Below are 71,557 nucleotides of genomic sequence, written 5' to 3' on the forward strand. Positions count from 1 at the left end.
AATTGTATTCATTAATTAAACATAATAGATAATCCTCCGGCTTCTTTTCTCGTATAATATAACATTGGATGTTTATTTATTAAAATAATCAAATTAGTACAATAAATTTGAGAACAAAGGCACTGGCACGGCTGGAAGGAGAAAGGAGAAGAGGGCAGCAACCCCTTATGGCCGGCAATCCCCCTCCCCCTTTTCATGCTCTCTCTCTCTCTCTCTCTCTCTCTATATATATATATATATATAGGTTTTTTTTCCTTCCCTCTCTCTTTTGGTTTTTTGTTTTTATTTTTTAAAAATATCTCTATCTTTCTTTATTTTTTTTATTTTTTTTTTATTTTTTTTTATAAATTAGGTATCTCTTTTTATATTTTTATCTCTAGGTTTTTATTTTTCTCCTCTCTCTTTTGGTTTTATTTTTAATTTTTAAAATATCTCTATCTTTTTTTTATTTTTATTTTTATTTAAAAAAATCAAATTTTTAATTAATACTGATAATCTAAAACATAATATTTTTAAAAAATATTTACAGAAATTATTATTTGATCTATTGATATTTGAGTATATTTAAAAAAAATATATGTTTTTGATTTTTACAAATTAAGTTATATAATATATAAAATTATATTTTTGGTAGATTTTTTTAAAAATTTATTATTTGACATCTGATTTTTATGAACTAACCTAAATTAACATATGAACAAAATTTAAAAAAAAAAGAAATTTATTTGGAGAATATAAAATTTTATTCATGAATAATGTAATTTTTTTTGGGAAAATTGATGCAATCAAACAATAAATAATTTTTTTTTTCATTTTTCATGGAAAATAGGAGCAATCTAACAACAAAATAAAAATTTTTCATAGAAAATTCTTGATTTTCTAGCCAAAAAATAATGCCAATCAAATAATTATTTTTTTGTTTTTAATAGAAAAATTTTCCATGGAAAAATATTCTATGGAAATTTTTTTTTCCCACCCATTTTCCATGTTGTAATCAAACACAACCTAAGTTTCTTAGTACGTGAGATTCGATTAATTACGACGGATAAAAAAAAAGTAACCGAGGGAGTAACCAAAAGTGTTGCAATTAATTTACTCAGACAAAACTTGATAATTGGGCTTTAATTACACATGTTAAATCTTGTTTTATTTTGAACATGTTGACATAGTCCCTAAGATATATTTAAGATTAAAATTTTTTCTTTAAAGGAAAGAAAAAAAAAAACAATTTACTTTATTTATTTATTTTTTTGCAATTTTTTTTTAAATTTATAAAATTTTCCAAGAGGCAAGACTTGTTTTTAAAAATTTATCATACTTAATTGGGTTGTGAAAACCTTCTCATCCCACCTAATGCGGTCAAATGTGATTGTGATTTTATTACAAGTTGTCGCTTAAGAAGTTAAAATGCGTATTAAATGGAGCCAATATGTAATACTTTCTCCATTTTTTTTATTTGTCACCTGTTTTTTAGATTATTATTATTATGTATTATGTATTATATTGAAAATTTAGTGTAATATTAAATATTTTTTTTTCAAATTTAGTATTTAATTTAATATATTTGTATAATTTTTAATAAATTATAATTAATTAAGTACCAAATTATATACTCCACTAAGTGAAATTTAAATAGAGGATAGTTTTAAAAAATAATAATTTTTTTATAAAATTTAGATTATTAATTAATTTTATCCGATTTTTTTAATAGATGTAAAGTAGGTAAATTTGACAAATAAAAAAAAACTAAAAAAAACCAAAGGAGTACCAACTATTAAAATGTGCTGTGGATATTTATGGTATCACCTCTCAAGCACTGAGAAATAATGCACAACTTTAAACTTGTTGAGGGAGTTGGGTTTTTTTTTTCCCACACGTATTAATTGGAAGAGACAATTTATTTTCTGACAATTGTTTAAGTGAAAATGGGATTTTATTTTTTATTTTGTACATTCAATTCACTTTGTTTTGATATACTTTTATTATTATTTTTTGTTGTTACCAGATATACTGATATAATGATGGTATGGAGTTTTTTCTTTTTTAATTTTTTTAAAATAAAACAATAATTTATCTATTTTTATTAAAAAATTACTAGCAAAATTATATTATTTAGGAGAAGCCAGGGAATAAAGAGTAAAAGAATAAATCATGATTGTGTAAAAAGACAACTGTTAGCGTGGATAAGATAAATGAGAAAAAAAAACATTAAAAACTAATATTTTACATTAAATATAAAACAATTTATTTGTTACAATAATTACAGAGATTAATGCTTAACTTTTGTAAAATTTATCCCAGCAAAGGAAACTATTGGAGTAGCTAGTCACAACCTTATTACCCTTAAATAAGTTTATTCTCAATCATATATAAAGTTTTTATTTTTATTTTTTACTTTAAATTATACTTATCATCAAATGCACGAATTAGTGTACTCTGACGTTTACTAATGTGAATATTAATTCATATATCATTTTTTTTAAAAAAAAAAATAGACTATTGTTTGTAAAAGGAAAAAGGAACTAATTCCAAGTGATATTTTTCATGTGCTCTTTCTTGGAAATTCGTGAGAAAACTGTTTAGGTGGACCATTTTATAAATCTCGAGAATTTCAATTCCTATAATTTTGCAAATCATGCTTTAAGTTTCCCACTTTCTGTCCATATCATTATCCTACCATTATTGCTTCTTGATGATATTTTGAGAAATTATACTCCATTAAGATAATCTCATAATTATCCCACTATTAATAGCACTGTTACCCACCTATATCACTTACTTATTTATAGTGATTTTTTGATGGTTTATATTTACAAAATAAATGTCAGTAATTAATTTCAATATTTTTATAATATTTATCCTTATTTATTTCTTATAATGATTTTGTGACATCACCAATAATGAAATAAAGATAATATTTCTTATTTTATAATAATACACTAAGTCACTAATTTTTAAATGGCAATATATCCCATCCTTGCCGAGAGAAATATGAAAAATCCTATTTAAAGTTTTTCACATTAATGATTGATGATAACCCAAGAAATTTTTGAACTTGATGATTTCCCTTAAAAATTTTGAAATAAAAATAGAACTTAAAAATCAAGTGAATAATAAATTAATTTTAAAAAATAATATTTAGAATGTGGAATTAGGGATTTAGTTGAGAAGAACATATCTTAGAAGTAAATACAATTATTGGTCGAGTGAAAAAATATTTGCATTTTATGTGGGAGGTCGAGGATTCGACTCGCTCCTAATACACAGTAGATGCGTAAATAAGATGTGTATGATGGTTTGTTTATATTGTTCAAGGAAAAAAAATTGTTAGCTAATTTTTTTTTAAAACTTGGGATATAAAATAAATAAATAAATAAATAAATAAAATTAATCATAGGTGTTTATATTAACTATCAAATAAATAATATTTAAAATCCCAATAAACTTCATTACATGGTTTTTATTAAATAAAACCCTATATATAAAATTATTATGTTACAAATATGGTATTCTCAAATTATTATTATTATTATAATATATATATATTAACAAATCACTTCATCTCAATCAATAATAATGTCAAATTTCTTGACTTTTCCCTAGAAAGAAAACAAAAAAAATCATCATCATTCCAAGTTTCCAACAATGAAGTCGTCTCAAACGTTTTTTTTTTTGACTATATATGACTATTACTACAACCATGAAAAGTGAAAATCACACACACACACGCTGACACAAATATACTTTTGGGATAAATAAAATATAACAAATAGATCAAATATCTTTTATGCATAAAATTTCACACTAAAAGTTAAAATCATTTATATACACTTTTAAACATTTAAGATTGCAATTCACTTTTTAGGTTTTTATGAGAATTATGTGTGAGAAATATCTCTTATTCTCCCTTTGATTCAAAGTTACATGGTGGGTGATTTATCCGTAGGAGGTCAATGTCAAAGCACTATACATGGTGCACCTCTATACCTATTTGTCTTTTATTTTTTCACTTGTCAACTTTATAAAAATATTTTTTTAAAAAATCTCAGATACTCTCTATGACTTTTTTATTTGTTCACTTTAACTAATTCACATGAATTAAAAAAATTAATTAAAATTAATTAAAATTATTTTTTTAAAAAAAAATATATTAAAATATATTAAAATTATTTTTATTTAAAATATAATTTAATAAAATATGTAATTTAATATGATTTATTGAAAGTGGTAATTTAAACCATTGAATATCTTTCTAAAATGATTTGCGAATTAGATAGTACATAAAAAATTTCTATTGTTTTGCAAGGATGTATACATAAAAAGCGCTAAAGTTAAAAACAAACACTATTAGCATTATTGTTTTTTTTTTTTTTGAAAAAAGAGTGGATAAACCACTGATTTATTGAAGGAAAAGATAAAAGTATAAATAGCTAAGTCCTCTCACCAGAAGTGAGGAACAGAGTACAGGGAAGCAGAAAATAAATAAGCATTATTTTTCAGAATAATAAAAAGGCAGAAGGATTGATTCCAAAATAAAAAAAGATTCTCCTCAGCTAAAAAACAGGGAAGCAGAAAATAAATAAGCATTATTGTTTTTCAGAATAATAAAAAGGCAGAAGGATTGATTCCAAAATAAAAAAAGATTCTCCTCAAATACTACCGTGTAAGACCATCTCCCCTCATCATCGTTTCCCATAAACCAGAGGGTATTCTCGTCTTTTAATAAATACCTGAAAATAAAAAAAATATATATATATATAATAAAATCCCAGCTGCAAATTCCAACCCATTTTAGTGCCATTACTCTCCAACGCTCCAGTTCCCAGTACGTCGTCAATGGAGAAAAATTTGGGAGAGAGGCTGCTCGACGGCCATGGGAACGGCCATGAAGAGCAGAGAAGTGACGTGGAAGAGGAAGAGGAGACGAAGAGTTTTGGGAGAAGGGTTTTGGAGGAGAACAAGAAGCTTTGGAGGGTTGCCGGACCATCCATCTTCACTAGATTCTCCACCTTCGGCGTTACTGTTATCAGTCAGGCTTTCGTCGGCCATATCGGTCCTACTGAACTCGCCGGCTATGCCCTCGTATCCACCGTCCTCGTACGCTTCGCTAATGGCATCCTGGTATGGTTTTCTCTCTGATTTCTCGGTTCTAGGGCTTTTCGCCTTTTTCTTTCCTTCTTTTTTTTTTTCCTATCATTTTCCGATGCTGAAATTCTATGCCTTAGTTTCGATTATTGTGGTGCAAAATTTTTTCTTAATTACTGAACAGATTACTAATGTGTCTGAAAAAAAAATGAACTTGTATGGTTTAATGCTCAGGTTTTGACTGATTTAATTACTTATCGTTTGATTTGATTCCTTTTTTCAATTGTTGTCGATGATGTTTTGGTCCTTTGGAGCATTAAAAACCGGAAATGGATGGGTTCCACTTGATTTGATATGGGGCTTTAGTGAAAAATTTGGCGACTTAGAATGGTCCATCGCCACAAAGATGGGAGCTTCTTTCTGGTGTTTTCCCTTATCGCTGTCGTGTGTCGGTCTTGGCCACTATTATCGGGTAGTCTGCCATTAATGAGTATTGAGGACAATTAAGACTATAGTTTAAAAATACAAAAGTGAAAAGTAAAAGCTCAGCCACGCTACCAAACACCGGTAAATGATTCTAGTGGTGATGCATAGGTAATGTTTGATTGGTGTTGAATTTTTTTATTGCTAACAGAGATTTTTATAAATGTGATTACAGCATATTTATATTGATCTTCAAATTAATGTTTTTTTAATATTAATTAATGAATGACTTTATTTTACTCATTAAATTTGAAAAGTTAATTAGGTACTCATATGGTTTGAAAGTGACTCTCAAAGTTTTTGGATGCTGGTAATGGTTATTAAAGCCATGCTTGTTTAATGCCTTGTCATTAAATGAATGAACTAAAATCAATGGTTTTCAGGAAGTTGCCAACTTGGTTACGGAGCCCTGAGCATGAGAGAAAAAAACTTCTCACTTATTCTAGTTGTCATGCATGATAAACTCTATTAAGTGGTTACTATGTGATTGGAAAAGTGGACCCTATTATGTTGACTGCCACTTGCCTGAATTGCGTTCATTCTCGAACATATCTGCTTGAGTCTTATGTGATATTATTCAGAGATGAAGTTGTTTGTTGTTTATAGGATTAGTCTATCGGAGATTGTCACTGATGGAATCTCTGCGTGAGCTACCTCCAAGTCCATGAATAAATAATTCTGATCTGGCGTTGCGTCTTATGTTTCACTTCATGAAAACAAAATATTATTCAAATTTGATGATAAAAAGTGTGGAATGATGTGTCCACATATGTTCTTGCCACTGAAAGTAGTTTAGCAAAAAGTTTGACACTGGTTTAGGAGTTTTTATTTTATTTTATCTCCATACTTATACATTTTTGTTTCATTCAAATAAGTAATTCACAAGTTAAGGATTCATTTACCCAAAAAAGCATGATTTTTTTTTTTAAAGTTTGCATATTATGGTAGTAAGTTCGATGTCCAGGCATCAAGTGTGACAGATAGCAAAAGTTGAGGTTCAAGACTTCAATCACACAAGAAGTGTTGTTGGGCTGAAAATCTAAAATAATGAATTTGTCGGAGCTTTCATTCCATTTTCTAGAGGTTTCCCATGCCTTTCAGTTGATGAAAACTATCAGAGTGATACTACTTGTACCAAATAGCTTTATTAAATTGACTTCTTAAATCATTGATGGTCATTCAAATCATGTTGAAATTTGGTATATTCCAATCAAGTTTCTTGTCCTTTTTCAAACAATGTACGTTGAGATGGTTTCTTATATTGAAGGTTGAACTGTCATTCCCTCCTATAAGATCATCTAAAAATATCAGTATAAGTATTATGGCTTGGGAAGTTTGTGATGGTTGATGCTGACATTGAGATGGCCTTGGTGTTGAACATGTTTTAGTGTCTATTTGACTTTGAAGGGTGATAAGAATACTGGAGTAGAAAAGTTTGTGTTCAAATGACGGTGTAGAAAAATGGAATATGCATAATTTGGTAATTGAATTCTGTAACCAGGAATGCTGATTGGAATTGGGCCGAAATCTTGTGAGAAAAATGGCAGTGAGTGAGTGAGCAAGTGGTTCGCCAAGCAGAGCTGACAAACCTTAACCTTCCTCATTTTGTTTGGCCAGGTTGCCAAAAGATAGGATTAAGCTGTTTAAAGTGAGCCATGTGAAAAGCTTGATCCTGGAACACCATGCCAAATCTTGATTTGACCATAAATTTGGTAACATACCATTTTTCACTCCATTCATCAATGGATAAAGTGATACCTTGGCATCAGTGTCAAATGCAGTTTGGCGTAACCATTTCTATCAGCAACCATTTATCTTGTTACAATTTGCAAGAAATTAACCTTTATTATTACCTTTACCTCTACCATCTACTGACTTGTGAAATGCTTATTTTGCAGTTAGGCATGGCAAGTGCACTAGAAACTCTATGTGGTCAATCTTACGGTGCAAAACAATATCACATGCTTGGCATTTACCTACAAAGATCATGGATTATCTTGTTTGTATGTGCGGTGTTACTTCTCCCCATATTTATCTTCACAACCCCACTACTAAAGCTTCTAGGCCAAGAATCATCTATTTCGTCAATGGCGGGAATTATATCCATATGGTTCATTCCTGTCATATTCTCCTACGTTTGGGGGTTCACCCTCCAGATGTATCTCCAAGCGCAGAGCAAGAACGTAATCATAACCTACTTGGCAGTTCTTACCCTTGCCCTCCATTTTTTCTTCTCGTGGCTGTTGGCTAGGAAGCTGAGTTTGGGGCTTGATGGAATTATGATTTCCATGATCTTTGCGATGTGGCTTCCTGTAATTGGCCAGCTTGGCTTTGTGTTTTTTGGTGGCTGCCCTCAGACGTGGACGGGGTTCTCATTTGATGCTTTTAAGGATCTTTGGCCAATCATCAAGCTTTCTCTCTCATCTGGTCTAATGCTTTGGTATCAATACTTTCTTTGGCCTGACACAACTTATATTTACCTTATAGCCAATAGATTAAAAGGGTATTATATCAATCTAATTGGAATTTTATCTTCCAGTTTGGAGTTATGGTACAACACTATCTTGGTCCTTTTAACAGGATATATGGAGAACGCAGAGGTTGCTATTGATGCTCTGTCCATCTGGTATTACTATTTCACAAAATAAAAAAATAAAAAAAGGATTTTGTATTTTCTAGCTGTTGTCTTGTTACATTGCTCTTAGCTTGTGTTTTTAACTCTTGCTCTTTTATGAAACTACAGCCTCAACATCAATGGGTGGGAAATGATGATATCAATTGGTTTCTTGGCAGCATCAGGGTATGATCCAAATTTTATATGAACCACATTCAACATAGCTAGGAACTAATCAAACTTTCAGGGGGAGAAATTTTGGTGGATGATTTTAAGCGGCAAGAAAATTTAGAATGTTTAACTGAAGTTGAGTTAAATGAGATTTTTAATTGAGTTTCATGAGAAAGCATATGTCATTAATACGCAATTCTCACAACCATATAAAAGTTGACCTGCAAAAGTTTGTTTTTCTCATTAGAATTGGTTGGTGAGCACTTGACATTTCTGTTTTCTCTCCTTAAGGAGAAATTTTCTTTATCGTTGTGCTTACTGCTTCTCCATTAAAATCTCTGTTGCAGTGTGAGGGTGGCTAATGAGCTAGGTGCAGGAAGTGCAAAACGTGCCAAGTTTGCGATTGTTAATGTTGTGGCAACATCTTTCTTCATTGGATTCTCTCTCTTTATAGCATTTCTATTTTTCCGGGGGAGTCTTGCCTATGTTTTCACAGACAGCTTAGAGGTGGCTTCTGCTGTTGGAAACTTATCTCCTCTATTGGCAGTCTCCATTTTGTTGAATAGTGTTCAACCCGTTCTTTCAGGTAGATTTTTATTTCTTATAGTAAAATAATGTAATCCTAGATATACTGTTGTCAAACGGACTAGGGATTCACCAGGGGATATATTCCCTGGCACCAACCCCAAACTTACAAACTCATACTCGACCCTATCCCCAAACCTTGATTTAGGATAATTTTTTGTCTATCCTTATCCACGGGGATTACCCTGGTTCTGGGATTCCCTTTTTTTGAATTTATTTTTCTTACAAACTTTATTTTTTTTCCTTTGTACAAAATACTAATTTCATAATTAATTAATATAATGGAATTATCCTTCATTGATCTATACTATTTTACTGAATATAACTGTATCAAATATATTATTTTTTAATAATATATATTTTTATTTAGTATAAATAAGCTTTTGATTTTTAAAAATAGATAAATATAAAATTTTTTAAATCCATGGGATTTACTCTCTAATCCCAATTTTTTTAATTTCACACTCTCTAATTCAAGTTTTATTTTTATCAATAAATTTCTCTATTGCCAGTAATTTTCAAAAGTAATTGACATTCAGTCCCCTACGTAGTACAGGGCAAATGATTAGGGTTTGTGTTATTTTTTGGAAATATGTTCATGTCCTTCACGCATTGCCTACCCATATTTGTCAAAAGAAATAAATCTCTCTAGGGTTTTGTTTAGTTCTTTTTTCTCTAGTAATATTTATTAATTTTTTTAGTAATTTAATATCTAAATAAACGTATGTTTTTTTAATTTTATTTAGATATTTATAACATAAGATAATAGAATATATATATATATATAATATTTAAATTATATATTTTTGGTGGCGGGGGTACATTCCCCGCCTTGGTCCCCACCTAGTTCTCTTGAATTTATCCCGGGTTGGGCCGAAAAATCAGGTATGGCTATGGGTAAATTGATAACCCTATTTAAATATCCGCTTATCATAAATAATAATTTAATTTGTTTTCCCTGTGTAGAATAAACTTAAATTTACAAAAGTAAATATATATATGTTTCTGTTATTCTGAAAGAACTTTACGCATCTTGCATCTCAGTCTCCAATCTTGATATCCAGTACATAATTAGCGAGAGCTCTTCTAATGTCGCCTTTAGTTGAAACTTGAAACTGCGTTTCTATATTGCAAATATTAGCTTTGTAACGACTAGAGAATGTGCCATTTATTATTCTTGAGAAAATAGACTTGCTATAAGAAATTTGACATTATTCATGTCAGACCACAGTTGTATCTTACTATCTTGTAAAATTATTTCATAGCTTTGAAGACAGGATTGGTATTCCTCTTATGTTAGTGGGTAATTCTTGTTTCTATGTGGATGGAGTGACAAAAATCTTCAATTAAAAAAAAAAAAAACAACACGTGAAGATATTTTATCATAGATGGATGCTTATGTTAACTTGATTAATTTCATAACTATTATGCATATGCATTTTAACACACATCAGGATGTTAAACCAGGAATAAGAAGACTCACAAGCAAAATGACTATAATACTGATTAAAACTGTGTTATCAAAGGGTCGCATTGTTCCTCATGTTAGATAAGGATTACTCTTGTTATATATTATGTGGAGAAGATCACAACACTTGTTATTAAAATCAATATATTAATTTTCTATGATGTGCTTTTGTTACAAAAGTTAAAATGTTTTTCAGCTCTCTTTATTGTCATGCTTGTACCTACTGCTTTCCTAGAATAGATACTAAGGTTACATGTTCGTTATTATTCACTATTGTTTTTAAATTCTTTAAAGTGATTTCTTGCCTGATTGTTTTCTTGCCAATGTTTCTCTGATCTACCATAGTATGAATTTAATTTACATCAATTATTAACTGCTGCCTTGAGCTTTCTTAGCCTCCTAGCTTGCACCAATGTTTCTTTCAAAAGCAAAACTTCAATTCTTTGCCTTTTGAAAGGTTAGCATTATCAAAAAATCTTTTCGGCTAGAATCAAGCAGATTTTGTTTAATCTATAAACTTACAAAACAAAAAAAGGAATGGAATTTTAGAGCTTGTTCACCTTACTGCTTACTCTTTGCACATTTATAGGCGTTGCTGTCGGTGCGGGCTTGCAGGGTGTGGTTGCTTATGTCAACATAACTTGCTACTATTTGATCGGAATTCCCCTTGGATGTTTGCTTGGTTATATATTGGGTTTCCATATTAAGGTAACTTTTATAAGCATCAAAACATATTTGCTACTGCTTATAATGTGAAGCAGAAATAAACTTCGCTCATGCTCGTCATCATCATCATCATCATTCTGTTGATTTAGCTATGAATTTTGAATTGATTTCCGGCATTCTATCATTATCATCATCATAATCATAATCATAATCATAATCATAATCATCCTTGCTAGAAAAAAGATGGCCCTTTGCTACACTTTTCTCAATCAACATTTTCTTCATTTGACTGTCAGGGGATTTGGTTGGGAATGTTAATTGGCACATTTGTTCAAACTCTGGTGCTTCTTTTCATCACATGCAGAACTGACTGGGACAAACAGGTTAGCAGATTTTTTATTTATTTATTTTTTTTAAACAACTGTTCATGTATTTAGACATCTCTCTGTTTTATTTATTTATTTATTTTAAAATTTAGCAGTCTAATGTCCTTGAAATGTATAGTAATCTCTATTGTATGACTGATGTGTTATTGGTTGTGAATTATTTCCAGGTAGTTTTGACCAAGGAGCGTGTCAGCAAGTGGTACATGGAAGAAAGAAGAAAGGCTTCTAGCAGAAATGCACAGCGTAATGAACTGGCTTAAGTTGCTTTGTTGTCTTGGAAGCAGGGAAAGCTAAGGGCTTGTTTGTCAGCCATGTTTTTCTATTTTTTCAATTAAATGTCTCATGTCTTAGAAAAACACAGCGAATTATTAGTTATTTTATCAACAACTGGTAATATCTTAATCCAAAGCCCTGCCACATAATGTAATCATATTGCCACCTTCTATAAACACCGGCTTTTTTTTGTACTAGGGCGAAGACTAGGGATCGAATTCTCATTGTATGCAGTGTGAAATGTGTGGTATACTAAAAAAACCTGCATATGTTTTTTATTAGATGTGATTCATGTTATTTAAATTTAAAATTAATGTATATATATATAATACCTATATCTTTTATTAAAAAAAAAACTTTATCATCGGGACCTAATCAACAGAACTTGGTCCTATGCCATATTTCAATTTTTAATATAATTAATTAATACTAGAATAATTCGCTTGCTCTATATAGGAGGTTTTGCATTTATAATAGTTTTGTAATGTGTATTTGTGTAGAATAAATATTAATGATGCAAAGAAATACAAAAATAGTGTTTAATTTATGTTCATATGAGTACCGAAAGCACACAATTAGGAGACGGAATAGCTAAGTAATTATAAAGTTCTTAGGTACAACTAAATTATAAACTGTTCTTTCATTGTTTTGTTGAAGTATTATTTATTGCCTTCGATTTTTTTTTCTTCATTTTTATATTTAATGGAAAACCAAATAAATGTTGTTAAATCTTTTTTAAACAAATACTTTAAAAACATTAAACAAATTGAATGCCCTTAAAAAAATTAAGAAATTAATGTCATTAATTTTTTTTATTAATAATACCACATTTTTTTTATGTTATATATTTTATGTAATACCAAATAAATGTTCATATATCTTTTGTAAATAAATGCTTTAACATCTTTTGAAACACTATCACTTTTGATTAAAAAGACTTATTAAAATACTTAATGATAAACTAATTTAATGACCTAAATTAATGCCATTAATTTTTTCTATTAACAATAACTTAAATTATTACATGCAACTTTTTTTCAAATAATATCTCTTGATTTAAATTAGTTATATGCATTTAGTTATAATTTTAATGTTCCTCATATGTATAACTAAATTATAAAATGCTTTCTCTTTAATTTTTTTGGAAATATTATCTATTGGTCAAATATTTTTTTCCCATTTTCCACATTAAATAAAAGTTGTTAATTTTTTTCTAAACCAATACTTAAAAAAATTTAGAAAAGATTTCCATATCATTGGAAGGTCTTATTAATTTTTTAAAATAAAATTAATTTAATGATCTTAAGAAAATTAATGCCATTGAATCTTTTCTATTAAGAGTACCACATTTTTATTATTTTCCATATCTTTTTATAATACAAATAAATGTTTAATCTTCTCTAACAAATGCTTTAAAAAAAATTTAAAAAAAATTTCCACTTTGAAAAGACTATAAATTTTTATTAGAAGGTCTTGTTAAATATTTAATATAAATTCAATTTAATGCATTAAATCTTTATTATTAATAATACCACATTTAATATAAACTAATATATAAAAAGGAATGTTTTTTTTTCAAAACTGTTGGAGAGCATATTATGATATTGCTTTAAATACTCCATATGTATAGATTTTGTTGTATGTTTGCGTATACAATATTTATTTATTTATATATTTTTATTATTAAAACGCTTTTTATAAATTTTATGAAAAAAAATAGATATTCATCTTCTGTTTCTTTTTTTTTTCTATTTTTAAAGATAACCTAACAGATGAAGATGAATTATAATTTGGTTTTTATGATAAATCATATATATATATATATAAATAAAATTGGTTTTTTCTAAAGTAGATAAACCACGTGCACTAAAAAAAAAAAGAAAGAAGAGTACAGCCAAAAGTCCACTAAAATGGAATAAAGGAAGTACAATAAAATAAAATAAAACAAAACAAACAGACAGCAAAAGTAAGAACCACATAAAAGGAGGATCACTGTCAGACACTGAATTGGGATCCAAGCTAAAGAGCTAAACTGTCTATTTCTCGCCAAAAGCTGACTGACTATAAAAGAAGTCCAAGCTAACAAAGTTAATTACAATTGTTGCACAATTGTTGCAGATGATAAGAAAAAAATAAAATTAATGTAAAATTGAATTTATTTTTTAAAATTTTAAACAAATAAAAAAATATAAAAAAACAATTTTTATATAACATAATTTGTTTTACATTTAGATAGAATTTTAAAAGCATGAAGAAAAAAAGATCTTAATCAACTTTAAATCTTAGTCATTAAAATTATATATGAGGCATATCAAATAATTAAATATATATATATATATATTTAAAATTAATAATAATGAGATATATTGGACTGGAGCCGTTCTGGCGGTAAAATAAATATCCACCACTGGGATCAAGTCCAATTGAAGCCAACGTTGAGTTGGGTCAGATGGACCGAACAACTCGGTCAGAAACGCGTGGGTTTCACGCAGGATCTTTTCGTCCTTTTGTCTCTGCCCTATAAAATATAAATACAAACCCAACCCCTCTTCCAAGCATATCTCCAGCCGCGCATCCGCATTGAGAGCCGAGGTCTTCGAGATTCTCTCCTCCGTCTTGCGCTTCTTCTCCAAATCCCTAGTAATCCTTTTATCCCCTTCGATTCCCATCTCGATCTTCATCTCTTGTTTCTTAAATCGTTCTCTTTAGATTTTTGGTTGATTTTTTATTCAGATCGGAGTTTTTGAAATCGGATCTGAGATGTTATTGCTCGATCTGATCTTTGATTTGTGGTTGCAGAGGAAGAGATGGGGCTCACGTTCACGAAGCTCTTCAGCCGACTGTTTGCTAAGAAGGAGATGAGGATTCTGATGGTGGGGCTTGATGCTGCGGGTAAGACAACGATCCTGTATAAACTCAAGCTCGGAGAGATCGTCACTACCATCCCCACAATCGGTGAGTTCTTTTACGCTTTATTGGCTTCACAATCCCTTATGGTTTTTTTTTTTAGTTAAACGGTGTTTTATTTTTGATGGGATCTTCCGGATCTGTAATGTTTATATCCTGGCAATGTGATGAAGATTAGTATCAATGTGTTTTCAGTGCAATTATTGCTTACAGTTCGTAGTTTGTGATCAAGGTGGATCCTTTGTATGTTTAGATGATCTTGAGGTTCTGGTACTGATCAGTTTTATGGATCAGGCCTTGGGATTTGTCTTGTGTTGTTATTGATTGTGTTAGACCTATGGTGCTAGAGTTGGTTAATTTTAGAGAAGTTAGCAAAAGTAGTGGTAGTGTGCTTGACATATCAAATCATGCATCCTGTAGGTGATGATATATTCAGGGCCGACTCTATGCCCTGATCTATTGAGGTCTCACAATTTATGATTTAAAAAAAAACATTGAAGTTTATATTTTTTTTAACAAAACCATATTATGAAGAATCTTGAGAGTTCTTTTTTAAAATATAAAACTTATTTTCTTTAATTTATTTATAATAATTTTAAATTACATAAAATTATCTTATCATCAAGACAAGGCCTCATAATTTTTTGGGGTCACCACAATTTATGATGTTTTAAAAATTTGTATTTATTATTTTTATTTTATTTACGTAATTATATTGATAAAAATCTTCATTATTTTTTTTATAAAATATAGAAGATATCTTGTTTAATTGATTTGTGATAATATAAAATTACATTAATTTTATCTAATCATTAGGGTTATGGCCCAAAATTTCTTATTATGTAATTTATTATTTAATAAAAATAATTAAGAATATATAATTTTACTTAAGGCCCTATTTTCACTAAGACCGGCTTGGGATATATGTAAACCTCATGGTTTGGTTTAATGTAATGGTTAAAAGGTTTAAGAATTGAGGTTTTTGTGTTGCAATCTAGGTACGCATATTACAATGCTTTTTATGGTAGGCAAGTTGACTTCATTTTGGTGACCTTTCTAGAAATCCTTTGAAGCCTGACAACTGGATGCATTTGGTTAGAATGCTCATAATGGTTCTTGTCCTCGTAGATAAAGACTGACAAATCCCTTTCATTACAAGGATACACCGCCTCTGAAGTTTTGAAGTTCTTTTCAGTATAAGGATACATCCTATGGTGTTTGTTATCTATTTGTTATGATGCACTATTGGAACACAAACTGTATTTTCAATGTTTGTACAAATGATATGGGTGGGTTATATTTTATGTATTTTGAACTTAATATCATTTGTTGGTAAATTTGTAGTGTATTTTTGGAAATCAAATAAGTTACAGTGTGAATGTGGAAATTGAACAATTAATCAGGTAGAAGTTTACCCTTTTTTTAGTTCATTAAGTACATATGGAGATATGTATATGCTTTAGATAAATTAGATTTGTATGATATGTAGTAGATGCCTCAATCTTCAGAATATTAACTGATCAAATCTCATGGATTGATTGTGTGGGCCTTTAATGCCCCTGATAGTAATTGTTGAAACAGTATGCAAATATACTTGGCAATTCCAATATTTTGCTGTACTGAAGTGATAAAATCTTTCACATAACCATTCTGAGAAAATTACAGGCTGATCTTTTTCCACTGCATTTGCTTTCAATGCTGGTATTTTATTGTGTGTTCTTTCTATGCTACTACCATTTTCTGTCTATTACCCCTTTTCTCCACTTTATTCCATGTTTCAAGTATAGTCATAACTTAAATGAGATTTTAACCTAATTCACTAACATAATCATAAAGTTTATAAATTTCTTAAATGTTGTTCCATTTTGAACTAATGTTAAGCAATACTATTTCTACAGGATTTAATGTGGAGACAGTCGAGTACAAGAATATAAGCTTCACTGTTTGGGATGTTGGTGGTCAGGATAGGGTATTCCATTGTCTCTTTACATTTCTTTATTAACTTAAGCGGACAACTGCTCCATACCTTACAAGCTGAAATCAATTGCTTATGTCTGTGGAAGGCAAAATTTTTCTGATATTGTTGTTGTGTAATTTAGAAATAACTGTGATAAAACAAATGATGATGATGATGATCTTGCTCCCCATGGTATTAAATTTTTACTATCTAATCTTGATTATTGTCATGTGTATATTGTGGGGAACAGATTAGACCTCTATGGAGGCACTATTTCCAGAACACACAAGGCCTTATTTTTGTTATAGACAGCAATGACAGAGATCGTGTGATAGAGGCAAGAGATGAGCTCCACAGGATGCTGAATGAGGTAAATCTTTTCAAAGAATTATTTCTAGTCCCTGACATGAGGCTTGATTGTTTAATTGTCTTGTCTGCAATCTTAGCGAAAATTGGCATGCATTTGTTTGGGACCTTGGATGTGTGTGTCTGCTTGTAGGTGCAGAAGTAAATGCATAAGGGCAAGGCACAACTGTATGATTAGTACAACATTTAGTGTGTGCGTGCATTCTTTAAATGCATAGGGAAAAAGCATCAAGTTTGTAGCCTTCCAAATTCCAAGACTTAAACTAAATACTAACTAGTGAAACCACGTTCAAATTACTTCGACTTTTTTCATGAGTATTGATGGTTTTCTTAATTTGCACCTTTTCTATGACTCCTGAATAAAGTCAAGTGATGCTTCTCTCCTTTCTTGGTTATATGGAGATAATATAGCTTGCTGAAGTTTTGTTTGAATTGGTTGCAGGATGAATTGAGGGATGCTGTGCTGCTTGTATTTGCAAACAAGCAGGATCTGCCTAATGCTATGAATGCTGCTGAAATTACAGATAAGCTTGGTCTCCATTCTCTCCGCCAGCGCCACTGGTATGTTTTATTTTATTTTATTTTTTTAATTTTCTTCAACAATTTGCGGCTGAAGTTGCCCAAATAGTTTGACACATTGAGGTTTGCATTTTTTCACTGCATTTATGACCTACGAAAGCTGAACGAGTTACATGTTCAGAATAACTAGATTTTTTATGTATGCCCTTTGTGATTTATGTTACAAATCTGTGCTCCATTTTCTAGTGTATTTCAAGGTACACTTAATGCTAATTAATTCTTTCATGATATTTTAGTAAGTGCACTTCTAAGTTGTCCAAACTTCTGTGGCTTCGTCCAAGTTATTATGAAAAAACTATTTCTGAAAGTGTTTTCAGCTGCTCTCTCTACATATTTTCTTGCTTTTTAGTTTGCTGGTTAGTTTTTCAATTTTACCGTGCAAAAGAAATAAATAGCGAACTAATGCATAGTTTTGTTTCAATGGTCCGCTTTTAAGGTACATACAAAGCACCTGTGCAACAAGTGGTGAGGGATTGTACGAAGGGTTGGATTGGCTCTCTAGCAACATAGCTAGCAAGGTACGTGCATCATTTTTTTTTTTTTTTGTTGGCAAACTAGAGCCTTTCAACAACTTGATATTGAACTTAAAGATATAAGGATTAAGACTGCCTTTTACAAGCCTGATTGTTTATTATAGTCACGAGAGTCATATGCTATTTGTTAAGATAGAGAAGGCTACTTTTTCTTAAAAAAAAAATTATTTTTATTTTTAATACCAGCATGTGCGTTTCTGCTCCACATACCTTGAATTTATGTATGGTTTTCTTGTTTTCAGGCTTAAAATTTCAAGGTGCTTTGGTGAATCTGGAAAACCGTATAGGATGGAGGTTATAGATACTTTTATAAGATCAAATGTGCTTGTGATTGTGCAAGTCTTTTATGTTTGGTTGGGTTATTTGAAATTTTAGGGATTGACTTGATTTGTTATCTCATGCCTGTTTTTTTGTTGAAAAAAACCGAATTCATTTTCGCATTTCATTATTCTGTTGAAAACTGATCAATTTAAAATAGTCCATTAAAGAAGAATAGTTAGGAAGAATTCAGTTGGAGAAAATTTTCCTATTATGCCATGTGTAGATCTGGATCTCTGAATATAACTATGATAATCATTCATTCTTTTATCAAATGATTATTATTTGTTATCCCAATACCAAATGTGTCCTGTACGTAATCCCCAACTTAAAAAGTGCGTACCGTACATGAGAGCAAGTTTGTTTTAAGTATTTGATTTGGTTTTTGAAAGAAAAACTTTAATGATTAACTAAATTTTGATTAGATTAATACTTCTGTTTCATGTTGCATTTGGAAAAAGACTATTTTTAAATTATTTGTCATTTTTAAAAGTTTTATGAGTACTAATTATTATTATTTTTCTAATTATCTTTATTTCTGTTTAACAAGGTATATACATTAATAAAAATAAATAATTCTAACAAGGAGTAAATAGGGTAAAAATATCTTATCATAAAATATTTTTTAAATTTTAAGAGTTTTGATAACAATCTTCATATATATATATATATATATATATATATACACACACGTAGTTTATTCGTGACAATTAATTAAAATTAAAATTAAAAATTTGAATTATATTTGATGGATATTTTGTTAGTATTAATGAATAAATATTTTTATTTAAAATTTTAAGCTTTAAATAATAAAAATTATTTACTGAGCTAGCCACGATGTTTCGTTGGACGTGGTGAGAAATATCAGGTTATTCATGGTGCCCATTGAGGGAGTTATCCTTGTGTTTACTGCATTCAGATCGTGACTACTACTAAACCCATAATTATTTACATACACCCACATTTGAGTTTTTACATTATTTTATGAATTCACTGGTCAACAATCAAGATGGCAATATTTGTGAAGGTATTTTTTAAAAAAAAAAAAGAAAAAAGAAATATCTTCTTTATGGTGTCTCATTTGGTGTGTGTACCACTGTACGTAACAAAGGATGTTGATGCAAAACGTTCACTTCACAAGTTCTTAGCTAACTGAGAAAATCAGTATTAACCAACCACTCAGGACTCAAAGAGGGCTTTTGGCGGGTATTTCTTCATGGCCTTTCGAGATATGGGGAACAGATGTGATTGGTCCTATCGAGCCTCCATCATCATCATCAGGGCATCGATTCATATTGGCTGCAACAGACTATTTCTCCAGATGGGCAGAGGCTATTCCTTTAAGAGAAGTAAAGACTGAAAACATCATAAAATTCTTCAGAGAAAATATCCTATACAGATTTGGAACTCCAAGAAGAATTATCTCAGATAATGGCCCCGCTTTCAAAAGCTTTAAAATTGGGAGATTTGCACAACATCACAAAATAGACTGGAGGTATACCTCCATCTATAATGCGAGAGCAAATGGGTTGGCAGAAGCATTTAACAAAACTCTCTCAAAATTGCTAAAGAAGGCTGTGTCTAAAAATAAAAAGGATTGGCATGAAAGACTTCCTGGGATGCTATGGGCCTATCGTACCACATATAGGACCCCAACACAGTGCACACCATACTCTTTATTATTTGGAACTGAAGCAGTCCTACCCCTGAAAATTCAAATACCCTCATTAAGGATGGCGTTGCAGAATGAAATATCAAATGAAGATAATGTTCGACTTCGCCTAGACGAGTTAGACTCTCTTGATGAAAAAAGGATAGAAGTACAGCAAAATCTTGAAGTTTACAAAGCAAAAATGTCTCAAGCATATAATAAGCTGGCCAGATTCCGTACATTTACAAAGGGAGAAATGGTTCTTGTCCTCAGAAGACCTATCATCACCAACAAGCGGGCTGGGGGCAAATTTAAAGCAAATTGGGAAGGTCCATATGTCGTGGAGATTGTCTACGAAGGAGGCGCATACCAACTCATTGATGACAAAGGAGAAAGACCCATGCCACCTATTAATGGTCGTTTTCTAAAGAAATACTATGTATAATTTAGAATGCTTGTCTATGACGGAACGTCTGGTCCCTTAACACCAAAAAGGAGACCCGGTCATGTACGATTATGCGTACTTCCTGAGGCAAACATTAACTTTTATGTACTTTTGTCTATAATGAAATGACATGTTTCATTTTCATGAATCAAAAACATGTTCGGCCATGACATATAAAGTTCCTACTTCTCTCACTCAATCTCACCAAAATTTCTTCATGAGAGAAGTATGAAGGGGGCATTTGTTTATACAAAAAAATATATAATATAATAATAAAATATAATAATAAATAAATTAAATGTATTTCCTAATTTACACAAAATATTCAAAATATTCAAATCTCAAGAGCAGCCGAGAGCACAGATCTCAAGGCTGTCTAACATAGACAAATCTCAGGACCAGTCGAGAGCACCGATCTCAAGACGGTCTAAAACACTCAAATCTCAGGATCAGCCGAGAGCACCGATCTCGAAGCGATCCAAAATATTCAAATACACAAATCTTAGGACCAGTCGAGAGCACCGATCTCAAGACGGTCTAAAATACTCAAATCTCAGAATCAGCCGAGAGCACCGATCTCGAGGCGATCCAAAATATCCAAAATATTCAAATACACAAATCTTAGGACCAGTCGAGAGCACCGATCTCAAGACGGTCTAAAATACTCAAATCTCAAGATCAGCCGAGAGCACCGATCTCGAGGCGATCCAAAATATTTAAATACACAAATCTGAGGACCAGTCGAGAGCACCGATCTCAAAACGGTCTAAAATACTCAAATCTCAAGATCAACCGAGAGCACCGATCTCGAGGCTGTCCAAAATATCCAAAATACACAAAATCTCAAGACCAGCCAAAGCACTGATCTCGAGGCGGTCTAAAATACCAACCGAGAACACGTGGTGATTCAAAATATTCAAATCTCAAGATCATCTGAAACATGGATTTTGAGACGATCTCAATCCCAAAGACCAGCCATAAATACAAATCTGAAGCAAATATATATATAAAAATAATAATAATAATAATAATAATAATAATAATAATAAATATAATAAAAAAAAATTAAAAAAATTTTTTTTTTAACATTAGAAAAATAATAAAATAAAATAATAATAATAATAAATAAATAAATAAATAATACAATTAGATAAAAAAATATATATAATAAAAAAAAATCAATCAAATAAAAAATAATATAAATATATATATATATATAAATAAAATAAAATAATTAAATCAGATAATGATTATAATATATATATATATAACAAAATAATAAATAAATAAATAATGATAACAATATAATAAATAAATAAATAATGGCGCATAATCATATATGATAAAGATAATAATATATATATATATATATTAATTATTATAATTAAATTATCGGATAAACAAAAAATAAATAAATAAATAAATATTAAATTAATACTAATAGATATCAGATAATATATATATATATATATATATATATATATATATATATATATATATAATAAAAATCAAAAGCAAATCAAACTCAAATCAAAAATCAAATAAATATAATAAAAAATTTATAGATATGTATAATATAAAAAGATATACATGTATATATATAATAATAATATAAGAATAAAATAATAAAATAATAATAAAACAATAAAATTAAATAAATTAAATTAAATATATATATCATAAAATATAATAATATATATAATATAAAAAAAATTATTAATTAAAAAAAAAAAATTAAAAATAGTGGATGTATGGATGCTTCTCGTGGGACGCCACGATCAATGGAACCAACCCACGAACATTGTAACCATCTCCACGATCAACATAACCGTGGAGACGTGAAAGGCTTTAAAAAGGGGAAAAAATAGAGGGAGAGGACAGAACCAGAGAAGAGGAAACGACGAGAAGACTGAAGAAAAAGAAAGCGAAAGAAGAACAGAAGAACAAGAAGGAAGGACGAAGTAAGACGAACGAAGGAAAAGCGAAAGAAGAACAGAGGAGAATTTGAAGAAGACAAGAGGAGTAGAAGAAGGTTTGGCTCTCCTCGTAAACTTATAAATATCTATATATATATATATAAAAAGTAATAAATAAAAAGCTGCTCGCCGACGTTGCTACCGCCGTTGCCTCTCAACGTAGTTCTCGCTCCTGCTTGTCAACGATACTACCATCGTTGTTGTTATTGTTGCCGTGTTTGCCATTATTGTTCCTCGCCACTTGTTTGTTGTTCGTGATGAGGTATCCACGAAGACCGAGAAGCTTGAGAAACTGGAAGAGGCTGTGAAGATGGAGGAGTTAAAGGATGAAGAGACTGGAAAGATAAAGGAATCAAAGCATAAAGAAGTGGGGAAGGGGATACGAGTGAAAGAAGGAGGGAGGAGAGGAAGCTGAACCCAAAGAAAGTAGAACGGACGGACCAAAGATGGGGAACCCCGGAGGAAGCCAAACCTAGAGAAGGACCGGCCTAAGAAGAACAAAAGACGACGAGGATGGAGCCAAAGAAGAAGAAAACGGGGAACCAGTAAAGGGATGACTAAAGAAAAAAAAAAGAGGAAGACTCTCGGTTTTGATCGCTACCAATGTATACATATATAAATACATAATAAGAAAAGAAGGAGAAGAGGTCGATGCTGTCCCACCGAACCCGAGAGGAAGGAGATCGGAAGAAAGAAGAAGAAGATAAAGGAGGGAAGAGGCCGAGCCCAAAAAGGAGAACGGACAAAGGAACGGCATAGAACAGAAGAAGAAGAAAAGCAAAAGAAAGAAAAAAAAATTTAGGAAAAGAAGGAACTGGCCGGAGGAGCGAGCAAAAAGAAAAAAATTCTCCGGAGAAGAAAAAAAGGAGGAGGACTTTGACCTTGCCGTCGACGATCATCGACCCAATGGAGTCCAGTGAATATGATGCCGCACCCTCCAGATTGCATCCTGGACTTTTTTCCGTCATTGTGGATCCTGACGAAGATGATAAGATGATAGCGAAGGAGAAGGAAAAGGAGAAGAAAAAAGAGATCAAGAGAAGGATGGATCTGGAGGTAATCGGCCGCCATGTTATGCTCTTTGACGATGACACGACCTTCGCCTTCATGAACTCCCGTGAAGCTCTCATTCCCTGGATCCATGATTCATCCCCCTTCATCAATCGCTACGATGTTCGCCACCTCCTTGATCAAATCCTTTCCAGGAAGCTCCATGCTCACTCAATCCCTGGAGATTGTTGAGCAAGAGAAAGCGCAGACCATATTCAAGCAAATGTTGGCCGGCATCAAATTTTATGGCGTCCAGGTAAAAGAACTACAGACTGGCTATACCAAAATAGATCAAGGAAATCGTATCTGAGAAATGCAAGGAGCTGGTGGAGCTAAAAAAACTTTTCGTCACCCTTCTCAAGTCCTCCAAGGGGCAACTAGTTAGATCTGCACCTCAAGAAATACAAGCTGAAGCTAAATATATGGACAAAGATAAAGAATCTCATGGCAGGAATTAATAACGAATTTAATGAAGAACATATATGATGAGGATGATGATTACAGTGATGATGAAGAGTTGCAGTCACCATTGATGACAAACTTAACTGCTTCAGATTTTCGAGAGGATGCGGATTCGGCGTTCCTCTTCCTCTTGACAATTTCCGTCTTTGGATACGGTTCGATAGTCTAAACATGCATTAAATCTGCCAAATCTCTTATAATCCATGGCATTGCGATCACACTCGCTAACTTTGGTTCTCATTGTGCGCCATTTCTTAAGTTTTAATGGACTTCTTGATCGAAACCTCGAGTTGAGATTCATGGTGCTTCCGTCCTGATTCAGCTATTGATATTGTCTAAGAACTAAGAGAGAATAATGGAGAAACTGTACATGCAAGCCTTTAAAAAAAAAAAAAACAAGTGTCATGATTCTTGATGAGGAGCTCTCGAAGCATCATATCTATAATAGCAACATGATTTGATGAAAGTGATTCAGGTGTATAACCTGATATATATTACTTCTCTTAAACCTGCAAAGATTCATTGGGATGTAACCATTGCATTTCTTTTGCTATTTGTTGCTATATTAGTCAAGCAGTTGAAAGAAAAACAATACTTAAAATTATGAAAGAAAGCAGTACTGATTGTACTTATTTGTTATTCCACCCCATCTTCCATTCAACTGTATTTTAAAACAAAAGTTAACCAAGCATCAAAAGATTATATTATATTCTTCACTGCAAAACATAGACATTCCATTGAAGTATCATCTACATGTACTGATATATTAAAAGACCAGTTTACGTGGGTATTTACAAGGCATGAATCTCATTAATGGCTGGCAGTGAATACACAATTTCAAGGGATCCACATCATGCTAAAAAAATGAGATTTGATATAAAAAAAAGGCTTGCATGCATACACGTGCATATATATAAATAAAAAAAATTGGAAAAAAATGAAGAAGCATGGGCCCACCATGAAGAAATATATATATGGAAATAGTTTATATATATATATATATATATAAATGCATGCAAGCATGTAAATCCCCACCAAACCTTTGAAAGCCTATTAAGCAAAGAGTAAGAAAAGGAAGATGGATTTATGCACCGAGTAGTGATATGAGAATTTGACACTTGGCTGCTTCTCACTAGTTGGAACATGCTTCTCACTAGTAGTGATATGAGAATATGAGAATCACAAGATACAACTAAAGTTTGAAGATTATCAATTTCAAAATATATGAGATTGAAGTAAAGGGTTACATTACACTAAAAAACTTCAAAAGGTCTTTTGGCCGTCTTTGATGAGTCCAAAAGCTTGGAGGGTTGCAAGAGATGATAAGGAGGTTTGATATTAATTAATGGAGACGGTGTTGTCTATTAGGTGGCTTTGCGCAATGATGATAAAACTAAGTTTAAGACAGTAATGAGGTATATATTTCACGGCAGCAACGCGGCGTGCAATCAATTCGATGACAAGGCACAGGCAGCAATATATGATATATATATATATATATATATATATATATATATGTTCACACATAAGTGATGTAATAATATATATATAACAGATAAATAATAAAATTTAAAATCTGTAAATTTTCTTGCCTTTACTTATACTTGAGCCCTTAATCGGAGGTTCCTAAGACTTCAGTCTAGGGTAATTAATAATGGAGGCTTGCCTCTATTAGGAATGGAAGAACCTACAAAGATAAAAATAAATAAAATAAAATAATATTTGTGATTCGATATATCGCCTGGTGTCTCCTCACCGATACGACGCTAGGGCGGGTATTTTCGATCCCACAAATTCTGGCATGCCCGGTGGGGACTCTTTTAATTCCTCCTCCCATCTTTGAGGCTCAAGTACAAGTAAAGGCATTACTTCTTATAATTCATATACAAGAAAGTTAATATTGATATTTTTATTGCAGGTGAAATGGCATTCAAGAATTCAATGGTATCCGGAAGCCCGAAGCTCACTATTTTCCTGGGAGAAGGATCGGAAGTTCAACTACCTAACTGTGTTTTCAACACTGGAGCTGCTGGAGCTGAGATGAGGTTTGGCACAATCTCTGAATCTGTACAATTCGTGAAGAGAACATCATGTCCTGAGGAAAACCTGACGGTCCCACGTTTGCCATCTAGGGGTCGACGCCCAAATGTCATTGTTCCTGCATTTGAGAAGAATATTACTGATGAGAAACCAAGAACATCTGTCTTTCAGAGGTTAACATGTCCAAAAGAGATAGTTTCTGCATATGATGAAGATGATGAACCCACTTTCACTGTTACTGCCAAAGGGAAAGAAAGTGGAATTTTTCGATCTAAAGAAGCCAAGCCAAGGAAAAATGTTTTCAAGACTAACTCCCAAGAAGATGAAAATCCCAAATCACAAATTAAATTTTGTGTCATTCCAAAATCAAAAGGATAATCGAATGGGTTCCTTCAAAAACTCATTCGGACCACTTAATATGGTTAAGAAGAACGCAACTCATCGCAGAGTCAGCTACCGTACCATATGACAAGAAAGGTGGTAGACCACCAAAAATCTCATAAGACTTCCTTTGGCAAAAAAATCTTTATAAGATATATGCAAGATCGAAGGAATTGCAATCCAACAAAATGAAGCCAAGGGAATTTTTATCGGAAGAAGAAGCGCTTAGTGTCAAGGCACGTAAAACTGCTTTTTTTGATCGAATTGCTTTGCCAAATGATCAAGTTTCACAACTCCAGCTTCACGTGGTCAAGCTTCGGGTTTCTCACCAAAGTTTGACCGAAAGAAAAAGGAGTGAAGATGAATATATGTCTGATAGTGATATTGAAATACACATCGTCCGAATGATTACCGAAGCTCGAGGAGATCCAACAATGAACAGAACAACCCCGGACCACCACAAGATCACGAGACGGGCACCCGATTCTCAAAGTATGGTTAGAGAGGAAGGTTCAAGTCATATTCCACATGATACACCAAAAAGATTACAAGGGGCGAGATCCCTCCAAATGAAGATGATGAAGATGAACCGCTTTTTGGTTTAGACCAGACAACATTATGAAGAAATTCCAAGAAATGGAAAAATAAGGAAGCGTAATACAAGAAGATGAATGAAAATATGATGGTGTTAATGGATACAGGTGTTCCGGATGCAAAAAGCGGATGGCATCCTTAATGGAAAAATGGGCCCGACATGTACAGAGGCCAAATAATTCAATCCTTCAACTAAAAGAGACTGCCTCAGCAGGGGCTGGGGAATAACAAGTATCCCAATCCAAGAACATTTAGTTGTAATGACTCGGGAGGAGATACAACAGATGGTGGCTACTGAACTCAAACATGCCAAAAATAGCGAGATAAGAGTTGATAGTGACAAACCTTATCCCGGCTATCATGATTTAGTACCCTATCCCAAAGGATACAATGTGCCTAAATTCAAACAATTCAATGGGATTGGTAATCCTGATCAACACTTGGCCCACTTTGTGACAGCATGTGGTGACACAAGTGCAAAACCCTCACTTCTCCTCGACAATTTTTCTCGCCGCCTCACAGAGTTGCATTTGAGTGGTATGCAAGTTTGCAACCCCGACTCAATTCAAAAATTGGCAACAAATTTGAAAGATGCGTTTCGAGTACGGTTTGGAGGTGTCGTGATAAGATTACAATAGCTGATCTTGCAGCCACTCGCCAAAACAAAGATGAGAAAGTAGTTGACTACATTATGAGATGGAGAAACCTGAGTATTAAATGTGAACAACCTTTGGACCAACCTCAAGCAGTTGGATTGTTACTCGGAACATTGATAGTCGGATGACACCTTTCTTAAGTACATCTGGCATCACAACATTTCAAGAGTTAATCTCACAAGCCAAGAAATTGGAAAGGACTAGCCCAAGGGTGTTGTCTAATTTCCAAACTTCCGTAAAATGATAAACCTAAAAAAAGCGTAAGGTGTCAAGTATATTGCTACAACCTTCAATGTTGATAAAGGAAATAGCACTATAGAATCATATAAACCAGAACAAGCTAAGCCACTCAGCTTAGGTGCTCCCCGAATCGAACCAAGACCCATTCCTTCTTTGAAAGATAGAATGAACAAAAAGTACTCTTTCTGAAGAGATAAAGTGCTAAAAATTTTTAAAGATGCCGTAAATGGAGGTCTACAACTGCCTGAGTGCAAAAGACCAGAAGAACAGAGCAAGAAAGATCATCCTAATTATTGTCCATACCACAGAGTGTTAGGGCATACAATTGAAGACTGCTATGTTTTTAAAGATTGGCTTGAACGTCAATATCAAGAAGGGAAGATTACACTCTCCAAAAGTGTTCTCTTGGAATGACCCTCATCGAACATATCCGATATGTGACTACCCTAGACTATGAGGGATTATCCCAAGAAGAAATCACAGTGGTGGGTAATAAAATAATGCTCCCGTCTCAGTATTTGATGGTAAACCTCCTTCGCTCCCTAAGAGTTGTGGGAGATATTCATATCCAAAAAAAGTCAAGAAAAATGTCAAGAAGTTGGCCGAAGCCTCAGGATCAAGTGGAGAAATGTTGAGAAACCTCCCGAGGGACTTCCAAAGAAAGCAAAACCAAGAAGAAAAATAAGAAGAAAAAGCAAAAAAACACGAGCACTCAAAAACACAAGAAATCCATCATAGAACAATATATTGAATCACTTGAAGAATATGAACGTAAGGAAAGGGTGTTGATCACTCTTAAAGAGTATTTCCCGAGGAAGTGAAAGAGCTACTTGAGGAATTAGATGAAGAAAAATGATGAAACGATGCAAGTGGAAACTTGCGTGGCTATTTCCGGAGGTGAATACCCCATATATAACCAAAATGATGATGAAGATAGTTTTTTTCCGAGTCGAAGAACTATATGATCGCCATGGTCGACTTTTATATTAGCAAGAAGCGTAAAAAAAGAAGATGGCATTCGGAGAAAAGAGTAAAGAAGGCAAATGCCAAACTCTTAGAGCCACACCGCTCAGAAAAGTCAAAGAATCCATACTATACTCCAAAGACACCAAAATATAAAATCTTGAGAAAAGTGATGCTCGCTAAAGAAATTCCTTCTTTTCATACTAAGAGTGACAGAGGAATCACTGATAGGGCTAATGCAATCGCTAGACATTGTCGATAATAAATGGGATGAATCTGGGATATATCCACCAAAGTCGACAAGCGATAATGTTGATTCAAAAATCATGAAGCCGACATTCTCAATAGCAAATGCTAAGGATAAATCCATTCCTTCAATCATTGAAATCAGAAAAGACAAAAAAAGAGAGATTTTTAATCGAGCCATGGAAGAAGGGCTAGATTTACCTAAGCCCAAAAGGTCGTGCTTGATGCATTTGGACAGCTACCCAAATTATTGTCCATATCACCGACTTATGGGACACACTATTGAAGATTGTCGAAATTTTCAAGAATGGCTACAAAAGCAAGTTTCCCTGGGAAATTTGAAGTTAATCGATGATTATTTCAAAGTGAGAGGTGTTTGTTGTGCCATAACATGTCTGGATGGTTCTGATGATGAGCTGAACTTTCCAAATGAAGAGGATGAAGTATCCCCGCCACGTACATCAAATGCAACTTAGAAGCGGTAAGTTAATCCAATCAAGACAAGCTTCTACTCCAATGATAAAAAAATAAAGAGAAGATGATAGAAGAGGAAAATGTCATACCAAAGAAACCATTGAAGAAATCAGATTATAATATCCTGGCACACCTAAAGAAAGTCCCGGCTCTATTTAGCATGTATGATGCACTGATGATGTCAACAGAAGTCAGAGAATCTTTAATACATGCCCTATAAAACCCTGAAGAATATCAAGCTTATTTTGCTGAAATTAATATGACAGAAGCTATGTATGCAACACATACACTTTCAGTATCATTCACCGATGAAAACTTACTATCGGAGCTGCAGAGCATAATAGACCATTATATGTGATGGGTCTTGTGGACGAGATAAAGATCAATCGAAATTCTTGTTGATCCAGGGTCTTCCTTAAACCTAATGACCCTTAATACTCTTCGGGCATTAGCTCGGAAATATGTCATTTGTCTCCGTAAAAGGATCATTATTCAAGGCTTTTAATCAAACGATAGTCGGGAAAAGCATTGGGATCTATCACTCTCCCGCTCAAGTTTGGAAAGATCATCTCGATGTGAAGTTCCATGTAATTGATGCTGATATCTCATACAAAGCTTTGTTGGGTAGGCCATGGATCCATGAAAACCGGATGGTCCCTTCAACCCTTCATCAATGCATGAAATATATGGTGGATGGAGAAGAACACGTAATTGATGGCGAAATTCAACCTTTTGGTGTCCATGAAATACATTATGAGGATGCCAAATACTACTTTGGTATCTCCAAAGGGGGCAAAACATTGAACTTGATGGAAAAGACTTTGGCAAAACCATCTAATGCTATGTCAATATCCAAAAAGAAAGAATCAACATTGCCTCACTATGGCAGTGATACTGAATCTTCAGGAGATGAAAATGATACAAGTCAAACCAGAGGGTCCGCCCAAGAAAGCACATTGCATATCACAAGGGTTCCAGATGGCCTTTATAAATCCCTAGATGATTTGAAGGTTGATACAGTTGAGCAATTGAAGACATTCTATGTGCCAGCTCGAAATAAGGATGGAAGAGGCATTCTTTTCTACAGAGTTAAAAATAACAAAATTTCAAATGATGACATTATACACATTGAACAGGAAGACGATAGTGAAATCCAACCTATAAACTTTCCAAGCCAGTACCCTAATAAACTCAGGAGGATAGTTGAAGAGTTTGGGGGCAAAATAAACTGGTCAAAGAAATCATATCAAAATTTTCATCAATTATGGAACCATTCCCATCCTGACAAGAGAGGGGTAGGTTATTCTGAACCTTCCAGACATTCGTGTTACATGATGGAGTCTATGAAAGAAGAAGATGTTAAGATGAAAAGTGCACCACCTGAATTAGAGGATGGTGGTCAAGCAACAATTGATGAGTTAATTGAAATCAACTTGGGAAGTGATGAAGACCCAAGACCAACTTTTTTAAGTGCACAACTGACAGAAGAACAAAAAGAATCCTTCAAGGCTCTTTTGAAAGAATATATTGACTGTTTTGCTTGGAATTATAATGAGATGCCAGGGTTGGAAAATGAAGTAGCTGTTCACAGATTAGCTATTGATCCCAATGTTACTCGATCAAGCGAGCCCCAAGAAAGATGAAATTTGATTTAGAAGAAAAAGTGATAGAAGAAACAAAAAAAGTTGATAGAAGCAAATTTTTATCGGGGAAGAAAAAAATACCCGATTGGGTTTGCCGACATAGTACACGTGAAGAAAAAGAATGGGCGAGATAAGGATATGTGTTGATTTCGAGAGATTTGAACAAAGCATGTCCCAAAGATGATTTTTCCTTTACCAGGTCATGGAGATCATGATCGATAACACCTCCCGGGTATGAGATGTTCTCCTTTATGGATGGATACTCAGGGTATAACCAAATCAAGATGCACCCGGATGATGAGAAACATCGCCTTTTCGAACACCTATGGGCATATATTGTTACAGGGTAATGCCATTTGGCTTGAAAAATGCGGGGGCAACATATCAAAGAGCTATGACCAGAATATTCGATGATTTGATTCATAAAGTCGTTGAATGCTATGTAGATGATCTGGTTGTGAAAACAAATTCAAAAGACAAACATCTTGATGATCTAAGGACCGTTTTCATGCGCCTCAGAGAATATAAATTGAAAATGAACCCAATGAAATGCGCTTTTGGAGTCCTATCAGGAAAGTTTCTGGGTTTTATTGTGAGACATCGAGGGATAGAGATAGATCCTTCTAAGATCAAGGCAATCATGGAAATGCCACCTCCACAAACATTGAAGCAATTGCGTTCTTTTCAAGGGCGTTTGGCATATATCAGAAGATTCATTTCCAATTTATCAGGAAGATGCAAGCCTTTTTCTAAGCTGGTCAAGAAAAATACACCTTTTAAGTGGGATTCTGAATGTCAGAAAGCTTTTGAAGATATAAAGCAATATTTGTTGAATCCACCAGTATTAGCGGCCCCAATTTCGGGAAAACCACTAATCCTATATACTGCTGCCTTAGAAGGATCATTGGGAGCCATGCTAGCTCAAAACAATGAAGATGGAAAGGAAAATGCATTATATTACCTCAGCAGAATGTTGATAGGAGCTGAGAGTAAATATACACCCATTGAGAAGCATTGTTTAGCCCTGGTGTTTGCAGTGAAGAAATTGAGGCATTACTTGCTGGCACACAAAATTATCCTTATATCCAAAATTGATCCTCTCAAATATCTTATGACAAGGCCATTACTAACAGGAAGACTTGCAAAATGGGCACTGATCTTAATGGAGTTTGATATAATATACACTCCGCAAAAAGCTATTAAGGGGCAAGCACTAGCAGATTTTTTGGCGGCGCATCCTCTCCCTGATAATTCACCCCTTAATTATGATCTCCCTGATGAAGAGACAGCTTACAGATAGAAGAAGCGGAATGGCGATCGTACTTTTGATGGGGCATCAGTCCATAAAAGCCGTAATCGAGGTATGAGCTTCCACAAATTAAAAGCGGGATAGGACTTGTGTTTGTCACACCGGAAGGAGGAATCCTCGGATATGCACTTTCCCTTACAGAGTCATGCACAAACAATGAAGCAGAATATGAAGCTCTCATAGCTGGTTTGGAATTGGCAATCAAAATGGAAGTTCAATTTATTCATATATTTGGAGACTCACAACTCATCATCAAACAAGTCGAAGGAGAGTACAAAGTATACAAAAGTCGAACTTCTTAAATACTATAAGAAAGTCAAAAATGTTAATGAGGAAAATCCCCAAGTCGCGATTGAGCGGGGTTTCAAGATCGAGAAAAATGGAGAAGTCGATTCTTTGGCAAGAATAGCGAAAAAGAGCTTGCAAAATCCGGACTCATGATGAAATTCAAATCACTATAAGAAATAGAAGACCCATAAGTACAATTCTCAGTGATGTTGAAGAAGAAAATAATGAAGAAAAGATGGAAGCCTTCACCCTCGAGATACTAGAGGAAGATTGGAGACAACCATTCATGGAATATTTGAAATATGATAAATTGCCAGGGGACAAATCAGAAAGCCTTCAAATAAAACGAAGAGCTCTAAGATTTACCCTCATTAATGAAACGTTGTACCGCAGATCATATGATCAGCTACTCCTGCGATGTCTTTCATATGAAGAAGCAAAAGAAGTCATGCATGATGTACACTCTGGAATATGTGGTGCACATCAGTCCGGACCCAAGATGCGACTTAAGATTAAGCGCATGGGATATTATTGGCCAACCATGGTCAGAGATTGCATTGAATATGCCAAAAAATGCCATCTATGTCAAATTCATGGGGATTTTATTCATCAACATCCGAATCCCTTACATCCCACAATTTCTTCATGGCCTTTCGAGATATGGGGAACAGATGTGATTGGTCCTATCGAGCCTCCATCATCATCATCAGGGCATCGATTCATATTGGCTGCAACAGACTATTTCTCCAGATGGGCAGAGGCTATTCCTTTAAGAGAAGTAAAGACTGAAAACATCATAAAATTCTTCAAAGAAAATATCCTATACAGATTTGGAACTCCAAGAAGAATTATCTCAGATAATGGCCCCGCTTTCAAAAGCTTTAAAATTGGGAGATTTGCACAACATCACAAAATAGACTGGAGGTATACCTCCATCTATAATGCGAGAGCAAATGGGTTGGCAGAAGCATTTAACAAAACTCTCTCAAAATTGCTAAAGAAGGCTGTGCAGTGTACTAAGAATTTTGCCATCCCAAATGATGATTTTTGTTTCATAAAAAATACTAACGTTTAATTTCGGATGTTGACTAGTAAAGAAATATTGAAGATACTTTGGTGTTTGGTATTTAATAATCCAGCTGCTGTTGTATTTAACTGTAATTAAATATTTGAAAATACTAAACACTCTTGAAGTACAAGTTTCTGGCTAACGATCAAAATGTCCATAAATCAAAATATGAATGTCTAAAAACATAAATGTAGTTGGCGCCTCGCTTTGGTTAATTCCTAAAAACCAAATTTTCATGTATTTCAATTAAACACAATCTCTAAATATAAATGTAGAGAATATATCAACCCAATATACAACTATTCTATTATAATGCAAATTTTCAAATCCGTTTGTAACTCCAAATCTGAAAGACTAGCAACTACTGCTCAGAAGACAGAATCCTAAAAACAGCAGGGTAATGCAATACCTTCTTGCACCCTATCTGCTACTTATACAAACCGATTTGGTACCTTATCTCTGAGGATTTAATCCTGTAATACCTGGTCCATTAGGAAAGAGAAATAGATTTCCTAACCATAAAAAAATTGACATTGACTTAGCCCTTCATTAACATATTTGAATGCAACCATGGAGCCTAAAGCATCAATGAAAAAGTTCAACATTACCGTAGAGAAGGTCATTATCAACCATCTGCTCATCAACACCTCCAGAAATTTAGACCAAATAAGTTTTTTTTTTTTTTAAAGGTTTCAGCGCACAAGTAGGTCACCAAGCCCAATACTTTTTTGGGACATCTCTAGTGCACAAGTAGTTCATCCTTTCTCTTAAGAGAAACGGAGGAAAAATAGAAAATGGAAAAAACTTAAGAGAACTCAATTATGAAAATCAAAAGCAAGCAGTCTAATTGGCTGAATGGGGGGGCATTCTTACACAACATGTGCTAGGATACATGATCAAGATGACTCATCCTGTGTAGGTGCAAAACCCTTTTATCAAGCGAGATGCACCCAAATTGCTAGACTCATTCTTGTTTATTGTATAATATTTTTGGACAAAAATGAATCAGTTTTAAGGAACTACAGTGCTGTACCTTCCATCCTACGCAGATGCCAATGACGCAGAGACCCAAGCCGGAATAATTCCATCCGCTTTAACACTGCACGTCCACCATACTTCATTAATAACATTAAAAGCAATGAAATAGCCAGTCAATCTGCAAACTCAGTATGAAAAATAAGGGTAGAATAGATGCATGAACATCTACTAAGTCACAACAGAAAGAAATCCATGATTAGTCAGATGCAATTCAAAATGGCCTACACAATGAAAGAACAGGGTGTGATTGCAAAGAATAGAGTTTAGACATCCTGACACGGATTTGATACATTATTCCTGTTTATGCACTTGGAGTTGACTGGGAAAGTGGCAAATATGCATAAATCCAGGTAGTTTGATTTTGATATACAGGTACATTTTTAAGTGAACTATATCTCTTAAAAACAAACGATTTTCTACAAAAGACAAAATTTTGGTAATTCAGGACACAGAAAAAACCTAACTACCTTGGCCTTGAGGAAAAAGAATGAGAGATGAGAATATTCTCATGAGCAAATCAATTGGAGGATGAAGGGAAACTTACAAATAAATATCGCGTGGATCAATTTCTTTGAAGAGATTGATGTAAAATCGAAAACCATCAGGGCTAACATCCCTGCATAAGAGACCTGCAAGCACAATTGACATTTGCTGTTAACTAGAATAAATTGCGAAAGCATCAGACTCTGAAGTATCATAAGGCCATCAAAATATAAATACCCTTGCTTTCAGCAGTAAGTAGATGTTCCTTGGCCATAGCAGGGGCAATTCCCAGAATTAATGCAGCATCAGTGGAGCTTATTCCCATTCGAAGGGCATCAGGTTTCATGGCAAGAGCAGTTATTCTGGCGAGTACCTGTACGTAACACAGTTCCAAATATAAAGCCGGATGCATATCAGCATACTGAAAGAAAGGAATTAATAAGTTTTCCATCAGAGTACATAAAACAAAGGCTAAACAGCAATTAAAAAATGAAATATGACAAAGAGATGATATTTTCATTTGTATGCCTCTCCCTGTTTCCACTGATTACAAAAAGCAACATCCAAGAGAACCAATAATAAAATATTATCATTTTATGGAAAAAAATCAAGAGTACTCATCTAAACGAAAGAGAATGTTCTTACCTCCTCATCACTGTGGGCCTTATTCTGAATGACCATCACTCCACTATCAAACTTCCTAAGCATTATAGGACTGTTAATCACAACGTAACAACAGTAAGCAGAGTTGACATTGTGGATACAAGGTATTAGCAAAAGCATAAAGTATTGTATTCATAAGAGAGATTAATTATATATATATATATATATATATATATACAAATTTATCTGAATTCGTTGGCCAAAAAACCACTAAAAACCTGAAAAGAGTTGAAGGTTCTGTTGTGCATACACATCAAATTTTTCCCAAATGGCACATGCTTGCAAAAGATCTTCAGGTGAAATCAGTTCTGGCAAGAAGATAGAGCAAGTGAGAATAAAGAGTATTAAGAAAATGAAATTAATGATAACGGTTAAGATGACCTCCACCTGTTCCTCTGGCACGATTAAAAAGACAATAAACATCTATTAGTGCAATCAACCCTCCAGCTTTCTCAAGTGGCAGTTTGACAAAATCTGCCAGCTAAAACAGGTGAAAGAAACCAAATATCAAAGGCAGCAATGCTGGGCATAATGACTAATGCATCTTATGTGCTATGTGAATCTAAAGATGAAAATTTTAAACAGCATTTCTTTGCCTGAGACAACCATTTAAACTACTTCAATATGCCTACCGGCTGACAATGTGCATATATCAACAGGCCAGGCAGTCCAGAAACTGATTCAAGGATTTACTTCAATTTCTTGAAAATAAATCTTATGTTACAATATTTACTGGTACAGTGGTACGCATTGCTAATATTAGTTAGTATCAGTAAAGAAAATGGAATTATAGAAGACTCAAACATCACAAACTCACTCAGGATAGTGATAAAACCAATAGCAAGTAGGACTTAAAATAACTTTCTAATATAGCATATAACAAGAGCTAGAAAATTGCTGAGTATCCAATTTCCAGGTGTAGAGAATCCCTGATATGCTGGAGCTTGGAGGCGTTCATTTCGGGGGAAGTGAGCTGAAGTGGGGGAAGTATCACTTCCCTGAAGTGGGGAGAAGTAATATCACTTCCAATACTTCTAGTGTTCATTTGTCAAAAAGTAAAAATAGAATCGGAGAATTTAAGTGTTGAGTGAAGTTCTATAAATTCAAAAAAAAATTTGAAAGTGGGGGAAATAAGTGTTGAGAGAAGTTCTATAAATTCAAAAAAAATTTGAAAGTGAGGGAAATAAGTTTTTATAGATTAACTCACTTTCCCCCACTTCAGTAAAGAAAATACTGAAATGAATTTAGTTCAAAATCCATTTCAGACAAAAATAGGGGAAGTGACACTTTCTCCACTTCAAAACAAATGAACATCAGAAGTGAGGAAAGTCAGACCACTTCCGTTCACTTCTCCCGGCTTCCCCTGAAATGAACGCCTCATCATATTTGAGATGATATTGTTGCTATAATAAACAAGCATTGCCTCGTATGCCTTTAGAAAGATCAGAAGTAATTAAAGTTGTAATTGTGCACCTATGTAAAGAGCTCAACAGATATCATCAAGCTCCATCAGTAGCAACTAAATTTAAATTACCCATTGGCTGAGCAGTCGATAGTTCTGGACTTGTAAACATGTACAATGATAGTTTAAACTCTGCTTTCTCCTTTTGCAACTTACATTGCACAGCCAAATATGGACTACCAAGCAGCACATGTTCTCAAAGAAAAATAATTGATGAACATCCAATAGAAACCAATCCAAAAAATAGGTGCTACTACACGACATGGGCATCTCTGAATTATCAATGTCATTTACCATGGACCAAATAGGAGATCTGCAATAAAAACTAGTAGTCTCCTACAGGAATACAGGAGTAAATTGTTTTAGCTATTCTGCCCCTTAAAGCCTGAGTTGCATTTAAGCTTTTGTGGATATGATATAGAAAGGTCAATGGTGAAAACACATAGTTAAGCACGCAAGAACATGCAAGTGACAGGCTTGTGGTACTGATGTTCCTAATTTTGCCACCAAAAAATTTGCTTAAAAAAACTCCTAAGAAGAGTCCATTTAAACACCCCCAATAGATGTAAAGAATGTCTCTCGTGAACAAACAAATACCTGGCGAGATAACTGCTGATGGTATAGAGCACCAGCGGACTCCTTCGTAACAGGTGAAACTATACCGACACTCAGTAGCCAATCCTGGATGTCTTGCTTAGAACCTATGTCTTCATCATTTGAGTTTGCATGGGAAGATGGTCCTGACAAAAGCTTTTGCCTCATTTTCTCTGCCAGCATCACCATCTCCTTGGCTTTACTCTGCAAAGAAATATGGCATTCAGTAATGCACAAGTTGGCAAAGACTGAAAATAACACGTTCTCCCTAAACATGAAATCAAGCCTTTTTGTTGTTGCATAACCATAAAAATGCCCATTCTAAGCTTTAACAAGAGACCATCAAGAATAATAATCTTACCATCATGTTAGTAGCTATATTGAAAACTTTGATCATTCTTAAACCACTTAAAATATTGGAACAATACTACACGAGCTAATGACAAATAACAAGAACTACCTTCATAGGTACATAGCTTAAGCTCATGCAGGAAAAAAAATATCCTTTGCAGCTTTTAAAGGTCTAGATAAAAAGGTATTAATGACCGGGAAGGCAAAAGCAAAAATATAAGAGGATGAATGTATTGATTGTATTAATGGGTCATGAACTATAAGACAAGCACAACTTGGAAGAGAATATGAGGAAAGTACAGCTAGATAGCTAAAACATGTTACACTACCAGTGACATAATTAATAACATACATATCTTGGATCCTAAAAGGGCAAACCTATATATATGAAATCCTATAAACTACAAACAAAACCATATATGGTCAAACTGATAAAATTATCAACAAAGTGTTCCTCAACACCGGATTCATTTAGAAATTTCAGTATAACAACATACCTAGAAAAACACAGGAAAAGAGAAGAACAAAAAAAAAAGAAAAAGGAAGAATAATACCATCAAAGCATTGAGATCCTGAAAGGCATCCTGCAAGCTTTTATCCGTGTTCTCCCACATTTCCTGTTCTTTCCTCAAAATTCCAGAAACCCCCACAACCGGCATCCTTACTCTAGTCCCCATCTGGGAATTTTCCCCTCTCTCCATCTCATCCGATCCTTCCTTCTGGGTAGCCTCCCATGCCTTAGCTCTCAAAACCTCCCACAGTTTCCCAAGGAACACATCGGGATCGGTCTTCCCTCTCATCACCACCGTAATCACCTCCGATCTGGTTCCCTTCTCCCCCACCTTCCCATCAATCCCCACAGCAACCTGGATACGAACCCTAGGGCTCGCGAACATGCTCCGCACCGATTTCTTCAAGGGGAACACATGAATGACGGCTGCGAGGGGCATCGATCGGCCGGAAACGGAGGGCTCGTGGATCCATAGGAGGCGGTGCGAAGTGATGATCAAAAGGCCCGAGCGGAGAGGAGCGAGGCCGGGGTTCTCTTCCGCCACGAGATCAACGGAGGGGAGGAGGAAGCGCTCGATCTCGCCGGGGAAGAGGACCGGGCGAGCAGAGGGGGTGAGGGACGCCGGCGAAAGCCAATCGTCGGCCATTAGACCGGCATGCTAGGGAGCCGCCGGCGATGGTTCAAGAAATCGGAATTTAGAGTGGATGACAAACACTGGCGGGCTTTTGGCCCAGGCAATTTATTTTCGTGTATTGGGCTTTTTTTATGAGGGTTAATTAATATGTAAACATATATATTAAAAAAATATTGAGATATTTGAAAATTGAAAGAAAGGAAAATTGATTAACAAGAGGAACAATTAATAGAGAATTAAGCTGTAATTTCATTTTTATTTGTTAATAAAATATGGGGAAAATTATTGAGAGCAAAATATTTTTTTTTTTTATAAAGTGGATAAATCATAACTTTATTAAAAAAAAAGAATAGTACAAGACAAACAAGAGAGCTAGAGAAGAGAGAACAACCACACAAAAAGAAAAAACTATTCCTCACCAAAGGTGAGGAAGACTATAACTAGGGCTGTAAACGAGCTGAGCCGAGCCGAGTATCACCTCGAGCTGGCAAGAGTATATTATTCGAAGGCTCGAGTTTGGCTCGAGTATATTATTCGAAGGCTCAGGCTCGGCTTGAGCTCATTCGAGCTATGGTGCTCGAGCTCGGCTCGCTGAAAATTTCAAGTAGCTCGACCTCAGTTCATTTAAGCTCGAGTTAGGATAATATATATAATGTAAGTAATTCAATATAGTTATATAATTATGTATTTTTGTAATTAATATATAAATAATTTAATATTATATATATATAAGCTCGTTTAGGCTCGCGAGCCTCATGAGCTAAGTTTGTTTGGGCTTGAGCTCGGCTCGACAACATAAACGAGTAGCTCGAGCTCAACTCGGCTAGTGAAAAATCGAATCGAATTCGAGCACTGATGAGCCGATCTCAAGTAGCTCACGAGTAGCTTGGCTCATTTATACCCCTAACTACAACCATGGAAACAGTGAAATAACGAAAAAAGAGAAAAAAGCTGAACCGACGAAGACATCCATCTGGAGTCACAGGCTAGTCCGGGCTGCAAAAGCGTAAGCCTACTCTCGATCCATGAAATGCTCAGGGTCACCGGAATGATTTGCAAGTCTGAGGCTCAAAAAGCTAAGAGATCTCTTAATCCTCCGGGAGGCTTCAGTCCTGCTGATGAGACTCGGAATATGCAGAAAGCCAAGAGAGAAGCATGTTAGCAGTTTTAAAAAAAACGGAAAGAATAGGTTTAGGTTAAAGATGCAATTGTTCCATTCTAGCCATATATTCTAGAAGAAAGCACGAGCACTAAGATCCCATAGATTCCATAGAGTGGTGTTGAGAGAAGGGATCCAGGTAATCCAAATATTGGCGACCGAAGACGAAAGTGGATCTAAAGCAAGAATTTGTTTAAAGAAGGACCAAATTCTCTGCGAGAACTCACAACCAATGAAAAGGTGATCCACCAAATTCACTCCAAGAACTGACAACCGAGAGCAAAACACTTGCCAACTCTAATCTTAAAAATTCAATTTATAGTTAAAACATTTGAAAGAAAAAAATAATAATAATAAGCAAGCGCTCCACCACGTGCTTTAACCCTTCACCATGCACTCACCCTTCGTATAGTGAGGGAAGTCTTTAACTTGTTCTTGTACAGAATTTGTAAACATAATTTTTATTTTTATTTTAAAAGAATTGGATAAACCACCTTCATCAAATTTAGGGATAATTTTTAATTATCTCTATTTTTTTAATTTTATATTGTTAAATATAAAAATAGACTATGTTCCAATTCGGTTTAAAACTTTAAATAACACAAACAGATTAAATCATATCAATTGTAAGTAGATACATATGACACAAATGTCAAACATCTGAGTCCTTATTAAAAAATATTAAAGAGAGCTTATACTGAACTGGCCCTCCGTTTGGTTCAAGTTCACGGAATAGGCATGGGAATGGGAATGTGAGTGGTGGATGGGGATTGGGGATGGGAATAAAAGTATAGGGATAAGAATGAAGATAGTGTTTGGTTAGAAGGAATAAAAAGTGAGAATAGTAAGAAAGAGAAATCATGTAAAATTACTTTTATATCCTTTAATGTAAATGAATAATATTATATAGTATAGTACCAAAGTTAATTATATTTAAAAATAATTAATTTTTTAATTTATAAAATAATTTAAACAAAATTATTCATTTTTATTATTATAATTAAATATTTTAAATAAAGTCTAATTTAATTATTATATGTTTTATTATAAATATTAAAATAATTAATCCATTTAACAATTATCCAATTTAATTTTTATGATTAAATATTTAATTAAATATATATTTTAACTACGGTTTCATGAAAATTCAAAATTAAAATGGACAAAATTTTTACTTTCCTAAAAAAAATTTTGAAGTCTATTTTAATTATGATTTAATTATGATTAATAAATGTTTAAAAATATTTTTATTTAATTATACTAATTAAATATTTTAATTACATAAATTAATTTAATTATAGGATGTATTTAATTAAAAAATAATTTAATTATAACATGTATGGGGTGCATTATAGAAATACTTTTTTTATTTATTAAGGGTATATTGGTAATTAAAAAAGCAAAAAAGGGAAGGAATATTTTGGGGGGCATGAGCAATATGGGTTTTGAGGGGATGAAGCCCCCTCATTCCCATCCCCAATCCTATTGGTGCATATACCCAAACATGGGTATGCACCAAAAGTGGGAGTGATCCCCATGCCTTGGGGATCACTCCCTCAATCCAAACACTACCTAGAGTCATAACCAGAGTACAAATGCTGTCATTATTTCCCATTTTATTCAATAAAAATAATATATATATATATAAGCGAAACCACATTTTAGGTTGTTGCTAAAAATCTACATATTTTTAAAAAAATGCTATTCATCACGAATAGTTTTCACGAAATCCAACATGAATACTAACCCCAGAGTTGGGATTAGTATTTTTAACTCCGAAGTTAGCAACCCCAATTCTAGGGTTAGGTTTTTTGTGATTTTTCATGCAAACTATTTGTGATGAATAGAATTGCTCATTAAAAAAAAAAGAAAAAAAAGAAAGAAAAAGAAATCCAACATGAATACTAACCCCAGAGCTAGGATTAGTATTTTAACTCCGAAGTTAGCAACCCCAGTTCTGGGGTTAGGTTTTTTGTAATTTTTCATGCAAACTATTTGTGATGAATAGCATTGCTCATTAAAAAGAAAAAAAGAAAACAGAAAATCAACATGAATACTAACCCCGAGTCGGGATTAGTATTTTTTTAACTCCGAGTTAGCAACCCCAGCTAGGGTTAGGTTTTTTGTGATTTTTCATGCAAACTATTTGTGATGAATAGCATTGCTCATTAAAAAGAAATCCAACATGAATACTAACCCCAGAGCTAGGATTAGTATTTTTAACTCCGAAGTTAGCAACCCAAGTTCTGGGGTTAGGTTTTTTGTGATTTATCATGCAAACTATTTGTGGTGAATAGCATTGCTCATTAAAAAAAAAACCTGTGAGTAGAAATATAACAAATTGGAGTTAGGTGTTTAGTGAATATTAGTAGTGGGGAGAGAGGAGGGCATTAGACAATATTCAATGGCCTCAAGAGATATTTATAGAAAATTGGTCCTTAAATATTTATATATATTGACAAAGTGGATAAAACCTTACATTGGTTAGATCAATTATTGCAAAATAAATATAATTTAATTATTAGATTCATATGATCAAAGCTTAGATGAGTTTTAGTTTTATATATATACATAGTAAACTCCAACAAAACCCTCTCAAATTAGAAGACAACTAAATTAGTTGTATATATACTTAGTTAACTCTCTTATAAAAACCCTCTCAAAATTACTTATGTCGTTTTGGACCCTCATATTAAGTTTTTTTTTTTTTAATAAAATTAAATTTTTACCTTTAATATTTTCCTCCTTCCTCACTATTGAATTGAAATGAAACACAATGATCGGCTTCTTCTCTTGGTTTGCTTTTATCTGACAATCATTTACTCTTTGGGGCTCTTAGCAAGTTTATTTAATGTGTACCCAATGTTAAAAGAGCCTTTTGAGTATAATAATGAGAAGCTATTGAATAGTCTCTATTGCATTTGTGGTCACAATTTCCCCCTATTTCTATACTACAAAGACTATATCAGTGTAGCAATGCTATTAAAAATGTGTTTAGATGAAAATAATAAACATTGTTTGAATGAAAATCACAGATAAAAACAACTTTAATGGGAGTTTAATAAAAATTTATTGAGCTTATGAGTAAAGAGGGTTTAATACCTATTGAGCATTTGGTGGCCACTAAACGATGGTCACCAAACGTTCAATGGGCGTTAAACCCTTTTGTAGAGGGTTTAATACTCATGAGCTCAATAAACTTTCATCAAACTCCCATTAAAGTTATTCTCTTTCAGTAAAGAGATCAATATATCTTAAAAACAAAAAAAAACTCCTTAATTTTTAAATTACAGCATCAATTTCTTAATATGTTCTAATTATTTTTTTTAATTCTTCCTTTACCTTGATTATTTGACAAATATATATATATATATATATATATATATATATATATATATATATATATATGATGATGATAAAATTTTTATGTTTAAAAATATTAAAAAATAAAGTTAGTTACAATTGTTTCAGAAGACAAAATATATATATATATATATATATAATAAAATTTATTTTTTAAAATACAAAACCGGTCCAAATAGAAGATAATAAAATATAATTTTAAATCATTAAAAAAAATAAAAATATAACATACCAATATTTGTAGAAAAGAGTTTTTTTAATACTTATATTAAATTTTAGCATGTGAAAAGAATATTAACCAAGTTTAAATTATGGCTATTGAATGCATATATGACACGTATCAAACATCTAAGTTTGTATGGGAAAGTATTAGAAGGAGTTTGGCCTTGGATGGAGAAAGAAGAGGTAAATTTTATTTTTAAATAATTAAGCATATAATTATTTATAATTAATAATTAGGTTTATTTAGATGTAAGCCTTCCAAATTTCAAATTTTTTACCTCAAATATATATATTTAAATTTTAAGGGAAAACACTGTATTATTATTTCAAATTTTAGAATACACAGTTTTAAATTCTAGATAACTTCTCAAGTTTTAGAGAAACTGCAATACTCACATCCATATTCCGTGGATTTATAATTTGGATGTTTATGAATTGTGAGATGTGAATATTTTAAGCTCAAAACATAAAAAAAAATCAATAAATTTGAAATATGGAGAGCACTTAATGATCAATATTGTATTTCTCAATGCTTTTTTATTATGTCTTGATAATATATTAAAAAAGTTAAAACTTAACATTTTCTAAGAAAAAAAAACATTTTAGTATTCATCTATTGTGACTAGAGGTGGGCACGGGCCGTCCGGCAACCCGGCTCGGCTCGTGCCCGGCCCGGAATCGCCCGCCGGGTCATTGACCCAGCGGGTCGGTTCATCGATCCTGAAACCGCCCGTCATGTAGACGGGCGGTTACGGATGAGCTTCTTCCAACCCGTGGCTCGGCGGGTTGGCCCGCCGATCCAACCGCGGCCCGCCCTAACTAAAAACCGGGTTGCAACTGGGGTTCCCCAACTTCATGAGGGTTAACTCGGCGGGTTGGGCCCGTTGAAGCCCAGCTGGGCTTCAACGACTATGAATTTTTTGAATTCATAGCCGTTGGCTATTTTATTTTATTTTTTTATTTTTTAATTTCAAATTTTCAGAAATTTTTTTTTAAATTCTTATAAATTTCTATATATACCTCCACCCCACTATTATTTACTTTTTACCAATTATTACTCTTTCCCAACTCTCTACTCTCATGCTCTCTTAATCTCCTACTTTCATTCTCTCTTAATCTCACTATCTCAAGGCATATTATTTGAATTCTTGGAGTTTAATTATTTCAAGTCTACATTATCAAGGCTTAATATTACAAGTTGGAATCTTGGAGACTTGGAGTGGTTCAACTTTGGTTTTTCTCTTAATTTTTAAGATTTCGGAAGTTCTCAATTAACAAGGTTGGTGATGATTTATTTATTTTTATGTTTAGTTATAGTTTCCTAGGCTTGTCTTAATTTAATCATGCAAGTATTAGTTGTATTCTTTATATGTTTATTTTAATTATTAGTTTAGACTTGTGGACATATAAAAAATGCATTAAAATATTATTATTTGTAGTTTTGGACCTTTGGTTGATTTTTTTTATAAATATTTGGACGAAATTATTATTGTAGACATGAATAAAAGTATTTGTTGAAATTGTTGATATTTATTTTAATTATTATTTTAGACTTGTGGACATATAAGAAATGTATGAAATTATTATTTGTAGTTTCCATAGAGTTGTTTTTTTAAATAATTGTATGAATTTATTTTTGTAGACTTGAACAAAATTATTAGTTATATTCTTCATATTTATTTTTATTATTAGAATGGATATGTGGTTTTTTTTAAAAAAATACATAAAATTATTATTTCTAGTTTTTGTAAACTTGGTTTTCTTTAATATTTGCATGAAATTATTTTTGTAGAATTGAATGATGCATTTATGATATTAATTTTTTTATTATTAGTTTAGAGTTTTTGGTTTTTTAAAAAAATGCATGAATGTATTTTTTTATGGACTTGTATGAAAATTATTTTTTTAACTTGTGGGAGTTTTTAAAAAAAGTAGACTTGGTTTTCTTTAATATTTGCATGAAATTATTTTTTTGTGAATGAATTCATTTATGATATTAATTTTTATATTATTAGTTTAGAGTTTTTGTTTTGAAAAAAATGCATGAACGTATTTTTTTAATGGATTTGTATGAAATTATTTTTTTAACTTGTGGGAGTTTTAAAAAAAGTACATGAAATTAATAATTCTAATTTTTTTGTAGACTTGGTTTTCTTTTAATATTTGCATGAAATTATTTTTTTGTGAATGAATTTTTTTATTTTTTTATTTTTTTGCATTTATGATATTTATTTTTTTATTATTAGTTTAGAGTTGTGGTTTTTTGAAAAAAATGCATGAATGTATTTTTTTATGGATTTGTATGAAATTATTTTTTTAAACTCATGGGAGTTTTTAAAAAGTAGACTTGGTTTTTCTTTTAATATTTGCATGAAATTATTTTTTTGCGAATGATTTTTGCATTTATAATATTAATTTTTTTATTATTAGTTTAGAGTTGTGGTTTTTTGAAAAAAATACATGAATGTATTTTTTTATGGATTTGTATGAAATTATTTTTTTAACTTGTGGTTTATTTCTAGTTTTTGTATACTTGGTTTTTCTTTAATATTTGCATGAAATTATTTTTTTGTAGAATTGAATGAATTTTTTTGCATTTATGATATTAATTTTTTATTATTAGTTTAGAGTTGTGGTTTTTTTAAAAAAATGCATGAATGTATTTTTTTATGGACTTGTATGAAATTATTTTTTTAACTTGTGGGAGTTTTAAAAAAAGTAGACTTGGTTTTTCTTTTAATATTTGCATTAAATTATTTTTTTGTGAATGATATGATATTAATTTTTATATTATTAGTTTAGAGTTTTTGGTTTTTGAAAAAAATGCATGAATGTATTTTTTTATGGATTTGTATGAAATTATTTTTAACTTGTGGGAGTTTTAAAAAGTACATGAAATTAATAATTCTAATTTTTGTAGACTTGGTTTTCTTTAATATTTGCATGAAATTATTTTTGTGAATGAATTTTTTTTTTTTGCATTTATGATATTTGTTTTTATTATTAGTTTAGAGTTGTTATTTTTAACTTGTGTATGCATTTTTTTAATATTTGCATGAAATTATTATGTGTAGTTTTTGTATACTTTTTTTTTTTTTTAATATTTGCATGAAATTATTTTTGTAGACTTGAATGAAGTTATTTGTAGTATTCTTATATATTTAATTTCATTATTAGTTTTAGACTTGTGTATGCATTTTTTTTTAATATTTGCATAAAATTATTTTTGTAGACTTGAATGAAATTATTTGTAGTATTCTTATATATTTAATTCCATTATTAGTTTTAGACTTGTGTATGTATTTTTTTTAATATTTGCATAAAATTATTTTTGTAGACTTGAATGAAATTATTTCTTCTAGTGACTGGAAACGTGCTCAAGTTCGGCAACAAGAAGCAGAAGAAGGAAGTCCAGATGCTAGTGATTTCTTCTACACAGATAACATGATGAGCACACCTGGCTCGACAGTCATTGAATCCGACCAAGACCTAGATGGTACTGGGATTAAGTAAGTGGGTGATCGATTATAATGTGTAATAGAACTACGTGGGCTTTGATTCCTCTTACACCCGGGGAGGATACGTGAGCGAACTTAATTCGGCATGTAAACGAATTAAGCTCAGCCCATTTATTTCCAAAATTTAATGTAATTTCAATTTTTTTAAGTAAAATTTAGATGTAATCACTGGGACATCTCCCTATTACTTGGAAACTTGTAGTCTTCATTTTTGGGGTCTTAATTAATTCATTTTTTTCTATGAAATTTTTCTGAATTTTTTTCTTGAATTTTTCACAAATTTTTCTCATATTTTTTTGAATTTTTTTCTGAATTTTCTGTAATTTTTTAAATTTTTTTAATTTTTTTTTGAGGTGGGCCACGACCCGGCCCGCCGAGCCCAAGCTGCAGGCCGACCCCGGGCCCAACCCGGCGGGTTGGCCCTCTGTTAGCCCGGCCCGCCGGGCCAACTTGGGACCGAGCCGGTTCCGGGCCCGGCTTCATGTGACCCGGAGCCGCCGGGTCCAACAGGCCAACCCAGCCCGCCGGGTTCTAGACCCAGCCGAGCCGGGTCTGGGTCAGTGGGCCGGTGAACTGACCCGACGGGTCGGGCCCACCGGGCCCGGTTACCCGGCCTGTGCCCACCACAATTTGTGTTGTGACGTTTTCATGTTTTTCATTCTAAAAAGAATTAATTAATGCAAAAATCTAGAATGAATTTTTTTTTATAGAGTTAAGGATTAACCTATCCCATGATTTAATCAATTTTAAAATAAAAAAAAATCCAATTTAATAATAAATTACAGGGAAAATATAATTAAAAGTTGTGATTATTTAAGAAAATTATAGGACTATTTTTAATTAGTAATTCACAAAAATATAAAATAATTGAAAATAAAAAAAGAAAAAATAATAACATTCACATAAGGTGATCAACAAATGCAGTGTGTAAGAACCAAAATATAACCTAATGATTTTTTATTTTGCTTATATTTAAATATTCTCACTTAGAAATTTTTAATAGGCCAATGTAAATAAATAAATAAATAAATTTTATAATCAATTTACTAAAAAAAACAAAAACAGTGCGCATGTAAGCGGGTTCCACACAACCATTTTACCTGGGATACTTCATACTGGGAATAACTTTAAATAGATGTAGTTTATATAGTTCACCATTAGATGTTTAATATCTAGAATGAGATGAGTAATTTTTAAAAAAAGATAAGGGTATTATAAAAAAAGTTATTATATTTTTATATATTTTTAAAACATATGTTATAATTTTAATAGTAAACTATATTTATTTAATTTCACCTAAGTGATTCTTTTTACAGAAGAACCCAGGCTCAAAACAACTATGGAAACTTCAATTCCTCTTGGAACAAGTGTCCGCCAACGAAGGCATTACGTTGCATGCATGTGCAAAGGAACCATTACGTGTCCAAACTCAGGCGCCCTCCATGCCGTGTTCCTTCGGACCGTCTTCTTAGTTCTTCCTCTGCACACCTGTCTCGTTTCAAGACACGTGCCGCGCTCACAAGCACTTGACACGTCGACATCCAGATAAACTATTCATTCGTCTATGCCTCACCTTAGCTTCTCTCTATCTATATATAAAACAAACCCTATCATTTCCCTTCTCATATTCATCTACTGGTTCTTGAATCCATTGAGAGAGTGATCCTAGTGAGAGACCATGTCTTCCAAGCAAGAAGAGAGGGAGAAGAGGGCTGAGGCGGCAGCAAGGCAAGCGGCGGATGAGCTCGCAGCACAACGGAGGGAGCTCGAGATGGAGCGAGAGAAGTACGCCGAGAAAAAGGAGAAGGAACGATATGAGTCAGCTGGCGGTGAGCAGCAGCAAAGAGGAGTGCTGGAGAGCATCAAGGAAGGAGCCAAGTCTCTGCTGAGCTCCGTTCAGGACACCACTGCTGCTAAAGCTCGTGAGGCGTCGGAGAAGACGGCGGAGACTAAGGATGCCGCTCTTGAGAAGACGAAGGACTACAAAGACTCGGCGGTAGAGAAGGCGAAGGAGGCTAAAGATAATGCCGTGGAGAAGGCCGCCGAGTATAAGGACTCGGCTGCGGAGAAGGCGAAGCAGGCGAAGGATAGCACTGTGGAGAAGGCCGCCGAGTATAAGGACTCGGCCGTGGAGAAAGCGAAGCAGGCTAAGGATAGCACCTTGCAGAAGGCTGGGGAAACAAAGGACACTACGCTGCAGAAGACTGGGGAGTATAAAGAGAAGGCGGCTGAGAAAGGTAGAGAAGCTAAAGATACAGCTGCTGAAAAGGCTGGGGAGTATAAAGAGAGTTCGGAGCAGAGGATGGAGGAAGCTAAACAGAAGGCAAAGGAGATGAAGGACACTGCTGCTCAGAAGGCACTTCAAGGAAAGGATACAACCTTGGAAGGAGCTCAACGTGCAATGGAGTACTTAAGTACAAAAAAAGAAGAAGCTAAAGAAGGCACTGCTGAAACTGGGGACACTGTGAAGGTACACTTGAATTAGTCTCTTTAGAGTGATCAGTATTAATCTTTGGGGTAGTAGCTAATTAATTTGTGGTAATTAATTGCAGGAGAAGCTGAGCGAGAGTGAAGAGGAAGCAAGGAGGAAATTTGAGGAGTTGAGGAATAGAGACAAAGAAGCTAAGAATGAGACTGGGCGCACAGTGGAGGAGACTGGAGAAGGTGGCCAGAGGTTTGTTTCTGAACAACTTATTTAAGGTTTCTTGATTTTTTTATAAGTTGTGTATTGAGGAAATTAAATGATAACTTTGTGGTGAAGGTCGGATATTGGAAGTGGTGGAGGGGGGTTGTTGAGTTCATTAGGGAATGTGGCAGAGACTATAAAGGAGAAGCTTGCAGGGCCAAAGGTGGTAGAGCATGAGGAGATAAGGTATAGAGTGAAGCCTGCAGGAGAGGAAGGGGATGTGGAGGCGAAGATCAAGACTTCGGACCAGATGCATGGGCAGGCGTTCAATGATGTTGGTGAGATGGGCGAGGAAGGGTCCGGTCCTATTGGTCGTGATGACCGTCATGGCAAGATGTGAGTCGAGTTGGGTCTTGGACATGAGCCGTGGTGGTTTATACTTTATAGGTGGTGTTTTGTGCTGGATGTGGATACTTTTTTCTCTTTGTGGTCTTCTTGGTTGTTTGTCCTTTGGCGTTGAACCTTTTATTACCTATGTTGTTTGTTGTTGCGCTAATAAGAATACGGTTGTTTATGAAGAGATAATTCGGTCTAGTCTCCCTGGCTGGGGTGCTGGGGTGTTCACTTGATATATATATATATATATATATATATATATATGCCTCTTAAGTATGTATTAAGTTAAAGACAAACTAAACACTGCATGTGTACTAGTCTGTCAGACTTTCTAAATGAATATTAGTGATTAGCCAAGTCTTCAATATCACAATAAAAGCAATTTTCTTTGAAAAAAGAATGCAGCAATTCAAAGTGGTATTTTGATATATAAGACCAATTTTAAGTGTCATTTGACAAATATTATCGCCTATTGTGTGAAACATATATATATATATATATATATATGAATTAATGAAGATTTGGGTAATTATCTTTGCTATGAGTTGAAGTCTGAAGGACTGAGACATTTAACTCTGGGTTTGAGTATAAGAAGAATTTTGAATTATATTCAGAGATAATGTTGTGCTCTCTTCCACTGCATCGGCAGATCCATGAAAAGAGGGAATGCCATAGTACATTCTGTTAATACCTGGAACATATATATCTCATGTGATAATAAATAAATAAAAAAGTATCAAAATTTATTTTTATTCGACCTTAGTGTTCATATATTGGAGCATGTAACTGTGTCTTGGACGATACATCTGAGGAGTTGTTTGGATGGATTTATTTTAAACTCAGAAGTGTTTGTTTTTTTATAAGTTAAGAATTTTAGGGTTTTAAAAAACATGTTTATTTGGGCAGAAGTAAAAGCTGTGAAAACAAGCTAAAAACACTTCTGAGAAGCTATTTTTTGGGTATAAAATTATGAAATTAGCTTTGACAAATGAATAATTCCCTCATTATTTCTCTCTCAATATATATTAGATAAATCTCATCCAAATTAATCGAATATATGTGAATATGTGCAATGGTTAGAGCTTGAGTGATATGCTAGTTTTTTAATTTATGTTTCATAAAGTACAGTGAATAATCAGAAACTAATAACCAGAAACTACAGTGACTAACCGGATAATCAGAAACTAATAACCAGAAACTACAGTGACTAACCGGAAACTACAGCTCATTTTAGTAAGTTGCTATCTTCAAAAGTGTTTTTACAATTTTACATCCAAACAACTTCACACGTATAAAAGCCCTTCTGCATTAACCTATCCAAACATAAAATACAGAAAAACACTTAACTTATTCTGCAAAGCATTTTTTTTAAAAATACTTCTATAAAACTTAAAAAAAATAAAGGCCTAAATTTAGAGTCTTTCAATTGTGCACCTGGAAAAGGAGGCAAATGCCACAGTAATATTTTTGTTGAGTTTTACACATGAGCACTTACAATTTTGTTAGTTTTTTTTTCTAATCGGAGGAAAATGAGAATTAAAAAAAACAGTTCCCCAAATTACCAATACAAGGGTAATTAACATATTAATATAACAATTTGAGAAAAAAATTGAGAAAAGAAAAGGAATGCGCATGAGCTGCCCGGTATTTCTATTATATTAGTATTATTTTTGGAGCATGGAGGGATTTATGGGTTTGACGGTAACTTTAGAATTTCTAAAGCAGATTTAAATTTTGTAATAAATAATATATATATATATATATATATATATATATATATATATATATATATATATATATATATCATTTCTTGAGGTAAAAAAAATGATTTATTCAAAAATATAAATTATGGATAAGTTGTGAATAGAATTTTAACTTTAATTTTGTTGTAAAGAGATAATGAACTATCAATTACCAACTTTTTTATTGCTATTGGGTGATAAATAATTTTTTTATAATAAAAAGAAAAAATTTTAGTATCCCAGTACCGTACTCAAACCTATATAATTACAAATCCCACCCTTTTTCTGTTGGCTAGCAAGCAATGATAGAGTCTTTACCTTTACTAATTTAGGCAGCAAAGGTTGTAACACTCAAAATGTGACAGACACTTGTATTCTATGTCATAAAGACTCAGAAACAGCAAATCACCTCCTTCTTAGATGTGAATTCGCAAAACGAATCTGGATATTCTTTGAACAAACCTTAACTTTACAACCTCACTGTCATTCTCTGTCAGAGATTTGGAGTTCTTGGATCCCGTCAATAGATACTCAATATCGAACACTATGGGACCTTCTTTCCATAACAATTTGCTTGAATATTTGGCTAGAGAGAAATAATCGTATTTTTAATTCTCAAGCTTTGCTTGTGCTCTTTATTATTGCTAAAACAATTCACATGTTTATTGCTTGGATTTCTGCGGCTAGGGATCCGTAACATCAACATGTTCCTTCAAATTCAGTCCAAAAAGCTCAAGTGTTTTTTAGTCTTCTTGAACGCAGGACCGGTTGAGCATAGAGCCAACATGGACGAACGTGCATCAGGAGTGATCCATCCCCATCTTTTTTTCTTTGATAGTTGAAGATGGTCTCTATTACCTTCTGACTATCTTTGTCTCTCTTTAGCTGTGTCTTTTTTCTTCTTTCTGCTTCTTTGGTTGTTTGGGTGTTAGAAATGCATCCTTCATGGTGATGGCCTCCTAATTTGTTTGGCTTTATATTTGTTTTTTTTCTTATTAGACTTCTGTTATCCGTAGCTTTTCTTCCTTTGGTTCTTACTATTTTTTATTTAATAAAACATGATTAATCCCCTTTCATCAATATATATAATTATAAATCATATCAAAAATACTTGCCTTAGACTTCATATATGAGATCGTGAGGAATGAGATCGAGTGTTTGTTTTCCTCCGGTACATTTCTAAATGTGATTTTATAAAAAATAATAAATAAATAATAAAAATAAAGTTTTTTTTTTTAAAAAAAAATTGTGAATTTACAGTAAAGCAACCAAACAAGCTTTGCTGAGGGCTTCGAGCGCTCGGGGCACACACTACCGCTGAACTGCGCAACAGCGAAGCAGGGGTTCGCGTGGGGACGATGAAGAGCATTCGGGTTCTCGTGATGGGCTGTGGCGGCGTCGGGCGTCAGCTTCTCGAACACATCATCAGCTGTAGATCTCTTCACGCACAGCAGGCACCAAGCACTCCTCTCTATCTCTCATCTTCTCTGAATTCCTCCATCATTTAATCCATCAAATTGTTTTTTTTTTAGCAGAATTTGGTCCTACGGGTTGTTGGTGTTTGCGACAGCCAGTCATTGCTCTTGGTCGATGATGTTTCCGAGATGGAATTGAACGATGAGTTCTTGTTGGAGTTGTGCCGGGCCAAGTCTGCTGGTTCTCCTCTCTCGTCTCTGCGTGGTTCTGGTAATTTTGGTTGATTTTTCTTGATTGAGTTGTTGCCATTGATCATCTAAATTGGAAATTTCAGCCTTTTGCTCCTGCCATTGATTTCCCTTTTGCCTGTTTTCCTAGACATCATCTGCAACAGTTAGTTAGTATGCCTAAATTCGGTTTTTTTTTTTTGTTGGATCATAGTTTACTGGTTATCTTAAGTAGAGTTTCTCTTCTGCAGCCTTTCAGTTTATGATTTGAGTTGTAGTTCATGTCTTTCTAGTTGATCAGAGGCACTTAAATTATGATTCATGAAGTGCGTCCTGAATCAAACTTGGCATTCTGAGATTTGTTATATTTGTATTTCTTTAATGTTATTTACTATGCTTTTGCTTTTCTATTTGATCTTAGGTAAATTTCATGTGTTCGAAAATTTTGAGGTGAAGGAAAAGGTTATTGATGCTGCTGGTCTTCTTGGCAGCTCATCTGGTCAGTATGAAATTTTGCCTCAGGTTTTGTTCTGTATGTTCTATTATGTTTAGGGCTTGGCTGTCGTTTGGAATGTAGATATATGACAGTATGGTTTATTTTGCCAAGACTGGAATATTTATTCTGTTTTTTCTGACTACTGATTTTAATTTAGCCTTGGTCAAGTTGTGATATTTCTTTTTAACTTCTGGTGCTTGGAAAAACATTCTTTTACCTACAGGTCTGGCAGTAGTGGACTGTTCTGCTAGCTCCGAGACTGTAGAAATACTAATGCAAGCCATTGATCTTGGTTGTTGCGTTGTGTTGGCAAACAAGAAACCACTTACATGTAAAATTGTAGGCTCTCTCTTTCTGATGCTTCCAATGCTTGACTGTTATTTGGAGAACTTATTTATCTCCTTTGTTATGCTGATCATATTCACTTTCTGTGCAAATTGTATCAAAACCTCATTGCTTAATATGCAGGATGAATATGAGAAGCTGGTCTCAAAATTCCGCCATATTCGATATGAATCGACTGTATGCTTCTATTCCTTATTATACTAGCTTCTCTTATTACTACCAATATTTTTTAGGTTGTGCATCTTTTTGAATGTTATTATTCCTTACAATTTTGAATTTATTTATTTATTTTTCTTTCAAAGCATATTCCATTATCTGACTTGTTGCCTCATTTTTTTTTGGGCATTTTTTTATGAACCATTTGCATGTATCTTAAATGTATAGAACGAACTCTACTTTGTGGCCTCTTTTCCTCCTTACCTTCGTCAGTTCAACTATTTCTATCCCATTTTGAAGGTATCACTTGAGACCTATGGGATGGCAAATGACTAAATGGACAATATTTATATATTGCCATATTAATTTATATTCTAAATTTTTGTGTAACGTTTTTTTGAAGTTGGCACTTATGTTGTAAAATTTATTGTTCATTAGTTTTCCTTGGTGCAATCAGATGTTTGCTGTTTGGTAATATATATCTATCTGAAAAGACATGTCCAGTGCATAGCTTTTATTTAAGGAAATTTATTCATCCTCTAGGTTGGAGCTGGTCTTCCAGTAATAGCTTCTATAACTCGGGTGCTCGCTTCTGGAGATCCTATATTTCGTATTATTGGCAGCTTGAGCGGTATCTAGTCAGTAAAACTTTTATGAGATCTTGACATCACCTCGAAAAGTTTAATCTCTTGACCTTTTCTGTGTATTGGTATAGGTACACTAGGCTATGTAATGAGTGAATTGGAGGATGGAAAGCTGTTCAGCCAAGTTGTTAATGCAGCTAAGGGCCTTGGATATACAGAACCAGGTTCTGTGCTAATGTTAAGAATATATTATATCCTATGTCTGTAACTATCCAATTATACATAATGCTCAGTGAATCATAAATGCATAATCATTTTTTTCTTTATCTGACTCATAAATGCATAAGTTTTGTGTGGCAAAGCCTTTATTCCACCTTTATCTCTGCTCTTGCTTATTTTACATGTCAATTTCTATTGACTATTGTGTTTCTTAGAATTTGAGAATGCACATAACAAAAACTGTGGCCAGTTTGATACTTAACTATTTCATGTTGTGAGATGGTATTTAGTTTACGGGTAACAAAATTTTATCCAGTGTATTATGGCTTTTTTTAGGGTCGTTTTTTTAATTTGGTTACAGATCCACGTGATGACCTTGGTGGGATGGATGTAGCTAGAAAGGTTGGTAACTTGAATATATTGTTTTAGTTGCATATTTATATTCATAGTGTTGCTAATACTTAAATTAATCAAATGTTATTGCCTGACAATGATTCATGCGATGCTCTATTTGGACCAGGCACTAATACTTGCTCGGCTCCTTGGATGGCGGATTAACTTGGATGAGCTAAAGGTTCATATGCCACTATCTTTGTGTCATTCAAGAACAAAGTTTCTTTGTTCTTTTGGTTTACTTTGATGTTCATCTTGTGCAGGTAGAGAGTTTGTACCCAAATGAATTGGGACCTAGCTCAATGTCCACAGAGGAGTTCCTTAATAGGGGTCTTCAATCACTTGATTCATACATGGCTGATAAAGTCAGAGGGGCTTCATTGAAAGGGAATGTTCTTCGCTATGTCTGTGTTATTGAGGGATCAAGGTACTTAGTAATCGATTTAAGCATTCATTTGCATATTCCTGAAACTCCTAACTTTACCAGTGTCTCTTTCCTGTCTTATTTTATGTACTGGATGTTTCCTTTAGTTTTCTGCTATGGAAGTCTATGTGCCTCATTCCCATGCTCGTGGACAAAAAAAAAAGAAAAAAAGGGAATGGTAGTTGGTGTGAATTTTAATATGAATGATATGCAAATATATTTTGTAAAGCTGAATTTAAATTAAATTTGGATGAGCTCCTGAAAAGCACACTATTAAAAACGTAATGTTTGCAGGATGCTATAGGCAAGATTTGAAATATGCTTCTCTTTAATGCAGTAATAAACCAACTGTTTCTCAAAGTATAAAAAAAAAATTTGTATATAGGAGGCCTCTTGCTTTAAATGGGTCTTGGATGTTGTGGCCATTGTGTCAACAATTCTATATTAATTTTTCCCTTGAAAATTGTAAATATTCTATGCCTTCTGAATTAAAGTGGTAGTGTTAAAAGTAAGAACAATACACTCGCCGAATTAAGTGGTAAGTGAGTTACCAGTAAAAAAATGAGCTGAAACCTTTATGAACTTTGAAAGCCTCAGATGTTTCTTCGTAGTTTGTTTTCTAGCTTTATGTGTTATGCAAAATTGTCCCATAATTGTTATAATATATTTGGATGCAATGATTAAAAGCTAACATACCGCTGCAGGTGTCATGTTGGCTTACAAGAGCTCCCAAAAGATTCTCCCCTTGGAAGACTCAGAGGAAGCGATAACGTGGTATATTTTCCATTAAGCTTAAGTGCTAATCATGATTCCATATGTATTCTTTAGCCTGCTTATCTCTACTCACTATTAAAGCAAATATTTAAATCCTTCCACACATGAATTTCATTATCATTATAAGTATTGGTGGCTAAGACATTCATTTCATCATGTCATACATTATGCATCTAAAGACAAAATTAAAGCACATTCTGGATTAGATGCTTTGTTGAACATCCAAGGTTTGAGTACATCCTGTCCCACATGAATGAGTTTTATCATGCAGGTGATCTAAATTTCTGTTTGTATAAACTCTAAAAATTTTAGCCATGATTATATCAATTTTGGATTTGTTAACTTTGTTATTATTGTACTTCAGCTTCTCTTTATCATCCAACCAATATTTGAGTTTTATCGATTACGTTTAAGAATTTCATGGTGCATGTTAAGCACAAAATGTGTTTCCAATGTGCAGATTGAAATATACAGCAGGTGTTACAAGAAGTCACCTTTGGTTATTCAAGGAGCAGGAGCAGGGAATGACACTACAGCTGCTGGAGTCCTTGCTGATATCATTGATCTTCAAGACCTTTTCCTCTAAACTTGCTTATCTGTGTTGGTTTAACATGCCTACACCTCTTGGATATCTCAACATGTCTCATTTTTCTTGGTATCTTGGATGAAGTATGTGTCATCAATCATCATTCCAAAAGAACATTGTAAAAGAATTCTTTGTTTTTAAGGATGAGATTAGACTGAATTGTCAAACCATAGAGCTTGTTTCTACAGTTTGCGTTGGTGAGTAATGATCATCAGAAAGAACTATTCACTGCGTCTAACAGAGACTATGCTTTCAAATGTAGGAGGTTTGTGACCCTGTACTTGATTAATGATCACTTGATAACAAATTTAAAGATGAAATATGTAATTTTTTGGATTTTTATCGTCCATTGTAATTTATTTTAATCTCAAATATAAAAAATTCAAGGTTTTTTTTAAAAATTCCAATTTAGTTGTAAGTCTCTTTATGATTTGAATAAATTTTGTAAGATTATATATAGTTCAATGGTTATAGTTTTTTAATTTAATTAAAACATTCCAAGAGGTATCTAAGACCACCTAGTTTTTGAATACTTGGTTATTTTTAAAAACCTCTGAGTAATTTTTTTACTTACAATTTTTTTTTGTTATGTTAAAAATATATATATATATATATATATATATATATATATATATATATATATATATATATTAATTCAAAAATTTAGTGTTCTATTAAATGCATGAAAAATGAATATTTATATGTCCTATAATATATTTTGTGGTCCAAGGCTGAATATACAAATAGTACTACATATAAAGTTGTGTATTGTCTTTCGAAAACAGAGAATAACAAATCACAAAGAAATTGGGTAAACAAAGAAACACTAAATATATGTATTTAAATCAATAACACTATAGTAAAATAATAATAAACATTCGACTTTCTTTGATATTATAGCATTAGACAAACTTTTTGAAAAAGTGGATAAACCATAATTTATTAAAAGGATTCAAACAAGTACGCATTAGACAAACTCATTATACAATCATTTTTAGAAATATCTGAATTCATTTTACATTAACTGATAAAGCATCAGAACTGGAGAGGGTACAAAGATAAGCAAAATATAAACATCATAAGACCATCCTTTCCTTGATAATGTGACAAAATTTTCAGTTTCATCAAGTTAATGAAAAATAATAAAATCATCACCTGGCACAGGTATATACCTCATCCTAACCAGCCCTTAATATCAATGTACCACTTAAAACTAATCGAAAAAATTGGATATCAAGTCATTGTAGATTCAAATTGAAGAATGTGATATGGATGAAGAAATGAACTCAGGTTTATCAGCCAAGGAAACTTCAGTAATTCATACCAGAAAATACACATTAGGAGGTTTGTTGTTCTTCATCTGTGCCGATGTGCTCTACAAGACTAGTTAACCGGCCATTGAATTCAGAACCATAGATATGCCCCATCTTGGCTCTTTTTGTCTCCAAATATCTTTTGTTTTCCTTTGTAATTGGAGTTAGTAAAGGAACTCTAGCAATCACTCTCAACCCATAGCCTTTGAGTCCGGTATACTTCGCAGGGTTGTTTGTCATGAGTTTCATGGAACGCACTCCAAGATCACGTAGAATCTGCAGTATGATAGAATATAGTTATCAATGTAATTTGTCGCAATTATGTATTAATTTTGATTTGTCAAACAAATAACAACAGTAAATCATGACAAAGCACCAACTACAAAACTAAGTTTTAAAAAAAAAATGGGAGATAATATCTAGTAGAATCAAAGAGGAGGTCGAAAAGAATGAGTTTCAGGTCACTGAAAAATTTAACCAGGGATCAAGATGAGCAGCAAAAATATTCAGGAGAACAAATAAGGGATAATGTTCACAGTTGACAAATAAGATTCAATGCCGTAAGAAAGCTTACAATAAATAAGAACATACCTGTGCACCAATACCGTATTCACGTGAGTCCACGGGCAAGCCTAATTCCTCATTGGCCTCAACTGTATCACGTCCAGCATCCTGTAAGTTGTATGCCCGGAGCTTGTGGCCCAACCCAATGCCCCTTCCCTCATGTCCACGCAGATAAACTAACACACCCCTGCCAGCCTTCTCAATCATTTCCATCGCCAGAGCCAACTGATTTCCACAATCACATCTAGCTGATCCAAAAATGTCACCTGTGAGGCATTCAGAATGCACCCTCACTAGGACATCTTGTCCATCTCCAATGTCACCCTGGAAAATTTTGATGTGATATTATGAGTGATTCAAATGTGATTAAGTTATGGATTTAAATATGGTGACAAAAGATATATAGATACTATCAATTCCAACTTACTTTAACCATGGCAATATGCTCAATGCCATCAAGCACTGATCGGTAGCAATAAGCGCTCACAGAACCCCATTTCAAAGGTAAGCGTGCAACTGAAGCACGCTCCACCAATTTATCTCTCTTCCTTCTATACCTGTCAGATTATTGCATGTAAGCACCAAACCTTTTCCCAGTTCATGATGCAAGAAAGATACATATCTAAATGACACAAGACAAAAACCTCCCATACCACACAACAACTTAAAACCTCAAATGTAAGTCACTTCTAGCCTGACCAGTTATATAATTCAGTAGTGAAAAACATTCAATAAGATATTGATAAATAGGTCTTAAGGTAAAAAAACAACAACAACAATGATGATGATGGTGATGACAATGCACTTGGAAACAGGCCACTCTACAAGAACAAGGAAAGAATGCAAATTTTGGTGTGGCCCAAAACCGGAATACAAAATCATAACTTCAAAGAACAAAACATACCTGATCAAGTCAGCAATTGAGATTATTTTCAAGCCCTCTCTCTTCGCAAATTCACGGAGCTTGGGTAAACGAGCCATTGAACCATCATCATCGTCCACAATCTCACATAAAACTGCAACAGGGGGCAAACCAGCCAGTGTAGCAAGGTCAACAGAGGCTTCTGTGTGCCCAGCTCTCTTTAGAACACCCCCTTCCTTGTATTTCAAAGGAAAAATATGCCCTGGTCGATTGAAGTCCTCAGGTTTTGAGGTAGGAGAGGCTAGACTCAAGATTGTATTAGCCCTATCTATGGCAGAAACTCCAGTAGTTGTCCCTTCTTTAGCATCCTACAGAAAGACAGTATAACTGTATAAGCAATCCAATTTACAAAAAATAAGAGATGGTTCCATTTATAAAAGTGATAAAGCCGTCACGTAACCAAAGAAACAAAATAACAACTTAACAAGCAATTGATTGATAGGTTCTGATGGAAAAAAAAATAATAATAATTCCAGGTTTTTATCAAAAAATTGATGAAGTGCTAAGAGAACTTGTTTCTCCGGAATTATGCTATTATTAAAAATAAAATAAAATCAGCCATGAACCACAGGTAAACAAGGCAAGTGAAATTCAGAAAAGAGTGAAAGACAAGATGTTTACAGCAAAAGTGTGAACACAAATTGAATTGCAATGATGATATGTCTGATAAAATGACAATCTAGATGCAGTGACTAGTCTAACAGGTAACTCCTAACAAACTGGATGAGGTACCGGCATGCGGTAATTGGAGAGAACAGAATTGCCTGACTTCTAGCAACAGAAGGTCTTGGAAGAATGCAGACTGCACTCAAATATTATATTGATCACTCATTTTAGTATAGACCTCATCCTTAACATCTTGGTATTTAACTGAGAAGGGCTCCGGTTTTATATCCTAGTATAATTTAATTAAACTCTCTGAAAATAAAAAATATTAACTAAAATTCTGCCAAGAACTCCAAGAAGTAATGGAGATATTTGCCATTTTAATTTGTTAAAAGATAGGTAAAATTTGAATAGCAATAGCATCATGGACAAGCGTTTAGGTTCATAGAGGACAACCATCAGAACATTCCATAGAAATAGCAATAAGCATGTGTTGTTGAATAGCAATAGCATCATTACTAAAGATACGGTAACCACACAACATGATATTTATTGTCATTTTCTTTTCCTTTGAAAATCCTTGATGATGAAGATTGGTGTCAAAATTCATAATTAATCACATACCACACTTATGGTGAATGCTGTCCGAAGTTTCTCTTCATTTTCCTCTGATGAAACCATCAAGGGAAGTTGTAATCTGTTAAGGTCCTCTCCCTTCATGCTCACACAAACAATTCCAGTGCCATGCCTTACAATAAAAGCCATAGCATCAGGTGTGACTAATGATGCAGCCATTATGATATCCCCCTCATTCTCTCTATCTTCATCATCGACAACAATCACATACTGCAAGCATAAAGCATGCAATGCTTAACAAGAGAAAAGATTCTGCTACGCAAGAAACATCACGATAATGGTCAAAACTAGTAACAGACCTTGCCTTGACGGATGTCTTCAATAGCCTCTTGAATGGAAGAAAACCCTTCTGTTGAACAATCCAGATCAAGCTCACCATTCTCAGCAAAAAACTCCTCAGTTGCATGAGCCATGCCAGTGGCAACGGCACCAAGTGATAAGGCATCTGGCTGAAGCTTGGTATTGGATAATAGATTATTCTCAGTTTCAGCAATAACAGAATTGAATTGATCTATTAATGAACCGGTTTTTGAATAAGAAAGAATGCCATCTTCACCACTTATTGGCAAAGTACTAGTGCCATCCTCTCGTTTCAGAGCAAAGCAAGTACCCCTCAGACTGGTTGACGTCAAATTTGAGGTCAGACTAACAAACTGCAACCTCTTGGAATACCCGTTCCCTCTAAAGCAAAATAGAACAATTAGCAGCTCCCAAATGAATACTTTACAAGGATAACCAAATAGAAATTTCAAGTGAGGAAAAAAAAACAGGGCTAAAAAGATAAGACTACACAACTTCTAATAACATATTACAACCCAACTTCTCCATATAAACACAACCTATACATTAAGTCTGCGGGAGTAGAAAATACGGAAGTTGGGACAACATGATTAAACAAATAGTAAAATTAGAATGTAAAATCAGATTGCCATAGATGCTTTTAGAACTTAGAGTTCAAGAGTTTAGCAGAAGATCCCTCAGGGTGTCACTCAACCATTGCTCAAAGGCACAGAATTGAATGGGCAACAGAACTCTGAGAAGACTACTACAAGCATAACCAATATAATGTTAAATCTAGTGGTAGAAAATATAACTATGGAGATGAGTTTGCAGTTAGTCATACTAGCCAAAAAAAAAAACGATAACGTGGTTTAACAGCAAGAAAGAGATTCCAATTTTTTGGTAAGCAAAAGAAAATGAACCATTCATACTATTCTTTGAACTACTTTTTTTATAATAATAATAAAAAAAAAGAATTTGTTTGTCACGGAGCATTATGAGAAACATTTACCAGATAAATCCAAACTGCAATCAGAAACATATTTAGGTCACATTCAAAGTCTCATGCCAGACTAGTTCGTTGAATATTCCACGTTGTATGAGAGTGAATAGTTGGGTGAAAATACTGAAAACACATAACGTAAAAGGAAAACCCCCAACTTTCATTTCCTCAACATCCAATGGACAAACCGGTGAAGAGTTAACAAGCAAGTTTTCAGCAAAACAGTAACTCAAACACGGCACATGGATTCGATGTACCACCCAAAATCTTTTTTTTTAAAAAAAAAAATCAATCTTTTCCACGAACCCAACAAAAAAAGTTGTCAATTTTCTCATGAATCAGCAAAGATCCCCTGCCATAACAAATCATTATTTGGGCATCAAACATCATTCCCATCAAAGCTTTGCATTAATTCAGCTACAAGCCTACAAATCTCAATAACACAACCCATAAATTATGCAAAATAACTCATTCTTCGACTCACTTTGCTCATTCAAGCAAACAATCAAACAAAACAAAAGACAAAAGAACAACGAACAAAACTACAGCCTAATAATCAGGAAAACAAGTAATTAGATGACTCACGGTACGCAACGAATAGAAGCTAAGCTTGCGGAAGTCAAGGCAAAGGAAGCAGCCATTGTTCACCTCCGTTAGCTTTCTCTCTAACTCTCCCTCTTTCCCTCTGCCTCCCTCCCTGTCTCAGTGTTCATATTTATATATGAGAAAAAAAAAAAGTATTCCAGAATATATTCAAAAGTAATTCCCACCCGTTTTCGAAATATATATATAATATATATATCGAAAAAAAAAAGAAAAAAAATGGGAAACGGCATGAAAAAGAAATGGTTTGGATTGGCGGCTAAGGTAACTGAACCGGACCGGCTTTGACCCGAGAGCAATCAAACCCAACCAAGAGAGTTAATATGCAATTAGAAAAAAAACCCTCTTAAATAGTTAAATGATATTAATTAATAGAAATTTTATTATGTTATATGTAATAATTTAATAAATTGATGATAATATTTAAATATTGGTAAAAAAATTATTTTTTGATAAATGTATGAACATACCATAACTCTTAATTATTATTGTGAAAGAGAGTTGGTTTTTCAACTTCTTATTTGGTAAGAGAATAGATTATTAAAAGTAATGCATTATTTCATACTTATTTTTTAAAATTGTTTACTTATAAAAAACTTTATATTATGAGTTTTTTTTTTAAATCAAGATTATGGTTTTTTAATAATAAAAGAATCAAAAGGTGATTGATTGGATTGAACTTTGAAGGAAGTTGAACCGGGTCAAACCAGGAAAGTTGGGTCGGAGAATACGAATCCAGACCAAGTGGGATGAAGATGACGTCATCCACTCAATATATGATTGACGAGTTAAACCTCCATAGTTGACCATTTAATCATAATCCAAATTGGCTTTTTTGATTGACCTGACCCACTATTTCTTGTTTTTTTTTCCTCTTTTTGAATGATGACTTTCAAGAGGAAATTCCTACCAACCAGCGTGACAAATCTTGCTGCTTATTTAGCATTTAGAATATTATTTATTAACCATTTAGTTTTTGGTTTTATAAAATTTGACTATTTTATATAGCAAGAAACTTCCTAATTCTCTGTTGGGGTTGACTTATATTTTTTTTCTCTCTGTTTTAAATGATATGCACAGTACAATGAGGACAGTAGTAATTCTTTTCATCGAATTTAATAACTTGAATAATGGATAAAAAGTAGGAAAACTTTCTATTTTTGGAAATGTAATTTGGAAAGTATTGGGTGCCCATACCGTGATGAGCATGCACTGATATTTTGAATTATTATTTTTTGTTAGTTATAGAAGGCATTATAGAGCATGTTCCTAAGAGACATGGCATGTGCAAACGTGATCTTTAGGCAACATGCGTGAGCATATATTCGATGAAGATAACATTATTTATTTATTCTGATCAATAATTTTATTATTAAATAAAGATCTTAAAAGAATTTGAAATGATTTCATTTGATTTTTAAATAGGTGATCTTGAAGATCATTGTAAGTCCTTCTATTGCCTCTTGAATGAGGGAGTCTGACAGCAAACGGGTTCTTCTCTGTCAAGTCCTTCTATTGCCTCTTAAATGAGGGAGGCTTACAATGTCCTCTTGCTAACTCCTTCTGGAAAGGTCCTTGCCCGAGGAAGGTTAACATTTTTAACTGGCTAGCTTGAAAGAACAAGATCCTTTCTCTGGAAAATCTTGCCAGGCGTCGTTGTAACAGATTACCGACAGACATATGTGTGTTATACCATTCCGATGTCGAATCGGTTGATCATCTTTTCCTAAATTGTCGATTCTCATAGGAGGTTTGGGCGTGCCTCAGCATGTTCCTTCAGTTACCAGCGCTTCCCCTTTCTATGTCTCTATTGCGCGGTGACTGGAGGGCTGCCTTACGCCCCGCGGTCCGGGTGTTTGGGGATTGGGTTGTTAAAGCTTTTGTGTGGTCTATTTAACTTATGAGAAACGAATATATCTTTTCTGATAAATGTGAAAATCCTCATGCTGTCATGGTGAAGACTGCTCATATGATTTTCTCTTGGTTCTCTGCAGTTCCTGAGTATTTGAGAGTGAAGCTGGCTGATCTTATCTCCGCTATCAGGCGCAGCTTAGAGTTCATTGGACCTTGTTCAACTTCAGAAGGGGTGGAGGTCACTCCCACGCTCGAGGTGGACTAGGATGGCAGTGGTGGAGTAGTCTTTGAGTGTGATTTGGGTCAGGAGGAGACCCATTATTCCTCCTCTTTTTTTCTCTTATATTTTGTTTCCACAACTAGTGGAAGGATTGAAGGATTGTTGTACTCTTTTGTTATTTTACTTTTAATGCATGCGGTTTATCTTTTTTTTTTTTTTGAAAAAAAATCATTGTAAGTTATAAGTGATTTTTTTTAATAGAGCTCTAACTCTTTTATCATGTTTCTTTAATGTATTTTAATTCTAAAAAAATTTATTGACAATTAATGAAGTTGATTTAGATTATTGAAATCCCAAATCTTTGAATCTTCCCAAAAATTCGCTCATACACTCTTAGTTTATTTATTAGATGTTTCATATTCTTTAATTATTTGATTAGTAAGAGCCACTAGTTGTTCATTTTAAACTGTGTGAGGATTTCAACTATGGTTATTTAGTTGAAACTCAAGCATCTTCACAATCAAACTATTCAATATAATTTATTTAAAATTAAATTTTTTTTATTTTAACTTACACTTTTCACAATTTTAAAATTTAAAAAATTGTTTATTTTTATTTCTTCCCCTTCATATTCCTTATACCTAATTCCTTCAATACTAGGCAGTTAGAGGCATTAACTATTTTAATTCATCCTTATTAAAAAGAATTAGCTTGTTAGAGTCACTTTTATTTTATTTTGTCTTCTTCCTTCTCACCGACCTAACTCGTGCAAAATAATAATAATAATAATAAATAAATAAATAAAAATAAATAAAATAAAAAAATTGAGCATTAACATGGTGCAATAGCTGAAAAATAGTGACTTTATCTTTTTATGGGAGGTTGAGAGTTCGACTCCTTTTCAAAATATGATTGAGTATTTAGTTGGTGTATAAGTGGTGATGATTTGTTCATATTTTTTAGAATAAAAAATAAAAAAGTATTATTAAGGAAGTTTACAAAAATATACTGTAAAAAGGAAGAGAGAAAAGATTTAATATAAGAAGAAAAAAAAATAATAAAAAAGAGCATGTCAATTAAAAAAAACTAACTAAATGATGGATATTAGAAAAAAAAAAGTATTATATATGCTACTAATAATTCATCCTCAATATAAATATATAGTTATCTATAAAAATACCATAAATATAAAGAGAGACAATATACCGAGCACTCTTGATTCTACTTCACTTGTTCTTATTCCTTCTTCTCTCGATTTCTTCTATATTTCATTTACAATAAATGAAAGAAAATATATCTCATTTATAAAAATTAATGGAATGTTAGCATTAATTCAATTCAACGGTCCAAAATACATTGATAAATATAATAGTAATAGTAGCAGTGGTTGTTACAGTAAACACATGAGTTGTATTACTATAGTACCACCGTTTATTACAGTAAAAAACCACTATTGTCTACGGTATTCAAAACAATAGAGATATTTTAAATATTAAAAAATTAATTTAATGTCTTCGAAAACTATAAAATGATTATAGTTAATTGACTCCTATGTGTTGTCAGCACCGGTAGGCTCAATCTACCCTCCTATTTACTCATATCTCATAAGGTTTGTAAGATTGCCTTATCACCTCATGTGGTTGCGGCCCTGTCTTTCAGCTTTTCTTCGCTATGTTTGTTAAATGTCATGTTAGTTGTTTTTTTGTTCCCCTCTCTTACTTTGAATCCTTGTCTTCTTTTAATAAATTTTAATAATTTATTTAAGTTTTCTAAAAAAATAAAAAAAAACTTTCAAAATAATTAAAAAAATTAATATCAATTTGGAATAAATGTCATGAATTTTTTTTTATGTATAAATGTGAATGTCTAAAAACAAAGTTCATGATCAACGGGCTTGTAGCCTAGCAGTGCCCCGAGTCCTCTCATTGGGAGAAACACGAGTTCTATTCCTCCTGATCATGCTCCCCAGTTTTAAGAGGATAAGGACATTGTGACAATTTCTCCGTACGCTTGAGGGTTGGCGCTTGTCGCCCTACCTCAAAAAAAAAAAAAACAAAGCTTGTGATGTGTTGATCATTTAAAACAATGAGTGCCTCTCAAAGAAAGGATTAGGGAGGTTGATTATCTTAAATTTACCCTTAATTATTTTTTTTTTAAAATTTTTAAGGTGATTTATTTAAAAGAAAAATTAGAAAATACTAAAAATGCTTTCAGTTAGTTTCCTTTGTCAATCTATTAATGGACCTTTGTCATTGCAGGCAGGCTTCATATGCAGTACAGTTCCACCCCTACTGTCATTTACAATACTTAATTTCCATTTCTTTTTTCATCAAATGTACAGTTGTACTCCTATTTATTTATTAACGTACTATTACTGGACTATATCTTATTCATTCTAGGGACCAGCAAATCACATGCACCTGCAGCTTTTTCCTGATCTGGCCTCTTTTCTCCATAATATTTCCCAAAGCTCAATGCAGTTATTTTTAATTCTTTTACTGTTTTTTAATACTCAAATAACCCTCTTTACAGTTTACACCTTGTAACTATTCTTTTTGTGATTCATGTTCTTAACTTCTTGTTCTCTCTTGTAATTCTTCTTCTATGTTTGTTATTCTCTTCGTACTTGATAATTTGTTGTTGTGTTTGTTCTATTATTCTTCTTTTCTTTTACTTCTTATACCCATATGTTTTTTTTTTCTTATTTTTATTATAGCTAAATATTTCTTATTGTGGTTTGTTATTCTTGGTGTACGGTAAGTTTTTTTTTTTCCTTCTCTTTTACTTAAATATATGTGTGGCTAAATTTTGGTGCGTAAATTCTTCCATATTATTGTTTAACTTTAGATACCAGAGTGGCTTTTGTTCAATTAATCCATAGCAAGGTCATTTAGACGGTCTTAGTTTTCTATTCATATTTTCAGCACATTTTCATTCTAAAATCCAACATTTTAATGATTACGGGTAGTTAATCTTCTATAATGGAGTATTGTTTAGTTATTCTTACCTAAGTACTAACGTGTAAACTTAAATATTTAGACTTTAAATATCTGGATGGCTTCAGTTTGAGCCATATATAGCTCGATCATTTAGATGGTCTCAGAGTTCCATTAATATTTGTCTCACATTTTCATTTTAAAATCTAACATTTTAATCAGGTAGTTAAGTTTAGTTTATGTATCTGGACCTATTTTTTTTTATTTTTTATGTTAATATAATTATAGTATTATTTATTAGGATGCCTTAGTGGGTAGGAAATCAGAAATCTAATAGTAGCATACGGAGGGGATTAAGTATGATTCTATTAAAGCAATTAGGCTTTTCAAAGTTGTTGGAAATCTAAACATAGCTGGGGAGTTAATTTACAGTGAAAAAAGGTACACATTCACGGAAGCAGTTGGAAATTTAACCAATTGGAGAGTTGGGCCTAAAAATGCACAAAATGAGAAGATTAAGTATTTATTTAAGTAGTTGGGTTTGAAAATCTAAGTAAGTACCCCCTCCGTTTTTTTTTATCTGTCGTGAATAACTGAATCTCACATATCAAGAAAATTGGTTATTTCACATAATTTAATAAAAAATTAGTTATTTTTCCAAAATTACCTCTAATTTATATTTTCACATTTCTTTCTCATATTAAATTTTAAGAAGAGAATTGAATATAGTGTTAAGGTAACTTTGGGAAAAAAATAATAAATGCTTCTTGATATTCAAAAATGACTAGATAAAAAGGAACATGGGTTTATGACAGATAAAAAGGCACGGAGGGAGTACTTATTTAAGCAATTAAGTTCGTTGGGACTGAAAATTTAAATAATGAGAATAGTGAGCATTTATTTAAGCAGTTGGATTTAAAAATCTAAATAGTTGAAGAAGAGTAAGCATTTATAAAAGCAATTGAGCTTAGAAATCTAAATAATGAAAAATGGTTAGTTCTGGATTAGATTACTTCTCCTTTTAGTCCGTGTAGATTTGTGCTTTCAGATGGTGGCTTTCGTTAACTAGGTTGTTATCTTCTTCTTCTTCTTCTTCTGTAGTTTTTTTGCGCCTCACCTCTGGTGAGAGGTTTCTAGCTTTTTCTTTTCTTTGTTTGTTCACGTTGAATTTGTTTCTTTTTCTATAAAGTTGTAGTTTATTCACTTTCGTTAAAAAAATTAGTTAGTGGATTTTATAAAATAATTACATGTATTGGTTTATAAGAAAAAAAATCTTTTTTCTCGTGTAGTAGAAGAAATTTTTAATTAGTGTTTTTTCAAATAAATTAAACTATTGACAGACATTCTAATTTAGAAGTGATTTTATAATTTAGAAATTGTTTGGATTACCATTCTTAGAACTGTTTTTTATTAATAAATTATTAAAATAAAAATGAGAAATGTTTTTACATAGCTAATTAAGAGTTTTTTAAGCTGTGGACAAGCCGCGTCTCAATACACTTATGACTTTATTTTGCTTGAGTGGATATTCAAACCCACTTCTTTAACAGAACAAAAATACATAGTAGAAATTCAATAGCAATTAATCAAGAGATTCTTGACTATAATAATTATTAAATATTAATATTATAATAAAACTATCATTAGTTAATCACACTATGGCAACTGAAAAATTAAGGAAAAGAATAAAAACAATGTACTCAAAATAATCACATAACCCTCATATAAATTCTTTGACTATTGATTAAGTGAAATTGTCTATTACTAAACATTCAATATTACTTTAATAATTATATAACTTAATATAAAAAAATACATTGAATAGTGCTATTATATCATAAATAATAACTTACTAAATATATACACATCATATATATGTATATATAAACATTGAATATGTTATATTGATTACCCTCGTATAAATACTTTGACTATTGATTATGTGAAATTATCTATTACTAAACACTCAATATTATTTTAATTATTATATTACTTAATATACAAAATACACTGAATAGTAATATTGCTGAATACATAAAACATCATAAATAGTAACTTACTAAATATAGAACCAAGACCAAAGTGAACCAGGTCAAGTGTAAGGTGACCAACTTATTAAGATAGCTGCATGCCGGTTGTTGAGGTCAACAAGTTCTTCTGAAAATGGGTGAAAGAAATTTCAATATCTAGGTGGAGTAGCTAGCCTCCTATACAATGGGCAGGAAAAAGAAAAAGTGAAAAACCAAGATGTTGGATTGCTTATTTTCCAATTCAATTACAATTTGGGAAATTTATTTTGGTTAATTAACAACTAACCTAGTTGTGTTCTTTATTTTGTAGAATCTTTTGACTTAAAAAACA

General features: G+C 32.9%; 6 protein-coding genes across 10 annotated transcripts; 4 read left to right on the forward strand and 2 right to left on the reverse strand.

Annotated features, from left to right (window-relative positions):
* The first annotated feature begins 4,773 nt into the window (after positions 1-4,773).
* Positions 4,774-12,012, forward strand: LOC120249668 (protein DETOXIFICATION 20-like). The gene is made up of 8 exons (XM_039258257.1): positions 4,774-5,121; positions 7,467-8,008; positions 8,108-8,194; positions 8,312-8,368; positions 8,701-8,939; positions 10,996-11,114; positions 11,369-11,455; positions 11,626-12,012. Exons 1-8 carry the CDS (start codon positions 4,837-4,839, stop codon positions 11,716-11,718), a joined length of 1,509 nt encoding a protein of 502 aa, XP_039114191.1. The 5' UTR covers positions 4,774-4,836; the 3' UTR covers positions 11,719-12,012.
* Positions 12,013-14,275: 2,263 nt separating this feature from the next.
* LOC120249685 (ADP-ribosylation factor 1-like) lies at positions 14,276-18,605 on the forward strand. Its single transcript, XM_039258280.1, has 7 exons — positions 14,276-14,371; positions 14,531-14,686; positions 16,537-16,607; positions 16,846-16,965; positions 17,404-17,522; positions 17,977-18,058; positions 18,316-18,605. The coding sequence occupies exons 2-7, from the start codon at positions 14,539-14,541 to the stop codon at positions 18,319-18,321; spliced, it is 546 nt and encodes a 181-aa protein (XP_039114214.1). The 5' UTR covers positions 14,276-14,371; positions 14,531-14,538; the 3' UTR covers positions 18,322-18,605.
* Positions 18,606-24,231: 5,626 nt separating this feature from the next.
* Positions 24,232-39,735, reverse strand: LOC120250036 (vacuolar protein sorting-associated protein 36). Of its 5 annotated transcripts, none has more exons than XM_039258780.1 (9): positions 39,024-39,735; positions 38,122-38,322; positions 36,450-36,543; positions 36,313-36,370; positions 36,045-36,114; positions 35,637-35,772; positions 35,461-35,545; positions 34,912-34,977; positions 24,232-24,353 (listed from the first exon to the last, which is right to left on the reverse strand). In XM_039258780.1, exons 1-8 carry the CDS (start codon positions 39,624-39,626, stop codon positions 34,920-34,922), a joined length of 1,305 nt encoding a protein of 434 aa, XP_039114714.1. In that variant the 5' UTR covers positions 39,627-39,735; the 3' UTR covers positions 24,232-24,353; positions 34,912-34,919. The 5 variants fall into 5 exon arrangements, with proteins under 5 accessions (XP_039114714.1, XP_039114712.1, XP_039114713.1 ...); XM_039258778.1 differs by lacking the exon at positions 24,232-24,353 and adding an exon at positions 25,633-26,133; XM_039258779.1 differs by lacking the exon at positions 24,232-24,353 and adding an exon at positions 29,431-29,543.
* A 9,788-nt stretch (positions 39,736-49,523) lies between these two features.
* LOC120250137 (embryonic protein DC-8) lies at positions 49,524-51,120 on the forward strand. Its single transcript, XM_039258921.1, has 3 exons — positions 49,524-50,346; positions 50,429-50,550; positions 50,638-51,120. Exons 1-3 carry the CDS (start codon positions 49,555-49,557, stop codon positions 50,900-50,902), a joined length of 1,179 nt encoding a protein of 392 aa, XP_039114855.1. The 5' UTR covers positions 49,524-49,554; the 3' UTR covers positions 50,903-51,120.
* Positions 51,121-53,901: 2,781 nt separating this feature from the next.
* LOC120283264 (bifunctional aspartokinase/homoserine dehydrogenase 1) lies at positions 53,902-58,478 on the forward strand. The gene is made up of 12 exons (XM_039289900.1): positions 53,902-54,094; positions 54,176-54,326; positions 54,705-54,782; positions 55,003-55,118; positions 55,248-55,301; positions 55,824-55,911; positions 55,996-56,088; positions 56,445-56,485; positions 56,604-56,657; positions 56,740-56,903; positions 57,605-57,674; positions 58,135-58,478. Exons 1-12 carry the CDS (start codon positions 53,999-54,001, stop codon positions 58,258-58,260), a joined length of 1,131 nt encoding a protein of 376 aa, XP_039145834.1. The 5' UTR covers positions 53,902-53,998; the 3' UTR covers positions 58,261-58,478.
* A 769-nt stretch (positions 58,479-59,247) lies between these two features.
* Positions 59,248-64,277, reverse strand: LOC120283272 (probable bifunctional riboflavin biosynthesis protein RIBA 1, chloroplastic). Its single transcript, XM_039289913.1, has 7 exons — positions 64,169-64,277; positions 62,601-62,982; positions 62,290-62,511; positions 61,042-61,367; positions 60,565-60,694; positions 60,165-60,461; positions 59,248-59,849 (listed from the first exon to the last, which is right to left on the reverse strand). The coding sequence occupies exons 1-7, from the start codon at positions 64,222-64,224 to the stop codon at positions 59,598-59,600; spliced, it is 1,665 nt and encodes a 554-aa protein (XP_039145847.1). The 5' UTR covers positions 64,225-64,277; the 3' UTR covers positions 59,248-59,597.
* Between the last annotated feature and the right edge of the window lie 7,280 nt (positions 64,278-71,557).

This window comes from Dioscorea cayenensis, chromosome 19 (assembly GCF_009730915.1).
Source record: "Dioscorea cayenensis subsp. rotundata cultivar TDr96_F1 chromosome 19, TDr96_F1_v2_PseudoChromosome.rev07_lg8_w22 25.fasta, whole genome shotgun sequence".
Taxonomy (NCBI): domain Eukaryota; kingdom Viridiplantae; phylum Streptophyta; class Magnoliopsida; order Dioscoreales; family Dioscoreaceae; genus Dioscorea; species Dioscorea cayenensis.

Bases quoted from the DNA above. Each gene is read 5' to 3' on its own strand.
- LOC120249668 (XM_039258257.1), top strand. From the start codon at position 4,837: ATGGAGAAAAATTTGGGAGAGAGGCTGCTCGACGGCCATGGGAACGGC. The intron at 8,369-8,700 runs GTATGATCCAAA...TCTCTGTTGCAG, and splicing joins GGTTTCTTGGCAGCATCAGG to TGTGAGGGTGGCTAATGAGC. The intron at 8,940-10,995 runs GTAGATTTTTAT...GCACATTTATAG, and splicing joins TGTTCAACCCGTTCTTTCAG to GCGTTGCTGTCGGTGCGGGC.
- LOC120249685 (XM_039258280.1), top strand. From the start codon at position 14,539: ATGGGGCTCACGTTCACGAAGCTCTTCAGCCGACTGTTTGCTAAGAAG. The intron at 14,687-16,536 runs GTGAGTTCTTTT...CTATTTCTACAG, and splicing joins CACTACCATCCCCACAATCG to GATTTAATGTGGAGACAGTC. The intron at 17,523-17,976 runs GTATGTTTTATT...TCCGCTTTTAAG, and splicing joins TCTCTCCGCCAGCGCCACTG to GTACATACAAAGCACCTGTG.
- LOC120250036 (XM_039258780.1), bottom strand. From the start codon at position 39,626: ATGGCCGACGATTGGCTTTCGCCGGCGTCCCTCACCCCCTCTGCTCGC. The intron at 36,544-38,121 runs GTATTTGTTTGT...CACCTGTTTTAG, and splicing joins ATCAGCAGTTATCTCGCCAG to CTGGCAGATTTTGTCAAACT. The intron at 35,546-35,636 runs GTATTTATATTT...TTGTGCTTGCAG, and splicing joins ACTTACTGCTGAAAGCAAGG to GTCTCTTATGCAGGGATGTT.
- LOC120250137 (XM_039258921.1), top strand. From the start codon at position 49,555: ATGTCTTCCAAGCAAGAAGAGAGGGAGAAGAGGGCTGAGGCGGCAGCA. The intron at 50,347-50,428 runs GTACACTTGAAT...AATTAATTGCAG, and splicing joins AAACTGGGGACACTGTGAAG to GAGAAGCTGAGCGAGAGTGA. The intron at 50,551-50,637 runs GTTTGTTTCTGA...TTTGTGGTGAAG, and splicing joins ACTGGAGAAGGTGGCCAGAG to GTCGGATATTGGAAGTGGTG.
- LOC120283264 (XM_039289900.1), top strand. From the start codon at position 53,999: ATGAAGAGCATTCGGGTTCTCGTGATGGGCTGTGGCGGCGTCGGGCGT. The intron at 54,095-54,175 runs GCACCAAGCACT...TTTTTTTAGCAG, and splicing joins GATCTCTTCACGCACAGCAG to AATTTGGTCCTACGGGTTGT. The intron at 56,089-56,444 runs GTTCTGTGCTAA...ATTTGGTTACAG, and splicing joins CCTTGGATATACAGAACCAG to ATCCACGTGATGACCTTGGT.
- LOC120283272 (XM_039289913.1), bottom strand. From the start codon at position 64,224: ATGGCTGCTTCCTTTGCCTTGACTTCCGCAAGCTTAGCTTCTATTCGT. The intron at 62,512-62,600 runs GTCTGTTACTAG...TTATGCTTGCAG, and splicing joins AAGACATCCGTCAAGGCAAG to TATGTGATTGTTGTCGATGA. The intron at 61,368-62,289 runs GTATGTGATTAA...GTCTTTCTGTAG, and splicing joins CAGCATTCACCATAAGTGTG to GATGCTAAAGAAGGGACAAC.